The 72,089-nt window shown below is 36.9% G+C and overlaps 1 protein-coding gene across 2 annotated transcripts; it reads left to right on the plus strand.

Moving 5' to 3' along the window:
• Positions 1–203: 203 nt before the first annotated feature.
• On the plus strand, positions 204–39,522 carry nrf1 (nuclear respiratory factor 1). 2 transcript variants are annotated; one of them, XM_063004082.1, is made up of 11 exons: positions 204–375; positions 7,918–8,148; positions 12,501–12,615; positions 12,819–12,945; positions 13,034–13,177; positions 28,424–28,582; positions 29,384–29,590; positions 30,885–30,986; positions 31,130–31,287; positions 31,918–32,042; positions 38,755–39,522. In XM_063004082.1, the coding sequence occupies exons 2-11, from the start codon at positions 7,935–7,937 to the stop codon at positions 38,913–38,915; spliced, it is 1,512 nt and encodes a 503-aa protein (XP_062860152.1). In that variant the 5' UTR covers positions 204–375; positions 7,918–7,934; the 3' UTR covers positions 38,916–39,522. The 2 variants fall into 2 exon arrangements, with proteins under 2 accessions (XP_062860152.1, XP_062860157.1); XM_063004087.1 differs by having other exon boundaries at positions 31,918–32,086; positions 38,755–38,838.
• The last annotated feature ends 32,567 nt before the right edge of the window (positions 39,523–72,089 follow it).

Raw genomic sequence — 72,089 nt, forward strand, 5'->3', positions numbered from 1 at the left:
TAATAATAATTGTTATTATTATTATTATTATTATTAATAATAATAATAATAATTATTATTATTATAAACAATAATAAAAGTAATAAGACTATCAGTAATAAGATTATCAGTTAATAATATAGTGTGATTGTCCACTGCAATCACACTAATAAAAAGACGATCAGATAACCAGTGTATTTTGTTCGTTTGTTTGGAAATGACCACAGTACGGTTTCTGCGCTCTACAAACTTGTAGTAGGCGGGGTTTACTCTGTAGTATGTGGTCCACTCGCGCTAAACCAAAGATCTGGGTGTTTTCCTCCTTATCCTCCATTACAGGTCAGATTCTCAGCTTTGCCGTACGGCGCAGGCCTGAAGTAGCGCAGCCGCTCTGAGGTTAGTACTCTACCGCGCAATCTCCGTCTATTTCAGCTTGGCGCAGCCGCAACAACAAACCCGGCAGCGTTCAATAGTGAAAACAGAGATGCGTTGATGAGGTTGTGTTGATGTGTTGCACGTTGGATCATCGTGATTTTGACCAGCTTTTTAAATGAAAGTAGCATTACTTCAACCAGAAATGCATTACAAATTAAAAATATTATCGTTTTTGCAGGCCTAGGCCTGTCATTAATGCCGCGTTGATTCTGAGATGGTACGTTGAAACGAAGTTAAAGCTAGCTAGCTAGCTTTATGGGTACAATCCGTATTTTGCAGTGCAGCCGAATTCATTATGTATATTCAAATAACTGGCTATATATATATATATATATATATATATATATATATATATATATATGTGTGTGTTTATGTATATGTGGATGCAAACCACAGATTACTAAACGTAGCGATTCTTCATCTTGCTACCGAATGTGCCATGTAAACACTGAATTTAGCTGGCTGACAACATAGCTAGCAAGCTAATGGCTTTTAAAAACTTGATTAATTCAGATACGCTTTTTATTTAAACAAAGTCTAATTTAATATTCAAAGTCTAAATTTATTTCGAGGATCTACAATAATGAATAATAAAATAATACAAATTATTACGCGTCATTTTAGTAGCTAGCATGGCTAATTGGCTAGCTTATCGTGCCGCTGGAGGAATAGCTTAAAATGATCACTGCTCCTGAAAAAGGTCGATTTTAGCCCTGGCACCTGTTACATTATGAAGTTCAGTTTAGTACTTGCAACCTTTTTTAAAAAATTATTGATTTTAAAAAATCAGCGGTAAAATGCAGTTAGCAGCTCTAAATGTTGCAACGTGTTCATTTTGTGAATGTTATTCCTGTATACACATGTTGTTTCAGACGAATGACCATTTTTAATAAATGGTACAAGTCACAAATAAAAAACTATACAGTAAGAACTATTAATGCAGAAATGTAGATAATTTTAAAGAATTACTTCATTACCCATGTAAATTGATAAATGCTTGCTTCTACTTTTTGTAGATGTTTTTGGCATATTTTTTAAATATGCGAGTGTCACTAGACAATTTCATATCTTTACTCGCTCATTGGATACATTTTCAAGTTCCCTTTTCCATCTTTTCTACATGATGTAAAATGTTTTATATTTAGCTGCAATTTAAAGATGTATTGTTTTATTTGTTTGTGTACTATTGCCTATTCTTATAAGAACACATTTATGCATCATGTTGCACACTGATGCAGGTTAATCAAATAATTGGTCAAGTGCTGCCTAGCCAGCCACCAAGTTTCACTTGGTTCAATAGTTAATTATCTACAGTAATTGAAAGCTGGAACTGAAAAAGCACAGTTTTTTGGTGGCTGATGTTCTGTCTGTTGCTGACTGGTTCAGTAAAAGTAAAACATCAAGTTTAAAAAGGCAGATAATTTTCTTATCATTTAGGTGGTGGCTTGGTGGTTATCACTGTCGCCTCACATCAAGAAAGTCTTGGGTTCGATTTTTAGGTGGAGTGGCCCGGGTCCTTTCTGTGTGGAGTTTGCATGTTTTCCCTTTGTCTGTGTGGGTTTTCTTTTGGGAGCTCTAGTTTCCTTCCATGTAAGTTAGGTGAAATAGAACTACAAAATTGCCTGTGAGTGTTTGACATTGAACTTAAACTCTTAAATCCAGTGTAACTACTTGTCCTGTCATAACTGTAAATGAAATGTAAAACATTACATTTAAATCCTAATAAACTAATTGATCATTTGGGTTGGTCAGCTTCACATTGGTTCTAAAACTCAAAAAATAATTCTCAAAAAGCTTGCACAAAGACATGTTTACCACTGAGTAACATCACTTTTAATTAAATTTTTTGTTTGGAAATTATGGATTTTAATTGTTGCTAAATTGTCAGATTTGCCATTGGAATTATTGCCAGTTTTTGCTGTATACAAGACTTGAGCTGCTCAATATAAAACCTAAATTCTTTACTTTTCTGCAATTGTACGCTGAAAAACATTGTCTTTGAACTGATTGACAATTCTCTTACAAAGTTTTGCATAAAGTGGTGAACCACGACCCAACCTTGCTTGCAAAAACTAAGCCTTTGGTGGATGCTCTTTTTATACGTCATAGATACTAAACTGACCTGTTACCAGTCACATTTTAATGTTTTTACAAAACACAATTAGCTTTGTCAGTGAAAACACTGAAAATGTTTTCTTTGTACTTTTATCACTTAAAACCTCATCTAAATTAAACAAACTAGAATTTTTAGTTTTAATTGCGTTTTTAAAAAATGTTCCAGCATTTCTGGAAATAGGGTTTGTATATACAGTGTTTGTTTTATTATATTTAACAGTACACGTGCATTTTTCTTCTATATTCTTATTATTTATTATCACTTTTTATTAAAGTTTGCTGCAGTCAGTATGACCTAGTTGGTTCTTGATTGGGCAGGTTCTTGAATGGGGTTTAGGACATTTTTACTTGCTTTGTGCAACGATTACTCAACGATGAAATTATAACATGTACAGTAGAAATCTATGCACTAGATGGCGCAAAGCATCTAAAATTCTGTCTTTACGCACTACTTTTTCCACCATTATTCTGTACGTATTAGCCTGCATGCACCGACTAGAAGTCAGCACTGTGGTGATGTGGAAGATTGTAAAACTGAAGTTCTTTGTATAAGTCAGTTTGTTTGTCCTGGGTGTACGGTGCATGCACACATTTTTTGCTTGTGTTTTGTCAGACTGTTGCCTTTGCTGCCTTGTACCTTTAAAATTAAAATGCTGAACAGGCATGCTGGCATGATCAGTAAAGACTGGTGTAAAGAAACTAATGGTAAATCACTATTACACTATTTAGGAGGATGTAGAAAATTAAACTGTTGTTTACATAATTATGTAAAATAAGTTAACATGATTGGGGTTAGATTGTGTAAAATGTCGTGTGGAACCTGTAGATGATAGATGGTAAAGGATGTAACTTATTTGCAATATTCCATTTAGAAATGGTCTTTTAATGCATTTTTCCTCAGGTTCTGTACCTAGTGTCATTCAATTTTCGTTTCAAAATTGCTTATTGAAAAATGAGAAAACTCAGAAATTGAAAAAAGGATATTTTATTTACAATCCCTATCACTTCAACCTGAAATGAATGTGCATCATGGACATACGGTGACTGAAGCACACATTACAGGCTTATTACATACATGTCACAGTTATGATAGACAGTGAAAATCAGGTAGGAGTGTTCAGAACAAAACATTACAAAAATTAAAAAATATTGTACTGCAGGGCCTATATGTTCAAAACACTCCATATCACTCATTCCAACTTGATTCGTTCTTAGAATTTCTTACAAGTGTCCACTCCACAAAAAGTTTGAAGCAGATCTATGGTGGGAATTTAACACATCTCAATATGTACTGTAATTATTAACAAGTGCAGCTACACTTGGAACTGTATCTGTAATAGATCATTCAGTATGTTGTTCTTAATGAACTCCACTGGCTGCCGGTAATGTCATGTATCAAATAAAAAATTCTGCTCTTTACCTTTAAAGTCCTTCATGGTCCTGCCCCGGCCTATCTGGGAGAGCTCCAACATCCTTGCATTCCTACTAGCGCTCTAAAGCAGTGGTTCCCAACCACGGGGCCACGGACCGTTACCGGCCTGTGGGTCATTTATTACCGGGTTGCACAGAAAGAATAAATAATTAGAGATCGCTACATCAGCAATGAAAACACTGCTTTCATTTCCAAAACACGGGGGTTTATCATCTCATATCACCCCCAGGTGGAAGCAGCGTCTCATTGCACCGAAAAAAGCAGTTGTCAGCAGTATAGTTATTCTATTTTGAATGCATCCAAATACAGGACATTTCTTTAAAAAACCTACTTCAGATGACAGTTGACCTTTCAGCATGTTGGTAACCCAAATCTTATATCCAAAATCAATAAATGCAACCAAATACAGGTAGACAATGTCTCAACGCAGAATGCTTTACAGAATGCTGGATCAAAAAACCTGCTGAAAAAGCCAAGGGCAAGGAAAAACCTCCCTAACAAATCTAACTAACGTGTTTGAGCAATTTTACCCCCATTCCTACTAATCAAATCAAATCAAGGTTTATTTGTCACATACATAGTCATACACAGTACAACTGGCAGTGAAATGCTTTAGTGACTGCTCCGCCACAGTAATTACAAAAACTACAAAATAGTTAAAAAATATATTATACAAAAAATATAGAATGTTTTTAAAAGTAAGAATTTAGAAACATTAGAAAAATTAACAATATAATTAAAAAGAGCAATTTAAAGTAAAGTGAACATTAGAACAATATAATTACAAAGGGCAATTTAAAGTGAACAAGTGTGTAAAGTGACAAGTAGTGCAGAAACTGTGCAACATAATGCTACATAATGCTATACAGATGTGATAAATAATAAATACACAATACTAATCTATACATATACATACATATACATATAAAACAGTATACACGCATATACTTATATACACATACATATGTCCACATATATGCACATACATATACATATAAATTAGATTGTGCAAGTTGTGTAAATTAGTCCTAAATGCTATCTTCGTTGAGGACTCGAATAGCTTGTGGGAAAAAGCTTCTTCTCATCCTCTCCGTTTTGGCTTTTAGAACACGAAAACGCTTCCCAGATTGTAACAAAAAAAACAGTCCATTACTGGGATGACTGGGGTCCTTTACTATCCTCCTGGCCCTTGTCCAGCACCGTTTCCTGTATATGGACTGCAGGTCAGGAAGCTCAGTCCGGATTATGCGTTCAGCTGAACGCACCACCCTCTGTAGAGCCTGCCTATCCTGCTTGGTGCTGTTTCCGAACCAGGTTGTGATGTTTCCCGTTATGATGGATTCAATGGTGCAGGTGTAGAAGTTACGAAGCACCTTGGATGGTAGTTTGAAGTCCCTTAAGCGTCTGAGGTGATAAAGACGCTGACGGGCCTTCTTTGCCAGCGCAGTGGTGTGGCAAGACCATGACAGGTCCTCAGAGATGTGAACTCCAAGGTACTTGAAATTGTCTACTCTTTCCACTGTGGTGCCACTGATCATAACGGGGTGATAGTTCCTCTCCTGCTTTATGCTGCAGTCCACTATCAGCTCCTTTGTCTTGCTGACGTTAAGGAGGAGATTGTTGTCCTGGCACCAGTTCTCCAGGTGTTGAATCTCCTCTAGGTAGGCCCTCTCATCATTGTTAGAGATCAGGCCCACCACAACAGTGTCGCCAGCAAACTTGACAATGGTGGTAGAGCTGAAAGTGGCCACACAGTCATATGTGTACTTCAATAAAGGGGGACTTCAATAAACATAACACCTCTAGGGGCAGCTGAGACAGGAACACCCTCTCTGCCTGATGAATTAATTCACAAAAAATTGTCACATGGTCACAGCACATACTCTACTCCTGACCTAACATTGTGCTAACCAGAAACCTTATAATATTCACATGGAGAGTATGGGACTCCCTGTGCAGTAGTGGTCACTTTTCGATACACATCATGCTGGATAAACCACAACATATCATGAAGGAAGAAATGTAGCCAGTGTTATGAAATGCTGAATACAAAACCAACACAACCACTTGACAACAGAAGAATTTGCTCTAGCACTACAAAAAGCACGGAACAGGCTCAGACAATATACACTATCAAATAATAAAACACATACCGCCAGTTTCCAAAACCTCATTCTTAAAAATTATTAACCCGTCGTGGACTACTGGAAAAGATACCAACTCGGATAGCAACTGGAGAAAGCCCATATTCTTAGCAAAGTCTACAGTGGTTTCAAAAGTAAAAAAAGCACAACAGACAGCCTGGTCAGAGTAGAGGGCTTCATCTGTAAGACTGTCCGACTGTAGTCATCTGCTTTGACTTCAAGAAGGTGTACAATACAACATGGAGGTACGGCATAATGAGAGACTTACACCAAGCCACTTTTAGTGTGACCAAAGAAATAACCTCAGGCACATTTTGTGTTGTATGTGATGATGATCTGTGTATTGTTTTTAAAGATAAACACATGCCACTCATAAGGCACCAGTTATAGATCAACATAAACAGGTCCACCCTAAGTGGTTTTAAACTCTTAAAGGATTCAACAATACGTATACATCTTTGCCTTGATCCGAAACTCCAACCAGACGGGACCCCATCACCAAAAAAAATCTAATTTCTAAGAATGATCTCTGGACTCTACACTTACGTTTATTGTGCATGTTAAGGCAACAAAGCATTAATACAAAGAACAAAAGTCCTGGCTAGAACAAGGTGGGGGTGTAGATTCCCCCCCCAAACCACCTAGACTATGGCAGCATTATCTGTGGTGTGGCCAGGACAGCTGATCTGGCTGGGCTAAATGCAGTGCACCATTTAGGCATAAGGTTGGTCTAATTCAATGGGCACAAGGTGGGCAACACCCAGACATGTCTCAATTCCATCACAGGGCAAACACACACACACACATACATTCACACTCGGCAATTCAATAGCTTCAGTTAACCTGATTGCATATTTTCAGACTGTGGTAGAAAACCGAAGCCTGGAGGTATCCCACGCACACACAGGGAGAACATGCAAACATGCATATGTATGAACATAATGTGATAATCAAAGTACTCTACATCATAAATAACATTTGTTTTTGTTAACTGTGTTAACAAGCCATAGCCTAGTGGTTAAGGCACAGGTCTAGTAATCCAAAGGTCGCTGGTTCAAGCCCCACCACTACTAGGTTGCTGCTGTTGGGCCCTTGAGCAAGGCCCTTAACCCTCAGTTGCTCAGACTGTATACTGTAACTGTAATGTAAGTCGCTTTGGATAAAAGCGTCTGTTAAATGCTGAAAATGTAAATGTAAACTGTGTCTAAGCTCTAGGGTCTAGTTGGACAATCCAGTTGTCCCAGCTAACCATTGTGTTTGGTACTTGTCTGCAAAGATAGGGCAATTGTAGCCTAGTGGTTAAGGCACAGGTCTAGTAATCCAAAGGTCGCTGGTTCAAGCCCCACCACTACTAGGTTGCTGCTGTTGGGCCCTTGAGCAAGGCCCTTAACCCTCAGTTGCTCAGACTGTATACTGTAACTGTAATGTAAGTCGCTTTGGATAAAAGCGTCTGTTAAATGCTGAAAATGTAAACTGTGTCTAAGCTCTAGGGTCTAGTTGGACAATCCAGTTGTCCCAGCTAACCATTGTGTTTGGTACTTGTCTGCAAAGATAGGGCAATTGTAGCCTAGTGGTTAAGGTACTGGACTAGTAATCAAAAGATCGCTGGTTCAAGCCCCACCACTGCCAGATTGCCACTGTTGGGCCCTTGAGCAAGGCCCTTAACCTTAAATTGCTTATACAATATACTGTCACAGTACTGTAAGTCACTCTGGATAAAATCGTCTCCTAAATGCCAACAATGTAAAGATAGACTGTTTCTACATTAAATATTAAATGATTTGTGTCTGTCTGGGTGTTTGTCATTTTAAGGTAAGCTGTATCAAGCGATGGATGACCACACAGTACATCAGGCAGAGCACATGACTACCATTGAGGCCCATGCTGTTTCACAACAAGTGCATGTGTCTACTTACACAGAGCACAGCATGCTAAGTGCTGATGAAGACTCACCTTCATCACCTGATGATGATACTTATGATGATTCTGACATTCTAAACTCAGCAGGAGCAGATGAAGTTACAGCACATTTGGCAGCTGCAGGTACCGTACCTTCTAAAAGTACTTAAATTATGTTTACACACATGTACACGCACACAGTCGGGATCTTAAGACAACAGGGTTTCTAAAAAAGGGAAATGCAGTTTTATAGAGTTGCTCCCTGAAAATAGGGTCCAAACACACTGTTCACCTTCACAGTGGTTAATCAGTTAAAACGAGTAAATGGCTTTATGTTAGAGCTTCAACTGCAAAGTGAAATAAATATATTTAAGACCCACTTTGACTCTGAGTAGGATAAAGCGGAGGTAAAACAGACACTGACTGAATTAATGAATGATTGCCTGTAACTGCTTATTCATCACAGGACTTCAAATTAATAGGCAAAACATTATACGTATAACTCAAAGAAAACACACATTTGTTCTTCAGCATTAGTATCGTTCCTTGTAAAAATAAAATAAAAAATTCCTTAATGCATTAACAGCAACAAAATTCTTTTTAAAATGTAATACTAGTCATTGATGTAGCTATAGAGAAATTTTAGCCCACTCTTCAGAACTGCTTGGAAAAAATACCTTGTTAGTTCAGCTCTTTGACTACCCAACTTCAAACCTCTCTTTTTTCAACCATCTAGTTGTTTGTTTGTTTATTAGGATTTTAATGTCATGTTTTACACTTTTGGTTACATTCATGACAGGACAGGTAGTTAGGTTATACCTGTTTTATCAGTTCAAGTTTAACGTCAAATACCATCGCAGGTAATTTTCAATCAGAGCACCCTGAGCGCCCCAATTATACAGGAAAAAACGTGCCTGTGTTGGATACCTTTGGCTCTCAAAATAATTGAAATACTTTTACAAAATGTGAATTTGTAGTATATAAGTACAGTACTTGGTTGGCCTCATTTGGTAGCTATTAAAGCCAGAATTTATGCATTTTTGTATGTTTGTTTATTTTAGCTTACAAACAGCAACCCCCACATTAAAACTTTAACCCCATTGATATGAAACTGATTTGTAGTAATTAGTGCCTTTTAACTTTTTCATAAAGACTTTTTGCCTTATATCTTGGGTATGGTTAAAAGGCTATTTAAAAGAAATCATTGCATATCCTATTTTAATTCAAACTAACTTTAACGTTTGCATTAACATCTTTTCATTATTCTTTAAAAGGTAAAAATATCTTTAAAAAAGGATTTGTAATTATAATTAAGACTTGTTTATAACAAGTAATTATCAGACTAAAGTCATAAGTAATATAATTATTTAATTGGTCAGTAATATGGTGACTGAATGAAAATGTGTTTGCCTTACTATTAATTAATGTATTATTTATACATAAATGGTGTCAGGGTTCTGAGGTTCTAAGTTCACATTACACATTCATTTTGTCCAATGACATTGCTAAAGGTACAGCTTTTACAGAGGTGGTATGGTTGGCTTTGTCTGTCATTAAACAAGCACTGTCATAATTTAAAAGAGAAATACAATCCTTTCCACAATTATTGTCAAGATAAATAAAAAGGGTTATAAAAATGTACCTTTTTAAAAATTATCTTAATATCACACTGATTTTTTTTTAATCTAACCTTTAATTAAATAACATTAATTGTATTTCAAGAAAAAAAACATTATTAAGAAATAATTAGTCTTAACTAAATTTGCCATAGTTATTGGCACCTATGTATTTAATACTTTGTTGAAATTCCTTTTGCCAATGAAACAGCACTTAGTATTCTTTTATAGCATATTTTAAGGTTGGAAAAAACAGCAGAGTATTTGATACCATTCCTTTTTACAGAATCTCTATAGACCATCCAGTGTCTTGAGTCCTTTCTTCTAGCCCATAGGATTTCTGATTGATTTAGGTCAGGACTGAGATGAACACGGCTGAGGATTTTGTTATACTGCATCAACAAGGTCTCTCCCAGGCAAATAATTCAAAGCAAAATGGGGTTTCAAGATGTGCTGTTCAAGCAGCTTTGGAAGAAGCACAAAGAAACTGGCAACATTGAGGATCATATAGATGCTGTGGTAGGTCAAGGAAAGTGCAGCAGATGAAAGACACATCATGCTTTCCTTAGAATTTCAGCAGTGCCATCAGATTAAAACTGGCATACACCAGCGGGATCCAGGTGCATGGAGAAGTCTGGTGAGAAGTGGTATTCATTGTGGCTGTTGACTATAAACAAGATCAGGTGACATAACTATGCCATCAGGAAGGCATCTGATTGGCTCCAGATTTATTCTGAGGCAGGACAACGACCCGGAACATACAGCCAATGTCATTAAGAACTATCCTCAGCGTAAAGAAGAACAATAAGTCCTGGAAGTGATTATATGGCCCCCACAAAGCCCTGATCTCAGCATCATTAAGTCTGACTGGGATTATATGAAGATACTTTAGGACTGTAGGATTTAAGCAAGCCTACATCCACATAATATTTGTGATTAGTTTTCCCAAGATGTTTGGGGCAACCTTCCTGCTGAGTAACTTCAAAAACTGAATGCAGATATATCTAAAACAATTGAAGCTGTTTTGAAGGCAAAAGGTGGTCACACCAATTACATTTAGATTTAGATTTCTTATTGCGCTGTATTAATTAACAAAAATAAACTATTAACACTTCTATTTTTGAAAGCATTTGTACCTTACATCATTCTTACCACACCTGCCTAAAATTTTTGAACAGTACATTTATATAAAATATAAATGTAAAAGTGCTTCTGTATCTAGGAATCTATCTAGGGGTGCCAATAACTTCATTTGACCAAAATAATTTTTCTTTTTTTCTCTGATTTAATGTATTTGAATTAAAAGTTTTCTCTTTTTGTGTTTGTTTAAAGTGATTTACCAACATGTGCATTTCTTGTAACCAATTTTACTTATCTTCACCAGGGGTGACAAAAATTGTGGCAGGCACTATACATTAAAAGATTATATGGATTTATGATCAGCCATAACATTAAAACCACCTGACTAATATTGTGTAGGTCATTCAGCTCAGACCCACCTAGGCATGGACAGCAGTTTCTTTAAGTCCTGTAAGCTGCAAGGTCAGGCCTCCATAGATCTGACTTGTTTGTACAGCACATCCTGCAAATGCTCGGATTGAGATCTGGCAAATTTGGAGGCATTTCAAGTCAACACCCTGAACATTCTCCTCTATTCATTCCTGAACATTTTTTCAGTGTGTCAGGGTGCATGATGTTACAAAAGGTCACTGTCATTAAGGAAAGTTGCTGCCATAAAAAGGGGCACTTGATCTGCAACAGTGTTTCCAAACAAAACATTGCCCAAAACATCCTACTGTCTCTGCTGCATTACATCTACAGCATTTTAGCACACACTCTTCTACACAGCAGTTATTGATTATTGAAGTTCTTCCTTCAGTAAACATTTCCTTACTTTAGTATAAATTGATGACATATGTTATCTACAGTAGGCAATCACACACAGTCACCTGAATGACCAAAAGTATTCACACTTCCACGAACTACATGCTGCCACATACACAGTCACCTACATGACCGAAAGTAACTTCATGCTTGCACAGACACACACAGTCACCTGTTTGTAAGTATTCACACCCCTACAAATTATGTGCTTATTATTATTATTATTAGTAGTAGTAATATTATTAGTGTGGTTGCAGTAGTTTCATTCACATCCATTTATTTTTTAAAAGACATGAGATCTCTTGTACTTCTGCTCAACCGATAGCTTGGACACACACACAGTCACCTGAATGAGCAAAAGTATTCACATTCATTTTTGAAAGGCACACCGATCTACTGTACTTCTGAGTGTCCGATAGACACCGTTTTGGAGGCCTACCACCACAAAGTTGATTTGACCTGCACTTGTTTTTCCCCTCATCATCCTTTGTTCTTTGTATTTACTCCAATTCATTTTTGCCCCTATTAAAAACACTTATATCTGAGCAAAAGTCTTCACACTCCTCACCCAACATATACTTGCATACATAGCAACCACCCACCTAGGGTCCTAGTAACCACCTGAAACACCTAAGCTTCTACCTAACAACAACTTAGTAACCCCAGCAATCCTTGGCAAATACCTTGCTAAACTTTAGCAACCGGAAAACTACACCTTAGCAATCATCCACCTATCCTACTACCCATGCTTAATTGTGTTTGGGCAAAAGTACTCACACCTCACCAAATACATGGGTCTCTTATGTTTGTTAAATTTATGTGATATCATTACTTCTTTTAAAAATACATGTAAAGTTTGATGTGTGTTTAAATAACAAATGTATTAAAATATAAAATAACAAAAATAATAATATAACAATAAATTATAGTATACATTATAGTAATAAATAATAATTAGTACTTCCACTCACCTCTTATATGCATATAACCCCTTAGGTCCTGTTGGTATGGCAGCTGCTGCTGCTGTGGCAACAGGAAAGAAACGCAAAAGACCACACATCTTTGAGTCAAACCCATCAATACGCAAAAGACAGCAAACTCGCCTTCTTAGGTGAGTATGGTGCTTTATATTTTGCACTGTATATTGATTAGTCTGATATACTAATATCAAGTACTGTCATCATCATTATTGTTAATCCTGCAATTGTAAGTGACATCAAGTAAGTTCCAATTACTGGTGATGTCAGTATTGTTTCTCGAGAATACCCTGTCTTTAGGTTTGCATTTTTAACCTTAAATGGTTTTTGTTTTTAGGAAGTTGAGAGCTACTTTGGATGAATACACAACAAGAGTTGGCCAGCAGGCTATTGTTCTTTGTATCTCTCCCTCTAAACCCAATGCTGTATTTAAAGTTTTTGGGGCGGCTCCACTTGAAAATGTAGTAAGTTTTTATTTAGTTTTTCCTAACACTGCATTGCCTCAAAACTTGGTTTTTAATTGCATAATAATAGTTTAATGCTCGTTCTCAGGTGAGGAAGTATAAGAGTATGATTTTGGAGGACCTTGAAAACGCCCTAGCTGAACACGCCCCACCTGGGGGTGGAGACCTGAGCTCTGATCTCCCACCACTTACTATTGATGGCATCCCAGTGTCTGTGGACAAAATGACACAGGTACGCTTCAGCCAGCAGATGGCATTACAACACTGTTGTTTGGTTCTTATGCTCCGATGTCGAATTATAGAGAGTTTCATTTGTTTTAGATAAGCTTAAAGTTGTGTTGTGTCATAAGTTAACAGCGCAAAGTAGAGGCATCTTCAATAGAAAACTGCTCCCCTTTGCCAGAGAGCTCAACTGTGAAGAAAGTTTGTTTTAACAAGACAATAACATAAAACATAATCCTGCCAATCACCAATAAAAATAAAAATAGCGAAAATGTAGAATATTTTTCTAAATATTTATTTTAAAAAGGGTTCCTTACCAAACTAAAAATGTAAGATTGTGTTAGTCATGAGACAAAAGTCTGATACACAGTAATGGTTACTTGGCTGTGTACTGCGCATGCGCATAAGATGCTTTACTGGTAGCTTCTTAAGCAATTATTCAGTAGTGTCTTACGGAAGCGTATTGCTGCCACACAGATAAAAAAAAGCCGTCAGTATGTCGTTATAACGAGAAAATGATGTCGTTATAACGAGAAAAGTTCATTACCTTAAATGCTGCATAGCTGACGGAAGCGTATCTGCTGATGGAGAGACAGCTTGCACACATGCAAGATGCTGTAACTTGTGTAACCTTGCAGCTTGGCGTGCCGATCAAGATTCACCTTTAGGAGCAGCAACAATGTCTAAACTTAGTTTAATATTCAACATTTGTCTGACATTCGGCATTCCGATCTAAATAAGTAGTTGAAAAAACACATAAGACCTTCTTATTTTATGATTTCTTACACGAATGAAAATAGTCAACATACTACAAAAACAATTTTATGTTAATTTTAAGATTACGTCTATTTATCTAAAGAGAGGTTATAATGAAACCGTTTATCAAGCTCCCACTTCATTTAACGAGTTAGGGACCGTCATAAAACTAACTGAGAAATGTAGGAAACATTTACTCTGCACTTATCCATACAAATAAATCTATTTAAATCTTGTTTGATTTTATGAATTAACGTCAAACAATTTTTACACAAACACATCAATGTTTCTCACCTACTACCCAAACCTTATTTTTTGAAATAACATAGTATTTATTTTACATTACATTTAAATAAAAATCAATAAATCTGTAATAAATGTATTTCAAATATACAAATTATATTTCCAGAAATACAAATCATACAAGATTTAAATGGATTTATTAGTCTGGATAAGTGCAGAGTAAATGTTTCCTACGTTTCTCAGTTAGTTTTATGACGGTCCCTAACTCGTTAAATGAAGTGGGAGCTTGATAAACGGTTTCATTATAACCTCACTTTAGATAAATAGACGTAATCTTAAAATTAACATAAAATTGTTTTTGTAGTATGTTGACTATTTTCATTCGTGTAAGAAATCATAAAATAAGAAGGTCTTAGGTGTTTTTTCAACTACTTATTTAGATCGGAATGCCGAATGTCAGACAAATGTTGAATATTAAACTAAGTTTAGACATTGTTGCTGCTCCTAAAGGTAAATCTTGATCGGCACGCCAAGCTGCAAGGTTACACAAGTTACAGCATCTTGCATGTGTGCAAGCTGTCTCTCCATCAGCAGATACGCTTCCGTCAGCTATGCAGCATTTAAGGTTATGAACTTTTCTCGTTATAACAACATCCTTTTCTCGTTTTAACGACATCATTTTCTCGTTATAACGACATCCTTTTCTCGTTATAACGAAATCCTTACTCGTTATAACGACATACTTTCTCGTTTTAACGACATACTTTTCTCGTTATAATGACGTACTGACGGCTTTTTTTTTATCTGTGTGGCAGCAATACGCTTCCGTAGTGTCTGGTTGTAGCGAGCGTGCAGATATGATTTAAGCCACGTTGTCAGTAATGTGAGTGTAGATAGTGGTAAACTGTTATATCTTAGCAACCATGTAGTTACACCTTAGCAACTACCTAAAAAAACTTTAACAATCAAGTACACCTTGGTGAACTTCGACAGCATATTAGGGCCACTGTAAAAAAAATTACGTTTCGATTTCGAGAATAAAGTCATAAGTTTCAATTTTGAGAATACGTTTCGATTGCGAGAATACATTTACATTTTCAGCATTTAGCAGACGCCTTTATCCAAAGCGACTTACATTACAGTTACAGTATACAGTCTGAGCAACTGAGGGTTAAGGGCCTTGCTCAAGTGCCCAACAGCAGCAACCTAGCAGTGGTGGGGCTTGAACCAGCAACCTTTGGATTACTAGTCCTGTGCCTTAACCACTAGGCTACGGAACCACTAGGCTAAGTCGAAATTATTTCGAGAATGAAGTAGAAATTGTTTCAAGATTAAAGTAAAAATATTATGGCCATAGCAACCTCCTTGTGTTAAAATGAGGAATGTTCATGATTTGGTAAAGTTATACTTTCGTATCGGTTTCACAAATAAAAAAATCCGTAATCTCCTGGCTCAACAGCACCAGTTTGTTATTAGCTGAATAAAATAAGGACGCTGAAACAGCTTTGCAATAAACTGTGCGCTCGGCGTCTGCGTCTGCGTCGTCACCAATACTTCGGCCGAGCCTTATGGACACATACGATAAACTAAAGCCGTGTGGCATGTCATCAGGGGCGATTTAATTCACGGGCTTACCTGGGCTTCAGCCCAGGGGCCCCGAATAATTGAAGGCCCTCTAATTGGCTGTTTTATTTTTTTTTTATTTTGTTAGTTATTTTGATTAATAAAAATGGGGAAGCTTATAAACCAATGATTTCTGAAATCATTTACACGTTATTCATATTTCTGCAAGCGGGGAGCGGTCTTTTTCCAAACTTGCAATAGTTAAAAATAAACTGCGATCTGCTACCCAGCTAACAATTTTTGGTTCTCAGAACGTTCTGGGAACGTTAGTTTTTGGTTCCCAGAACGTTCTGGGAACGGATCCTTTTGGTTGCCCTTTGGTTCCCCAGGAAAGTTTTCTTTACGGAAATAGAACGTTCCCGTTTGGTTGTGCATTATAGTTCTGGGAACGTTCCCCTAACGTTCCTGTAACCGTTAAATTATTGAAACCTTTAAGGGAACCTTGTACTAACCTTTAAATTATTGAAAACTTTAGACAAGAAAACCTCACTTTCTAGTTGTGCTAATGGAGAGTTCTGCTTGCTATATACGTGCACTGCAAAAAATGTGGAGTAAGATTTACCTAAAAAAACTTAGGAAAGTTTTTCCACGTACAAACTGCTAGTAAATTTAACAGACCATATATTCAAGTAAAAGTTACTCACAATTCTATCTGGATGTTACCAGAAATTCTTCAGTAAATGTTACTTTGCTACACACTGCTTCAAGTATATTTTAATAGCTGTATCTTAGTAGATTTTACTTAAACATTGCAGCACTAAAAGCATTAAAACATGGCTTATAAAATGCTATATTATTAAAATGCTATATATTATTAAAATGCTATATTATAAAATGCAAAATAATTTTACATTATTCAATTCAACATCAATTATTGCCATATACAAAAACCACTATAACAGACAGACAACATTTTTTGTCAAACTTTTTTATTTGTTTTGCTCAATTAATGGAAATGCATATTTTACTTACAGTTCAGTGGACAAAATGTCTTTCAAACAGCGTGTTTTCTAAAGTCTCACTCGCTACACAAAAGTAAAACATGTAAATGGAAAACAAACTGTAAAAGTGTCACAGTGTAAGGACAAAATAAATGATATCAATCTTTCAAACATTTTTCTGAAAACTTGCAGTAAAAAATAAAAATAGATGCAAGTAAAAGTTTGTCAGAAACACTTGCTCCAGGTGGACTGACTGTAGTTATCCTCCTGAACTCATCTTTCACCTAAGACAAAGATTAAAAAAATAACATAAATTTAAGTCACATAAATAAAGTCGTGTGTTATCACGAATAACATCACGGCTGTGATGATCTACGGCACTCACCTTCGGTTCGTGCCTGCGACCAAACCACAGCCGTGATGTTATTCGCGATAACACACTCCCTCTCGTGTTCTATTGCTTTTATACAACAGTTTTTACAAAATAAAGAAAGAAAATAAATCAAAGAAGCCCTGAATTTCATATTAAAAATGCTTTAATATTGACAATACCTTCCGCCATAAAGTAGTTCCGCAACGAATATAAAGTTTAACACTACAAAGCAGACATCCCAAGTTGCAAAAACTTATTTCAGGGAGGTAAGAACAACAACAAGAAGAAAGCAAGAACCTCCGAAGGGAAAAAAAGAAATAAAAAAACCTCTCGCACACACCAAAGGCTATGGATGAAAACAGAACTACTAGGCATGGCTGGATTACTGACCGGGCCAGGGGCCCTTGAGGTCAGGGGGCCCCGGGGGGGGCCCTGGCCCAAAACATTTTGCGATGCCTATCAACATTTATGATACAATATATTTTTATTTCCGAGGGCCCTCCATTTCTGACTATTAGGAACTTTGACCCCAGGGCCTCTTGGGGGCCCTAGCCATGCTTTTGGGGGCCCTAGCCATGCTTTTGGGCCCTAGCCATGCTTTTGGGCCCCTTATGAAAATGGATGAGGCGTTGTGGCACTGCTCTGACTTCGACTTCTGGCTATTAGGGGTCCTAGGAAAGAGGGGGGCATATTTTTAGAGGGCCCTGGTTATGAGAGCCCCTACCAGGGGGCCCTAGAGAGGAGCAGGGCATACCATTAGAGGGCCCTTGATCACGAGGGCCCCTGCTATGGGGCCCTTGACTTCCATAGAAGTCATTTACCATGGCTCCTTGACTTTCTAGGGACCTACAAATTGCCAGGCAAGCTACCATATTTCATATTTCATTCAGGATTAGGATGCGCCAAAACCGCCTGAACTCACTGTCACTTCTGGCCATTGAATCAGATTTGGTCAGACAGCTTAATTTTGATGAATTAGTGGATGACTTTGCAAGAAAGAAGAGTAGAAAGAAACTTATATAAAATAGATTCTTGTGTTAGAGTTAGTTATTGACTGGTTGTTTAATGTATTAATTTATTTATGTTTTTGGAGGGGGGGGCGCGGGGGGGGCGTTGGGGCCCTGGGCAACTCTTTGCCCAGGGGCCCAGACTACCCTTAATCCGTCCTTGCTACTAGGGCTTAACTAACTGTTCGCGTTACAAACACATTAATGTTCCCTACATAGTGCACTAGATAGTGTATCAGGTCATGGATATATGTTCCCTACATAGTGCACTAGATAGTGAATTAGACAATTGGTTATGTTCCCTACACAGTGCACTAGATGATTGTGTATCAGATAACGGATTTAAAACGCGACCGGGAAAAAAAGTCTGTGTCGCCTGCGTGCGCGTTTATGTGAATGAAGCTTGTCGTTAATGGCAACGTGTCAGCGGAGTAATACCATTGTGGTGTGAAAAGACCGTGCTGTTATCACGAATATCAGCACATTTAGAACGCTTCTCAACCAATCAGATTGTAAGGTCGGAACTACCTGTTGTATAATAGTAATTATAAAGTTTATGTAGACCTCAGAATGTTATGTTACATATTATAATTCAATTTTACTTTCTCAAGGTTTGCTCACAGGTTGCCTAATAATGCACATTTGTATTTAAAAGACCCGGGACTATACAACCTCAGACAGATTTATTTTTAAGTAGCAAAACAGGCTTTCATAATCATTAGACAAAAGAACTATTTTAGAACCAACGTTTTAAGCCCACGTTCATTAAACGGAACAAGTTATCCTGATTAATATAACTACATAACATTTGTTCTGCCATGCTAACGGATGCTAATTTGGAGTCAATAGTGTAGAACAGGGGTGTCAAACTCACGGCCCGCGGGCCAGATCCGGCCCGCCGCGTCATTTGATCCGGCCCGCGAGAGCTTAAACGACTGTATGATTGTTGTGATGGTTCGAGTCGTTACAGAGACGCGCTTATAATTTAATGCGCTCCTGCGCCTTTAAGAGACAACGTGACATCGTTGTCATGACAACTATTTTTAACCTTCGCTAAGAAGCCATGTGACTTTCACGGCAAAAGAACGCGGGGTAGCGTAATCAGTAACGTAAACAATAATAAATAAATACAAATAATTATCTTGCAATATAATACCCAAGCATTGTCTGTAAGTAGTGGCGTTTATATTCTCAGTTGTTAGTAAATATTTAGTGAGTATATCACAGCGTTTTAGTTACAAATTTACCGTAATTAAATACTGTTGTTACGTTACTATAGCAATTAGTATCTTTACACACAATTTTAACTCGTTATTTTACGTTTGGTTAAATCTCATATTGTACCAGATGTAACACTTGACTACAGCTGTGTGCTTTTACTGTATTAGGTTCTTTATTGTTTTTATTGTTTGTATTTTTACTTCATTTTGATACACACAGCTGGGGAGCAAATAAACCGACTGTATTCTGAAGGGAGCTGTCTGTCTGTCTGTCTGTCTGTCTGTCTAGCTGAGAAAGGGGGATAAACTATTAGTGAGGGCAGAATGATTGTCTTAAAAATACACTGTAAAATCCTAAATAAACTGCATCTTTCAAAATGCATGCTGATTTTGTGAACTGCAAAGTGACACATCCCGCCAGTAGATGATGTTACAAATATTTACACATGATCCTAAAATGTACAAAAAGATAATTAAGTAAATTAAGCATGAGGAGGAAATTTAATGAAAGTGAAAACAAGTTTGTGCTTCAGGAAGAGAAACCGGTGCGTCTCTTGTGTTATGAGGCTGTGTCTGTGGTAAAGTAGAACAATATAAATGCAGAATTCAGCCTCCAAGAAAAACAGCAATGTGACTGCAATCACAGCAGGATACGTTTGAGGGCCACCAAAATGCTGATGTGGCCCTCGGTGAAAATGAGTTTGACACCCCTGGTGTAGAAAGTTAAACAAATTTAAAATATTTATAATATTAACTGGCACGGTAATATAATTTCTTAAAAATGACAACTTACCATAAAACAGTCCACTTTTGCCAAATTATGTCCTCAACAACCGAAAAACTTTGTGGTGAGAAGACTTGAGAAGATTCAAAAGTCTCAGCAGCTCGTTTTGCACTCCGTGTGTGAAACTTGCCAGGCAATGCGCATGCGTGGAACATAAAGTAATATTTACTAGAAGTTTTTAGTTTTGCTTTGCTTCAATCCAAGAAATAAAAAACATAGTTAATTTTACTTGGTATTTAGAATAAAATTTACTAATGTATTTGATAACAAATAATTACAAAGAAACACCAAGTAACACACTAAATTATATGTGACATTCTTAAGTAGCAAGACTGTACTAGAATATTCTTGTATAAAGTACTTTAAAAATCTTCACTCTATTTACTAAGTCAAAAAAATAATTTTTTGCGGTGTAGAGCTAATTTCTCTCACTGGATCATAAGAAAACCTTCCGGGAACGTTACTGGAACGTTACTTTAAACACATAAGAAAGAAAACCTTAAGGCAACTTTTAGATAACGTTCTCTGTTAGTTTTCATAAAAACACGAGAGAACGTTAGGTTTCATAGTTCCCGGAACGTTCCGGGAACAGCGCTGATTTTTCTAACGAAAATAGAACGTTACCATAACGTTATGGGATGGTTCCCTAAAAATAACCATAGGGGAACCAAAATCTAACGTTACGGGAACGTTCTGTGTTAGCTGGGTATGCACCAAGAAAGAGTGAGCCACTTGACTCTGATGTCTATCGAGAGTGACATTTTGAGAAATCTGGATTTTAAGGACATTATTGGAGACTTTTCATTCCAGAAAAGTAGAAGAAAAGACTTCTAAAGGTAGGCTCAGATGTTTTCTTTTTTTCATGTTAGAACGGCACTGTTCAGTCTTGTTGTCGCGTGTGTTGTGAAATGATGAGACTGTAGACCTGGGTACTCATCCTGATTCCATATTTACATCCTTATTATTTTATTGAATCGACATTTAATGTTTTGACCTGTTGATTGTTGTCTGTGTGCTATCGCTTTGTTTTCTGTCTTTACTATGGTTTGGGTAACATGGCTATATTAGTTCGGAAGGAACTCTGTTGTCTTGCGTCGCCTCTGCATGTCATGTGGAAGGAAGCGTACAATATAAACAACGACCCAAAAATAATCGTGGGTTATTGGGTAACCACAGTAACGCACATTGGAGGCTGCCCTCAGCGCTTGCGTACCGAGGTACTGAAACCCGTGCTTCTCTGAACTGACAAGCCTACGACGGCTGCACACTCTTTGGCCATAATATTTTGACTTTATTCTCATCATTTCGACTTTAACCTCAAAATAATTTTGACTTTATTCTCATAATCATTTCGACTGGTTTAATTCAAACTCAAACTCAAAGGAAGCTTTATTGGCATGACAAATAAGGACATTCGTATTGCCAAAGCTCAGTTACAGAGAAAAGAAAAATAACAATAAGGAAGAACAAATATATACAAAACAGTTACAGATGCGAAAAATAAAATAGAATAAAAGAATAATAAAAACAGTGCAAATAGTAACAGTTAAAATGGTAACATTTACAGTTATGTGGTAGTTATAAAAATTTGTTGTGTGTGAGTGAGAGAGAGAGAGAGAGAGAGAGATGGTCACCCACTGTCCCTCACGTGGTGGCAGGTGTGTGTGTAGAGTGCTGCTAGTGTTCAGCTCTCTCTGTGCTCCCCCAGTAGGTAAGGCAGTTTGTCGGGGTCGGGAAAAGAGTTGAATCTGGGAACCACATTCTCGAAACTTACATTTACATTTTCAGCATTTAGCAGACACTCTTATCCAGAGCGACTTACAGAAGTGCTTCTATAGTGAACATTTCATTTCTCAAGTTTAGGTAAACAACAGTCAAAGAACACAAATCTGCTAAAACCTGTTAGAACCAAAGTGCCTTTTTTTTTTTTTTTTTTTTTTTTTTTTTTTTTTAAATGGAAAAGAATGGAACGTTAGTAAATGGAACATTAGAATGTTAGTAAATAAGTACAAGTCAGCCTAAGTGTTTAGTAAAAAGGTGGGTTTTTAATCGTTTTTTAAAGACAGCAAGAGACTCAGATGTTCCGACAGACAGAGGAAGTTCATTCCACCACTTCGGCGCTAGAACAGAGAACAGCCTTGATGCTTGTCTTCCTTTAGTCCTGGATGGGGGCTCAAGTCGAGCGAGACTAGAGGCTCGGAGGTTGCGTGGTACAGAGCGGGGTTTGATTAGGCCACGAAGGTAGCTTGGGGCTTGTCCATTTTTGGCTTTGTAGGCGAGCGTCAGTGTTTTAAACTGAATGCGTGCAGCTACAGGAAGCCAGTGAAGAGAACGTAGCAGTGGGGTGATGTGGCAGTGTTTGGGTTGGTTAAAAACCAGACGGGCAGCTGCATTTTGAATGAGCTGTAAGGGTTTAATCGTGGACATGGGAGCTCCAGCCAGGAGGGAGTTGCAGTAGTCCAACCGTGAGAATACAAGTGATTGCACCAGAATCTGGGTAGCTTCCCTGGAGAGAAATGGCCGAATCTTCCTGATGTTGTAGAGGAGGAACCGGCACGCTCTGGTCATGTTGGCTATATGAGGAGAGAATGTCAGCTGGTTATCAAGGACAACACCAAGACTTCTTACCTTATCAGATGGTCTGATCTGGGAGTCATCCAGAGAAATTACTAGGTCCTTTGTTGGAGACTTTATTCTCTAAATCAAAACTTAAAATTTTTTTTTTACAGTGGCCCTAATCCGCTGTGGTAGTGAACACCTAGCAACACATTAGCACATGCTTCTGTTGTTGCACACACATACTTATCTGTCTAAGCAAAAGTATTTACATCCCCACCAACTATATATATTTTACATACAATATTACATATCTTACTAAAAGTATTTAACCCCACACATACCACTGCTGAGCTACAATCACACTCACATTTTCTTCAGGAAATGCACCTCCCTATTTGTTACAATAATAATAATAATTATTATTATTATTAGTGTGATTGTCTACTGCTGTTTTTGTTATCCCGTTGCTGACACCATGGCACGTCCTCAATCTCCTTTTTTGACCTATTTACTTCCATTTCTTTTTTTAAAAACTGATCTACTGTACGCCGACTTGACCGATGGACACGGTTTTGGATATACTGTTTTAGGACAGGCCCCCCATAACAAATTCATAGAGTTTCATTGACCTGACAGCCACCAAACTGCAAGTAGTCCTGTAGTGTAGTGCACTTCTCGTTTTCTTTGGTTTTTCTTCCTTCCATTTACTCCTATTTATTACACTGACATTACACATACATACATATACTCATTTATCTTACCAAAATTATTTACCCCCTATATACATACAAGAAATCTTCAAAAAGTTTTCACACTTTTAGATTTTTGTTGTAAATGGTAAGGGCGGGAGGAGAAGCAATTGGTTGTGTCTGAGATTTAGCACCATCTGATTTTCACCTTTTTGTACCGCTCAAAAAAGCTTTAAGGGAAAGAAGATTTTTATGTAATGATGATGTAAAAGCAGCGCTGCATCAGTGGCTACGTGCTCAACCAAAAAAATTTTTTGCTGATGGCATTAAAAAGTTGGTACGATGCTGGGAAAAATGCATTGAAGGTGACTATGTAGAAAAGTGATGTTGTTTGTTTTTGAAATTCTTAATAAATAGAGTTTAAAAAGTGCGGAAACTTTTTGAAGAACCCTTGTATATTCAATCATTATTGTGACCAAACAAACATATATTCACCCCAATGAAAATATGTACCCCACTAAATACATGCTTGAAGGAATTCATAAATTAAAGTAGTTTTGATTCGCGCTCCTTTCATTTTTTTATTTTCATCTGTTGTTCCTTCTGTTCGTTCCAATTCGTTTTTGTTCCTTCCAAAACATTTTCTCTCCTTTACTGCCAATCTGGTTACAGACAGTCACTTGTCTGAGCATTCACACAGTCTAAGTATTCACACCCATGGATCACAGTTTCTTCACTTTTTGAATAAGCTCCTTAACCATGTTTGTATGATTTTATGCATTATATTGCTGCCACATGGTTTGTGTATTGGATAAGTTAATTACTTGAATGATTAGGTGTAAAGGTTTTTTTGTCACTGGTTAGTATATAAAAATGGCAAAATAGTGCCCAGTCTTACCAGCCTGGAAAAGCTGGTTTTCCAACATGAACCTGCTTGGCCAGCATCCAAAACCACTTTGAAGCCATAATGCTACACCAGCGTGATGAGTAAAGGCTGGTTAACTGGGTTTTTGTCAGCAGGGACCTAAATTCATCTTTCAGTCATTTTGTGTATCTCATACTGCTGTCACATGAGCAGTACTAAATTTAGGTTAGTTTGTTCTACTATAGAAACCTTTAGAGGGATCGGTCTGTGTATATGTGGGTAAAAGAGAGAAAGAGAGTGAGAGGGATTATCTGTCTCATCAGGGAAAGAGTAAGGCTTCTGATTGGCTCCCAGGTGGATTAGAAGTGAGGGGGAAGCAGAGTGCAGTGTTTAGGTCATTTAATTAGGCCATCTGCACATTTACAGACAAAGCACAGAGACAACTGTAGAACCATGAGTGACCCCCATTTAAGATAAATGTGTGTGTCTTCCTCTTTATCACTCCTTCAAGTTTTCTTTTTCTGATTGGTATGTGTTGAGTGGAAAAACATCTGATAAAGGACTAATGTTTTCTTCCACAAACAAAACTTAACCTGTACTGTCCAAAACGGAAAATAACAGGTTCTATAGGCTAAGGTGGCAAGTATGTACTGTGATATCCTTTTACACTTGAGCAAGAGTAGGAACCTGGCTCTCCTAAATAGAATGGAACCCTAATTAATGTATTTGCTAACACCTGTATTTGTCATTTTATTTCATGTCAAAATGACATGGAAAAAGGTCTATTTGTGCAAGACATGCTTAAGCACTATATGCACATGTTGCAGTAGTTTTATTTATTGGAATAAAACCGTTTAAGTTACATCATTCGATTCAAAATGCCAAAAATCACACAATTTGTGGTGCTCAGGTGGTGCAGCGGTAAAATATGCTAGCACACCAGAGCCGACATCTCAAACTTGTTTGAAACTCAGCTCTGCTAGCAAGCAAGCTGGGCGCGTACACGAACTATGATTGGCTCGTTTCTAGGGTGGATGTCAGACGGGATCAGTGTGTGACTCTCCGTGCACGAAACTGAGCCCCATATGAAATTGCCTTGTGCAGGTGAAAAGAGGCAGTCAGCTACTGCACACATGTCGAGGAGAGTCACAGGTTTTGGGGTTAAAATCAGCATCAGTATAGAGGAAGCGAAATGCAATCAAGTAATTGGATACGGACTTGATTAAGAGAGAATTTGGGGGGAAAAGTAAAAAAGATCACAGAATTTACCAGACATAACATCATATTTGGCATCAGCGAGGCCACTTTCAAAGACAAATCAGCAACCAACTGGATAAGATATTTTAATCAAGCTGTTATGAAGAAATTCATAAAATCAGTAGAGGTAAAGTACAATAAAAGGACTGGAAGGCCAAGTAAACCTAAAAAATCTAATAACATGTTTTTTGGAGTTCCTTCTTTGAGAACCTGGAAGAAGTCCTGCAAAACCTGGCTCAGCATCTGGCAGCTTCAGCAGGATGCCAAGTTGACCCTTCTAAAGTGAAAAAGAATCTTTTACAAATATGGTTCTTTTTGGGAGGGTAGCAGCCTAGAAATCACTTACGGAAGGAAAACAGGGTGAAAAGGTTAAGATATGTTAAAGCTTTCAAAGATTGAAATGAAGATCAGTGGAAAAGATTAGTCTGGAAGCGCCTTTTTGGTAATGGTTTTATTTTTCAACATCCCATGCACACTGCTAATGCAGTGAAATTATATTTAGAGAGAAGCAAGTAGAAGCAACAGCAGATAAAACACTGCCAGTCATTGACTGGCCTCCAAAGAGTCTAGACCTAAATATTGTAGACACAGTATTGAATACCCTGGACAGAGAAAGAAATAAAAGACTCTGGGAATCTACAGCGATCTGACAGCTTTGAAAGTCATGTGAACTTAGCATAACAAATGTTCTACCATGCTTAATGTATGAAATACAAATTTTAATTAAAATAACAAAAGTTGAAGCTGTCTTGAAACAATAACGCCCTATCCAAAGTTCAAAAAATGTCAATAAATTGTTTGTAGTATAACAATCAATAAAATAATGTGCTGTACCATTTTCAATATTAAATCTGATTACCTAATAAATAAAGACTTTTAATTATTGTTAGATAATACCTTCCACTACGAAAACGATTAATCAAGTCCCTCCAGTAAAGGTTTTAAAACGAGTAGAATCTTTGTCAAGTTCAGTAATCTGCAAAATTTACATAAAGTACATAATATTGTAAAAATCCTGATTCGTGTAGGACAAGACCACTGTTGAATGTGCATAACCTTTAAGCTCTGAGATAGCAATGCACAATGAACTTCCATGCTACTGTGACAAATAATGACCACTAATTTTTGTTTTCTTGCATTTGACAGAATATCACAACTTTTTTAGGAATGGGGTTTGTAGCACCCGCCCTTTCATACTAAAAAGCTTCACTGTTGTAACATGCATTGTAACATGAATGTGGCATGGCCTATTTGTGCTAAAACAAGCACATATCCATGTAAAGACAACAATGAAAACACAATGCCCATTATTTCTAAGAACAATTTGAAGGGTGGACAACACATTTCTAATTTCTTTCAGTCCATCTTGGACAAGCTTTGGGTAGGCCACTCAGGGACATTTAGAGACTTGCCTGAAAGCCACTAGTGTTATTTTGGTGGTTAAAATCTAAACTCTCACCTTATTCTAAGTTTGTATGAGCTCTGGAGGAGTTTTTTTGCCAACCTATATTTAGCTGCATTCATATGTTCAGTTTCCTTTCATAGCATTATGCTGTCAACACCATGTTTCACTGTAGGGATGGTATTATCCAGGTAATGTACAGTGCCTGTTTTTCCCAGGCATAGTGCTATGTTCTGCCTTAAAATAATTTTTTGCTTATGTTGCCATAGAACACCAAATGGTATTCTGTCCTGCCAATATGCTATAAAGGCCTGATTTATTGAGTGCTGCAGAGATGATTCAATGATGAAAGTTTTAGGGTTGTGCTGAACATTTTCAATTTCAAATTTAATAAGGCAGTATACAAATACTCCACCATAATTTGTCTCCAACAACCACCAACAACTTTTCTTAGTCTTTGTGGCCAGCATACAAGCAGGTATCAGCTTAAAGCACTGATAATTTTATAGTCTTTGCCTTGTCTTAAATTTTTCTCAATTAGCTACTTTGAGGAACCCATTGCTGTTAAATGTTTTTAAAAAAAAGTAAAATTTAAAAAAAATGACTACATCCTGGTCAGTGGAGCCTGCATAGGGACGAGGGATAAAGGAGTGCAGTGTGTGACCATACTAGATGCTGCTCCCTGTGTGAACCCCCCTTGTGAAGGTAAAAATAAAATAAAAAATTGGCAACTGCATACATTTTGAAGAGGGTGTGTGTTGGGTATCAAACCCCTGGGTTTTCAGCAGCGGGGCAAGAGATATAACCAGAGTAATTGGAAACGAATGGATTTGGTGCATAGAGGGAAAATTCTTAAATAGAATAAAAATATAAGGCTCAGTTACTTATTATATATATAACAGTTTACAGCAGAGGTTGTTTACTTTTTCTAATTCAAAAATTAACAAAATATGTAATCTGATTAGGGCTGGTCAAACATTTGCATACAACTGTATGATTATTTCCCATTAATATCCCTAGCCTAGTTGCACACTTGCAACAACTGTACAATCATTTTCAGCCTGCTTGATGAAAATATGCTTGATGATAATAGTGCAGTGTATTGCAAGTTCTGCAGACATTGCCTTTTTAGTGTTTCAGAAGGGTCTAGGTGTTGATGATGTTGACCTAGTGTGATTTCATTAATCAATTGATGATTTCATTTTGTTGATGTTTTTTTGTTAGTAACTGTTAAAACCTTTTTTGTATTGGTTTCAGTAAAGGCCAATACAAACTCTAGGATACTGCTTAAAACTATTAAAGTTGTAATGTATTTAACGTTTAATGGCAGACAATTTTTTATGTTTTAAATGGGGCAATTAAAAAACTGATTTAAAAACTGATTTCATAGGGACCTGATCATCCAGTGCCATGAAAGCCTTCATAAACTCCAAAAAGATGCCAAATTACAATCTTGAGGTGACATGCAACACAAGGCTTGCATGGACCTTTAGCCAAAATTAACCAGTTTCTGTGAACCTTTGTCTGTTGATTACAGGCCCAGCTCCGTGCTTTCATTCCTGAGATGCTAAAATACTCTACTGGCCGAGGAAAACCTGGCTGGGGTAAGGAAAGTTGCAAACCTATATGGTGGCCAGATGACATTCCTTGGGCCAACGTACGAAGTGATGTGCGCACAGAGGACCAAAAACAACGGGTATAACCAGGAAAATACTTATTTATACTTAGTGTCATAAAAAGTATTTTCCCATTTATTTTTGCCTATTTGTCACATTTAATTGTTTTAAATCACTATTCTAAATGATAATTTTATTCCTTAAAGAAAAAAAAGTAATTGACTCCTAGTAGTAGAATCAACTTATCAACCAAATGTAATTGTTTATTGGTTTTATTTAGACTTGATACACCAAACCTGATTGCTGTCAGCCTGTTAAATTATGTTAAACATAACTTAAAATAGAATCTTTTCACTAAAGTAAGATAAAAGGTCTAAAGAAGCAGCACATTATGTCCCCATCAAAAACATTTTTTAAATGTATTAAAATTATTTATGTCTAGAATTAATTACACAACTATTTTACATTGAACTATAGTAAAGTCATTCCACATTCCATAAAAAAAAAAAAACAATACCAAAAGTCCAATATAGTAGTGTGACCGTGTTGGGATGCTTTGCTGCTTAAAAGCCTGGGTAACCTAAAGGAGTGTGCCTGGTCATCAGTCTGTAATATGAAATGCTCATGCAATTTGTTAACACAAAAAGACAAAGATTTGCAGCACAAAATAAAGGCTTATCTCTGCATAGCTCAAAAGAAACAAAACAAAGGTTTTGGAGTGACCTACTCAAATTCCATTAAGTCTTATTGGGATGCTATGGAAGGACCTTATATAGGCAGTTTATCCTGAAATCATGTCATGTCTTTGGTTAAAATGGCTGCACAGTAATTAGGCAAGACATATGGGACAATTACTTTCTGAAATCTGCCTTTGAAAACAGGTCTCATGGACACAGGCTCTAAGAACAATTGTCAAAAACTGCTACAAACAGCATGGAAGAGAGGACCTTCTTTATGCATTTGAAGACCATCAGGTCACCACTCACCAGGTTGCTGCGGCAGCCACACACAGCATAGCACACTTGGTGCCTTCCCAAACTGTGGTTCAGACCATCAGCAATCCAGATGGAACTGTATCACTTATACAGGTAAGATCACTAAAAGGAAGACTGTATGTTTTTTTTTTTGGAAATTGAGTAAAAAGGCATCTTTTAAAAAAGGTACTCTGAAAGCCACAGTAGGTTTCATTTTTATGTAAGACACTTTTTTTGTATTCTACTTACTTTAATCCAAAACATTACAAATTTTATCTTTTAAAGAGGAGGAAATTTAGATTTAGATTTAGATTTTTAGCACTCTCAAAAAACATCTTTAATTATTATCAAATAACTGAATTAAAATTATTATATTAAATTTTAATTATAAACACAGTAGGTGTTTAAGAGCAATGTACAATATAATAGCAAACATCTGAAAAAATATTTTATCAAATAATTTTTATTACTTTTCATCTTTATACACAATTACCTTTGAAGTAAATGGGTTTTTTTTTACATTTAAAGTAATTTTTTTTTTACTTTTGTTATACAAATTAGAAATTATGAATTACAGAAGGATAAAATATTGATACGAAAATCACTCTAATTACATGTATAAATACACTTACCACTTCATTGGACATTTTTAGCTACACCTGCCATTCAGATGCACTTTGTAGGTGTAGAATTACTGACTGTTGTCTGTGCAATTTCTTAATCTGGCTACCCCTTACATCAGAAGAATTGGATCTCTACTGGATCCCCACTAAATAGATATTATTAGGATGATTTACTATTTTGTAGTAATTAAAGGACAAACAAATTGAGCTTTGTTCATGGGGCCTTCTAGCAGTTTCTGGATTTTGCCAGTATATTTGGTTTGTCATTTTGGAATTGTAATTTGGCTTGGATATTAACCTACCCTAATTTAGCTACAGTCTCTAGAATAAAGAACTCGTTGACTCTTTAATTATGTGCCACCATATGGACTTTGTTGGACTTTTATCAGCAATTGTGGACTTTTTATTTACAATTGGTTTGTATATTCTAGTACTCAGAATGGTGGAAATTTGAAGGGCAGACTAAGTGTAAAGTAGCTTGCTTTACATTGTCACATTGGTCCTATTTAAGTGATATTTAGATTTAACAGGTCTGGCAGCCATCATGCCTAGGTGTGGCTGATGAAATTGAACCCAGCTGTCAATTGATCAATGTTTGATTAAGTGGTTAATTACTTTTTTTTTTTTTTTTTTTCTCAAAAGGCCAGTTAGGACTGCATTATTTTCTTTGATTAGTGAAATTATAATTTTTTTATGCTTTTTTACAGCACTGTAGTTGATCCTTAATTTACACACAATTAATAATTATTAACATTTACATTTATATCTCATGAATGACCTGACAGGTTGGCACTGGAGCAACGGTAGCTACATTGACTGATGCATCAGAATTGCCAGGCACTGTTACTGTCGCACAGGTTAACTTTTCTACAGTCACCGATGGAGAGGTAAGAGGTGTAGAAATCACTTTAAAAAAATAAAAGATAGAAAAGTGTACTCCAGTTTACTCATACTTGCAAGTTAGATAACTGTTTACAGAATGCTTAATAATTGAATCATTTTAATATTAATTTTAATTTTGTTCTTTCAGGTTGATCAGAACTGGGCAGCACTGCAGGGAGGTGAAATGACTATTCAGACCACACAGGCATCGGAAGCTACACAAGCAGTGGCTTCTTTGGCACAGGCTGCCGTTGCTGCTTCCCAAGAGATACAGCCAGGAACAACAGTTACTATGGCACTCAACAGGTACACAAGGCATAGATTGCTAAAAACAAAGAATGAAGTTGTGAGTAAGGTAAATACATGATGCAGAGGATGGTGAGTGAATTATGATGTAGCAGTCCCTGGCTCCTTCTAGTTTTCTTCTAAGGTATATTTCCTTAGAGACCTGTTACTTTTGCTCACCTGAGCCCCCTAACACCTTGTTTACCACAGGTAAGCATGTCTGGTGATAGCAGCACCAGGCAACAGTATTTGGAACATTTTGTTCTTATTCCACCTCTCCCAACCCAATTAGGCTGAGGGATGCATTATCCTCTGTCCTCTGGGCATTTAACAGGCACAGTAGTAAGACAACATTGGTCAGTGGGTAAAGTGACCTTAGAGCTTTAAAGTGAGTAGATTTTACCGCCAGGGGTCAGTATACACTTGTTTTGTTCAAACATTTGTTTGACGTCTAATTTGAAGGTTATATTGAATAGTGCTGTTCTGATAGTTACTTGATAGTGTTAGACAAATCGTTTTAAAGATACATGCTTTTGAAAAAAACGTTTTTAAATTGTATTTATTTTTACAAATGATAAATTAAAAACTGAAAATGTTTTTAAATGCCACAGCAGAGTATGAATGTTGTCATAAACATTATATGTTTTACAGCGAGGCGGCAGCCCATGCTGTGGCAACATTGGCAGAGGCGACTCTTCAAGGAGGTGGGCAGATCGTATTGGCAGGAGAGACAGCAGCTGCAGTTGGGGCTCTTACTGGAGTTCAAGATGCCAATGGTATAAACTCTTCTAACAACACATTTATCCTCATATATAAATAAGTAAGTAGTAAGGCAATGGGCAAACAATTGTGGTATATCTGTATTAAATAGATATGTTTAACTTTAAATACTACAACCCCAAATCAGAATAAGTTGGGACAGTATGGAAAATGCAAATTATAAAAAAAGTTTCTTACATTTACTTTGACTTTTATTTCATTGCAGACAGTATGAACCTGAGATATTTCATGTTTTGTCTGGTCAACTTCATATCATTTTTTAATAATCATCCATTCCTGCATTTCAGGTCTGCAACACATTCCAAAAAAATTGGGACAGTAAAGCATTTACCACTGTAATGTTGCCATTCCTTTTCACCACACTTTGTGTGGCACCGAGGATATCAAGGGATTTAGTGTTTCAGCTTTTATTTTGTCCCGTTCAAGTCAAGTCAAGTCAAGTCAACTTTATTTATATAGCGCTTTTTACAATATACATTGTCTCAAAGCAACTTTACAAAATCCAGGACCAACAGATACAAAAACCCCTGTTGAGCAAGCCGAGGGCGACTGTGGCAAGGAAAAACTCCCTGAAAATTACAGGAAGAAATCTTGAGAGGAACCAGACTCAACAGGGCCCATCCTTCTTGGGTGGTCTGGAGGATACTTTAAATAAATACACGATTTACACAAATCATACAAACACAGAATTGAATGATCTAAAAGTCATACAGTGGTAATAAATAGATAAATAAACAATTAAATAATAATAGAGTTGTTATCCGCTCTAGTCTTCAATAAAGTCTGTAGTGATTTCTTGTCGTTGCAATTACTCCAGACCCGTCACATCTGACAGGAGCAGCATCGTTGTCCCGGCAGTCTCGACTTTAATCCTTAACCTCGGCGGTAATTATTACAGCATAACTAAAAGGGAGAGCGAGCAGGTAACAAGGTCATGAAGGCTTTCACAGGACATCAGCGCCCACCTCTCCTACCCAAACCAGAGTGATTGGACAAGAGAGGCAGAACGACAGCGACCCAACATCCCTGATCACCACAAGTTTCTATGACCAAGAACCCCCAAGCCCTGCGCCTTTGTCTATATTAATCAAAAGCCTGAGAAAATAAATATGTTTTCAGTTTAGACTTAAACATTGAGACTGTGTCCGAATACCGAACAGAGGCAGGAAGATTATTCCAGAGTTGTGGAGCTTTGTAAGAAAACGCTCTTCCACCAGCTTTGGTCTTTTTAATTTTAGGAACTATAAGTAACCCTGCATCTTGTGAACGAAGTGGACGTGCTGGGTTGTAGTAATTAATAAGCTCACTCAGATACTGTGGAGCCAGACCATGTAGCGCTTTATAGGTTAGTAAAAGTATTTTGTAATCAATGCGAAATTTAACTGGCAGCCAGTGTAGAGATGATAGAACAGGAGTGATATGATCAAATTTTTTAGTTCTAGTTAGCACTCGAGCTGCTGCATTTTGAACTAACTGGAGTTTGTTTAAGGATCTACCAGAGCATCCAGTTAGAAGAGCATTACAATAATCTAACCGAGAAGTTATAAACGCATGGATCAGTTTTTCGGCGTCATTAACAGATAGTATATATCATCCTGCAAACTCGTCTTAAGATGTGCAGCAGTACGGGGTCGGCGTTGTTGCATTTTCCGTTTTAAAATTCTTCACACATTCTCTATTGGGGACAAGTCAGGACTGCAGGCAGGCCAGTCCAGTACCCATACCCTCTTCTTCCGCAGCCATGCCTTTGTAATGTGTGCAGAATGTGGTTTTGTATTGTCTTGTTGAAAAATGCATGGACGTCCCTGGAAAAGATGACGTCTTAAAGGCAGCATATGTTGCTCTAAGATCTCAGTGTACTTTTCTGCAGTAATGCTGCCATCACAGAAGTGTAAATGACCTTTGTCAAGGGCACTGACACAGCCCCATACCATGACAGAGCCTGGCTTTTGTACTTATTGTGGATGACAGTCTAGATGGTCCTTTTCATCTTTGGTCCAGAGCACATGGCGTCCATTTTTTTCAAAATTTAATTTCCTTCGGGATTAATAAAGTATCTATCTATCTATCTATCTATCTATCTATCTATCTATCTATCTATCTATCTATCTATCAAAAAAGACCTGTAATGCTGATTCACCGCTGCTGGACGTGGTTAACATAAGGCTTCTTTTTTGCATAGTAAAGTTTTAAGTGGCATTTGTGCATGTAACTCCATATTGCAGTGCTTGACAAAGGTTTGTCAAAGTAATTTCTTGGCCATGTGGTTATATCAGCTATTGTTGAGTGGCGGTTCTTAATGCAGTGCCGTCTGAGGGATCGAAGATCTTGGGCGTCCAGCTTAAGCTTGTGCCCTTGACCTTTACACACTGAAATTCCTCCCGATTCCCTGAATCGTTTAATGATATTATGCACTGTAGAGGGAGAAATATGCAAATCCCTTCCAATCTTTTTTAGAGGTACATTGTTTTTAAACATTTCAATCATTTTCTCACACATTTGTTGACAGACTGGAGATCCTCTGGCCATCTTTGCTCATCAAAGACTCAGCCTTTCTGGATTCTGCTTTTGTACCAAACCATGATTACAATCACCTGTTGACATTATCTGTTTGGAATCACATAATTATTTAGTTTTTTTCCATCATATTACTAGCCCTAAATTGCCCCCGTCCCAACTTTTTTTGGAATGTGCTGCAGGTCTGAAATGCAGGAATGGAGGTATATTAACAAATGAAATGATGTTGAGCAGACAAAACATGAAATATATTGGGTTCAAACTGTCTGCAATCAAATAAAAGTCAAAGTAAATGTAAGGAACATTGTGTTTTTATTTTATTTGCATTTTCCATACTGTCCCAACTTTTTCTGATTTGAAATTGTATTTTTGGGGACATAAATGTTTTAGTGGGATCCTTTAGTTAGGATAAACGGCCTTAGGGATTCCTCATAACTCTTGCAATTATAATCCCTGCTGGCTGATTGATGGTGCCTGTACCATGAGACAGGGAATATTAGGTATTGTTGAGTGACTTTCCATGCATGATACGGATCCCTATATGAACAATGCTGGTGAAAAAAAGAGGCTGGCTACTGTGCATGTCAAAGGGGGCGTGTATTGGGTATGGCCCTCTTTAGTCAGCAGTGGACATCTACAGCTGTAGACCCAGGCATTAAATACAAATCAGGTGAAATTGAAAGAAAAAGCATAAAAAAATTCAGCAAAGCCAAGCTCAGAATCAAATTCCATCCTCTTTTGCTCAACACAATTTTTGTAGAATTTAATTTGAAATTAGTAACACCCCCACCGTCCAAATATGTTTATATAGCACGTCTTGGATTTTGGAAAGAGCACTAACAGTATCAAATATATAGATATGATAAATTCACTGATAACTGAAGTATTTTACCCCCTCCCCTTTTCCTGTCCAATAGTCATTGTTAAATTAAGGTTATATATTTGGTAAAGTGTGTATTTCTAGGTGACACAGGAGATATAAGCATAGATCTTCAGACTAGACAAGCTTGTCTGTAATAATCCTCTGGGTATTTTTAGACAGATGGTGCGTGCGTGTGTGCGTGTGTGTGCGCGTGCGCGCGTACTAGTCTATGCCTTGCACTGTTGCATTCTTATTTAGCTTATGTAGCTTTCAAATGTATTTGATTAAGATGTATGTGTTTACTATTTTCTACATAGTTAAAAGTACTAATTAAATTCAGCCATATATGTTTCAGCTGTATAAAATCAATGATTTGTAAATAATGCTTCCACATATTATGATGGCCTTTTTTGTTTCACTATAACAGTGCTGCTGTGCACAAAGCGAGGGGTGTAAAGACATGGTTTGACATGTTTGGTGTGAGGGAACCCCAGCCCGCACAACCCCAACCCTATTAGACACCTGTTGATATGAATTGGAACATTGGTTGCAAAGCAGGCTTTCTCATCCAACATGACAACCGTCAAGGAGTGTTTACAAATTTCCATAAACACATCTTTCCCAGAGGAATGAAGGCTGTTGTAGCCTTAAAGCGGGGGGCAACTCTATATTAAAAAGCTCATGGTCAGGTTTCCACATACTTTTGGACATATGGAGTATATTCTGTTCTAGTATAAGTAGTTTTACCAATACATCCACATTACTTATTACTCTGTGTTATACAGTATTCTCACAGCAAATCAAACGCTAATTTTGTCTGGTTACCAAAAACAATTCATAATACAACCCTTACTGTTGGATGTCTTGGTCCCTCCCTCTCACATTCTTAGTGACCAAAGGGAAGTCCCTATAGATCCCTCTTAAATGGCTTTGATCCTCTCCATTATTAGCGTATAGTCTAATCACATGGCCAGCTGTCAGCTAGAGTAAGCAAAGCATTGCCAGAAAGATTCACATACACATACAGAAGTATAACATAAATTTTACATAATGTCTAACTGTAGTGAGATTAATGATAGTAAAAACTTTGTAAATTATTTGCGAATTTATATTTTGTATGTAAGGCACTAACATGATGTGAGGATATTTCAGGATGTGCCAAAATTCAAGACTAACTCTTTTGGCTTACAACAGATTGTGAAATTGTAATTATTAATTCAGTACTAAGCAGTGCCCTTTGCAGTTAATACACTCTGGAAGGTAAGAGAGTCCTTATGATAGATTGGACAACCTTGTGTGAAGGTAACAAGCATTCATTTGGGTTATGTCCTAATAAGTTGCTTAACTATAGTAAATAATGACTGGCCTGGTTTGGAAACTTGCTTTCCCTTACTAAAATGAAAGACTTTATACCTTCTAGGCTTTATCAGTTTCAAAATAAGCTTTTTTTTTTAATGAGCTTGTAATTATGTGAATTTTTTTTTATATCTAAGTCTGCAAATCTTAGCTTCTTTTCATTATCCTCTGTAAATCAAGCTGTTATCTCAGTTTTTATTCGAAATTAATCATTGCGCTGTCACAAATGATTTTCATAATAATCTTTATTACTATACTAATAATATATATATTCGCATATTATTAGCAACATATTTACAAATTCTTAAAAATTGATCTCAAAATTGTTTATGCTATTATCTATAGTATGAAGAAAAGGACTGACTCAAAAGGTTCAATTGATATACATTTTCATCAAACATTCATTAAAGCTCAGGATTTTAAAAGCCATTTTAAAATTACACTTTCATTTTTTCTAAATTAGGATCATGCCACAAAACAGATGGCTGATTAAGCTTGTGTGTGTGTGTGGTGGGGCCTGAACCAGCAACCTTCAGGTTACAAGTCCAGTACCTTAATCAGTAAGCTGCCACTGCCCTATATATAATTTATATAATGTTAATTACACTGTATAAATAAAATCAATTACACTGGAAGCACAGTCAAGCTGATACTTCACATGTAGTTTTGTTTTTTTACCACATTAATCAACAAAATGGACCTGAAAGAGCTGCTTTGAAGTGGTCAGCCTGAGGTTGGCTAGGACTGATTTGCTTTACTTAGCACCTCTTTCCTCTCTTCCTCCTAGTAGCCCTCAATGTCATGGTGATTAAGGGGAAAAATCATGGTACTTCTCTCTATTACCGGGCTTCACATAAGCCACTGCAATCATATACGGTATAATAAGGCTACCAAAAAATAATCTGTAGAAACAATTTAATTTGTTGAGGGTTAAATAAATACAGACAGGTTTTTTATATAAGAGCCAAGAATGCTAAGAAAAGATGTGGACTAAAACTAGACATTTCATGTAAATCTTGTGTAGAAAGCTCACACAGGTTTACATTAGTATTTATACATTAGCATAATCTGCTTATATTTATTAATAAATTTATCCAATTTATTTGGTATACAAAAGTTCATTGTGTAAACGTCACTCACACATAGGATAAAGGTTGCAGTGGTAGTGTGGGAGAGGACTAAAAGAAACAGGGTTGCAAAAGCAGGGCGTGGATAGCTCAATTGCCCCATTGTTTGGTACTGCAGTGCAGCAGAGTTGCCCTGCCCCCTGCACTCACTATTGCATCATTTCTCTCTACTCTCCTCTCTCTGCCATCTGTACTGTGTGGGCACCCAAGTTGAAATGCATCATGACCACTTAATCACATACAACACACAGTCTGCATTGTCTCTAATGGTTTCAGATGACTGCCTAACTGAAGTCCATTTGTCTGATCACTAAAGGTGCACTTTACTTTTTTGTTTGCAGCTACTGTTTATGTAAAGCGTAAGAGATACTTTTTTAATCAAAAAGTTATTTAACTTGACAAAACAATTACATTGCTAAATTAAATTAAAATGCTGTACAATTGACTGACATCCTCTCTTGCACACAGTGTTTTGGTGCTTTACCAGACTCAATATGATCCTGAGCAGGGTAAAGCAGTTTGTAAAAACTGGTTATTTCATTTTAATCTGTTATTTTACTGTATTATTCTTTTCACTGCTGCATATTCAACCCAGGAAACCTTTTTTTTATTTTTTGGCATTATAATTATTTACTTAAATAACCTTCTGATGTCTTGTTCTGATGTGATGACGTTTTTTGCCAACAGTTGTTGGTGACAAAGATATTTTTTGATGTTTGTAGTTACAAACATACCCCCAGGCACATCTAACATGTATTTATTTAGCCAGCATGCACACTCATTATATAACATTTAAGGTTCATTGTGGGCTATTGAGCGCATTTTAACCTTTTCTTTCTTTTTTAGGTTTAGTCCAGATTCCAGTAAGTATGTATCAGACTGTAGTTACCAGTTTGGCCCAGGGAAATCGGCCTGTACAAGTTGCCATGGCTCCTGTTGCCACACGCATCGACAACACTGTAACGTTGGATGGGCAAGCTGTGGAAGTTGTGACCTTAGAACAGTGACACCATTGCAAATAGGCAGATTAGTTCTGCCTATTATTAAACGAAGAAGCCACTGAAATGAAACAACCTTCAAATGCTGTTGGGGAAATAACCGCAAAAAAATATTTTAACAGGGAATTGAATGTTTCTTTGTTCTTCGATATTGTCTGTTTTTTGGCTTTTAATAGTGTGTTTGTTTCAGATTATAATGTTTGTAACATACAGCAAATAGACCAAATAAATGGACCAAATTCATTGTGGCTGCAGGTCTCTGAATGATATGTTCTTTCTGTGTAACATTTTGTAGCCCCAAATACTACTTTTCCTTGGTGTTTATATTGGCAGATTGAATTCATTTCATGCACTGAGTTTTATTTAAGAATGTGTTCCATGTGTGCCATTTATAAATAGTTTGCTTGATCATTCATGTTTGTTTTTGTTTTAAACTCATCACCTATTGTTGTTGCAAGTGTCAACTAACCTATGAATTATCTGCATTTTCTCAACTGAAAAAAATATTACGTTCTTGTTAAACCACATGTTTGTAACCATATAATTCTACATTAAACTTGGACATAAACCATAAACTGCTTCTGATCGAAATAAGCATAATAAATAGTCGTAAATAGTTTGTTGGGTGGCTGTTTTCATTACACGGATTTTGATGTTTGGATCAAAATATATTATTGTACATACATCATTTAGGAAAAAGTATTATGTGATAGTTACATATTTAGTGTGTGGTTTCACAAAATAGGTTCTATAGCATAAATCCTGATATACCAATTACATGAGTGGTACCTAGAAACATTTATCCACGGATCCTAGTCAAGTAGCTTATCTAATATTATAGAAAAACAGGGTTTTTTTATATCTACTCCTAACAATGCAATATGTAAGTACGAACCCCATTTCCACAAGAGTTAAAACATTTTGTGAAATGCAGTTAAACAAAAAATTGCATTGTTTATTCCCCTGAACCAAACTTCAAGGACTTTGATAGAACATGCTTTTTTTTCTTAGATGTAGCCACATTTTGCTATGATAATAGCTTTGCAACTTAGCTAGGTTGTTCTATATTCATCTTCCTTAGTAAATCTTAGTACAACTGTCATGAGTTTCCACAAATGCTTATTGCTTTTTGCTTTTTCTTGACTCAGTCAGGTGTGTTTAAATTTTACAGGCTCAAATTGCGTAACTAGAGTTTGACCCTCAAATTAGATTTCCTATGTCTACATTTTCTGTGACTGTAAAATAACTGAATTCAGATTAAGCCCACAACCCCAAGTATGCCGTCATCTTGTATCTTTACAGTGCTTCCTTCCTATTGAGCATAAGGAATATAATGTAATGTTGGTGTTCAAAAATATTATTCATAGTACTTTTGGGTTTGTCAGAGGCAAGGAATGTATTTAATTTTGTCTGTTTTAAAAATACTTTTGCTTTTATAAAGTGATGGTGTACTTTATTAATGTACATTTGAGTTGTAATAAAAATTATAATATTTTAACAGTTTAGTAACTTCAGTTGATTAAACTTATTTATAATTATTAATAATTAGTATTGTTCTTAGTTTCTTTTTTGTTTTGCCCCAAAGACCTGCAGGTAAACTGTTTGTAATTTTTATCTTAAAACCTTAAATCTTACAGTTTATTAGTGTGAATCCAGTGGGCAATCACACTATTGTTATTAAATTGTGTTATTCACACACAATCAATCAAAGTCTATCTAAACAAGAGTATTCACACCCCAACCAACTACATGCTTGTGCACAGTCACCTGGCTGAGTAAAAGTATTCACCACCCCCACAGACACAATCACCTGTTTGAACAAAATTATTTGAACCACCACCAACTGCATGCTTACACACACAGTCACCTGCCTGGGCAAAAATATTTGCACCCCACAAAAGTGCTTGCACACACACATAATCACATATCTAGGCAAATTTATTCATACCCTTCCCCCACACATACATCATGTAGCTACACCTTAACAACTACACCTTAGCAATCAACCATTACCATAGCAAGTGCCTAGGAACACCTTAGCAACCACCCCATATATCCTACTACTCACAAGGCATCACCTTAATAACCACATAGCAACACCTTAGCAACCACCTAATACGTTTTGGCAACTGCCTAGCAACACCTTAACAACCACCAAGCAACAGCTTAGTTGCCTCTGTTCATCTTGTCAACTACATAGCAAACCCCCAGCAACACTTAACATGGTAGCAATTAACCCAATAGTAACCACATAGCAACACCTTGGCAACCACTTAAAATCATCTTAGTAACTGCCTAGCAACTCTTTACCATCTTATTACCATAGCAACCATCTACCTATACCTTAGCAACCACTTAAGAAAACTCTTAACAACCAAGAAGTACACCTTGGCAAAGACTTAGCAAAACATTAGCATTTGCCAAGCATGTTTGTGTGCTTGCACACACACAATCACCTGTCTAAGCAAAAGTAATTGCACCCCCACCAACTGCATACTTAGACAGACACACAATCACCAGTCTAAGCAAAAGAATTCATACCCCCACCAACCACTTAAGAAAACCTTAATAACCAACAAATACACCTTGGCAAACACCTAGCAACACATTAGCATTTACAATGTATGCTGAGCAAAAGTATTTGCACTCCCACCAAACACATGCTTGCTTACACACACCATCACCTACGTATCTGAGCAAAATAATTTACACTACCATCAAAAACATACTTGTACACACAATATCACATATCTCACCAAAAGTATTTACAACCCCCACCCCCCAATTGTAGTCACACATTTTCTACAGGAAATACCTTTCTAGTTTACTGTGCTTTTTAATTATTTTTTTAACCTAATAAATATCCAACTGAGCTAACTACTTATTAAATATTAAATAATTATTTACTGGAAAGTTCTTTTTGGTATTTCACAGGGAAATAATGACTGATTAGGGTTGTAAATTAATATTGATACCTTTGATACATTTATTTTAAACACGTAGCCTTCCTGGTTGAATTTTTGTAGTATTACAGTGAGCAAAGTATATGCTAATTCTTACACATTTATGTAATAATCATAAAAATATACAATTTGTTTTAACAAGAATATGAAAAAAGTTTTCCTAGTATTTCCACATATAGTGTGCCTTGGATTGAATTAAAATACAAAATTCAGTCAAATGCATTTTGCCAAAGCTTATGAAATATGCTGTGGGGAGAAAACTATGAGCAGTTTATAACAGCTTTACTAGATTAAAGACATTTACTTCGAGTACATTAGCTTACTTAATAGAAATGTAATTTATAGACATGTATAAAATAAAAGACATTCTTATCATTCACTTGTGATATGTACTAACATGCAATAAACTTAAAATATTAAATGACAGGATTTCTGTAACCTTTTCTACTACTGAAGGGAAATAAAAGTGCTACAATCACAACAATCATCCGTATTAAGCAATCCCAGCCTTTTTACTGAGACAATATAATGAGAGCCCCTGTTGCATCATAACTGTGCATCATAAACACTGACCTTTAAAGAAAGAGAAAAAAAAAACTGCATTTAGGCCTTATCCAATTTCATTCATAAAATGTACCCTTTATGTGCTCTAAACTACAGAATACATGTAAATGCAGTTATATTAATATTTATGCTTGTAATCTACCTTAATTTTGATACTTTTTTAATACTTTTTTTGTTTGTTTAAATGTTACCCCTTTGCATTGATCTTGCATTGACCTATTCTCAGTATGAAATTACCATGTCTTCTTGGATTTAAGATCTAGCACTGACTTGATCTTGGACCCGAATCCCCCCATAAAGTCATTCCTAATGTGGAACTGCACAGACCTCTGGGGCACAGCTTTAATCTCTACTAATCATTTCTTAAAGCACCCCCATCCTTCTACCCATGCACACATCCACTTGTAATCTTAGTACATTATTTCCTATCTGCACATGTTGTACTGTTTCAATAGAGATGAGTGAACAGATCCAGTCCCCAACAATTTCATTTAAGATTTTTTAATAAAACATGGTGCGTGTTTCTTTTTGTTTATCTTATGTAATTTTGGGTATACAGTTACTACTTAAACCCCGTGTGTTAATATAATATTAACACCTCTGCAATTCCTTCAGAAAATGCACCAGTTTTGTGTTATCCTTTAACACAAAACTCCAGAAATGGACTGGGCAAAATTGGCACCAACAAGTCTTACTCCACAAAACTTAATATTACTGTGTCCACTGTGTGCAACATTATTAATGGGTTTACAGCCCAGAGTGTAGACTGGAAAGATAATTTAATGGAAGATTGCAATAAAGAATTATTCAAATGGTGGCTAAAGAACCTCAATCAACCTCTGAACAGATTGAAGCTAACCTGCGGAGACAGGGTACAACAATATTAACTTGCACTGTTGTCATTTGAATAAATGGAATGTTATGGTAGCAAACCCAGGAGAACCCCACTACTGACAAAGAGATATAAAAAATCCAAACTGAAGTTTTCCAAAACTTATCTAATTAAAGCCACAATAAATTATTTAAAGATTCAGACAATCCGTAGATACAGTTGTGCTCAAAAGTTTACATACCCTGGCAGAATTTTTGATTTTTTGGCCATTTCTCTGAGAATATGAATGATAATACAAAAAAATATATACAGTATATTTTATTTATGGTTAGTGGTTGGGTGAAGACATTTATTATCAAACAATTGTGTTTGCGCTTTGTAAATTATAATGACAACAGAAACTACCCAAATGACCCTGATCAAAAGTTTACATACCCTAGTTCTTAATACCCTGTATTGCCTGCTTTATTATGACAGCTTGAAGTCTTTTGTGGTAGTTGTGGATGAGGCCCTAATTTTCTCAGATGGTAAAGCTGCACATTCTTCTTGGCAAAATGCCTCCAGTTCCTGTAAATTCTTGGGCTGTCTTGCATGAACTGCACAGTTGAGATCTCCCCAAAGTTGCTCCATGATATTGAGATCAGGGGACTGAGATGGCCACTCCACTTTTTTCTGCTGTAGCCAATGACAGGTCAACTTGGCCTTGTGTTTTGAATTATTGTCATGTAGGAGCATCCAAGTGCGTCCCATGCGCAGCTTCCGGGCTGATGAGTGCAAGTTTTCCTCCAATATTTTCTGATAAAATACTGCATTCATCTTGCCATCAATTTTGAACAAATTCCCTGTGCCTGTGTAGCTCACACATCCCCACATGCAGCCCATTTTTCTTCATGTGCCTCCTTATTTTGCATCTACACCACTTTTTTTCAGAGAGTCCTGTATGTTAGCTGACATTATTTGTGGGTTTTTCTTTGCATCCCGAACAATTTTCCTGTTTTCCAGTTTTGGCTGAAATTTTTGTTGGTCTTCCTGACCTTGGCTTGGTTTCAACAGAATCCCTCATTTTCCACCTTCTTAATTAGAGTTTGAACACTGCTGATTGGCATTCTCAATTCCTTGGATATCTTTTTATATCCTTTTCCTATTTTATAAAGTTCAACTATCTTCTCCTGCGGATCCTTTGATAATTATTTTGCTTTCCCCAAGATTGTAATCCAACAACATCAGTGGCAGCACTGAATGAAACATGCAGGGGTCTGTCAGGAGCCCATAAACTTACTGACTTTTTATACACACACACGAATTACAAGCAAACAGATCACAGGTGAGGATTGGTACCTTTAGTAGCCATTTAAACCTGTGTGTGTCAATTTGTGTGTATGTTATCATGCCAAAACTTCCAGGGTATGTAAACTTTTGATCAGGGTCATTTGGGTAGCTTCTGTTGTCATTATGATTTAAAAAGGGCAAACACAATTGTTTGATAATAAATGTCTTCACCCAACCACTAACCATGAATAAAATATTTTTTTTTGTATTATCATTCATATTTTCAGAGAAATGGCCAAAAAATCACAAATTCTGCCAGGGTATGTAAACTTATGAGCACAACTGTATCTCTGTGCGTAAAGGGAAAGTGATCTTCAATTCATCAGACAACACTCTTAAATTAAAAACCACTATGTTTCTGTAATGAGTGTAACCACAATGGGCGCAGAAATATAAAACAATATTTTAAAAATATAATTTTTTTATATTACATTTCATTTTTGTCATGTCCAAACTTTTTGAAATTAGGGTTGCACTAACTGGAAGCAGTATAATCTTTCTGAGAATCTAGATTATTGTACCAGCATGACCAATTGAATAATTGAGACTACAAAGCCAGGCCAATTAAAGTATGGTTTAATGTTGTACCAAGGTGCAAATGATCATAATGTTACAACACTATTCTACACTCCCAATACAGTGGTGTCAACAGATGTCTCATCCATGTACTATAGGCTGTCTATAGTACATACCACAGATTCAAGAGAGCTATGCTGTCAAAACCTTGGCTGGTTTTCTACAACTAAAGCATTAGCTGGGTAAGAATTTTGGTTTGCCTATTAGTTGTCTAAACCACCTGAACCTCCAGGGCATTCTTAACAGTTGCTGGAACGGTTTAGTGAATAGTGACATAAGCTCCATCCTGGTTCAAATTTCTATGGGTGGTGTAATTTGTACATGAAAATGTAGCAGTCTCATCATAGCAATATTACCAATGTAGCAAAAGTCATTTAATATGGGTATTCCAAATATGGGTATTCCTACATTGGGTACAGTATTTCTCTGTGGAACCAGACCTACCATGGTCAGGATAAAGTGATTAAAAATAAAAAAAGGAGGATTGCTGGTGTTATTACCAGAGTTCATGCATCTAGAGAATTGAATTTTTTTATTTGCCTTTTTCAATGACCTATATTTAAATACTAACCTTGTTTACTTATATTAGATTACTGGGTCATAATATTGACCGGAGATCACAAAATTATTCTAAACAGGGCGGGTTTAGAGGATGAGCACTTTTGAATAACTGGCTGGTGTAACTACAGTATAAATGTAAATATAGTAAGGCAATTTTGCATTTTTCACCATAATGTTGCCACCTGGTGTAGTTACTTACAAACATGGTATTAGTCTCCACATAATACTAAAATAAAACTGTTTCAATATATAATTTAAATAAGATGACAGACATCCCTTTAAAAAACTTAGTATTTTGTATAGGAGTTTAAACACTTTATGTTAAGTGACATTTTCCTAATAAGACAGAGTTATTTTTTAGGGTCAATGGACATTATAAGTAAGCTTTCAGATCACACAGTTAGTTTCAGTGGTCCCTCAGTTGACTGAAATGATTTTGCATGTGACCATTAACATTAGCCTCCCATTTGAATCTTAAATATTGTCATTTCCAAAATGAATTTTTAAATTTTATATAATGCATTCAATTTTATAATTTACCACCTCTTTATCATGGGCAAGGTCATGGTTAGTCAGACCTGACACCAGGCCCAAACACCAGTCCAAAACACCAGCCTCAAAACACCAGCCTCCAACTTCTCTGGAACCACAGGGTGCAATGCATCCACTACCCTACACAGCTAGCCAATCCATTAAAGGGATATACATAATCTGTGTCTACCTATATTTTGCACAGAGAGTTATTTATGATGCTTGATTTAAAATTTAAAATATTACAAATACATTCTCCCCATTTGTCATACCTAACATAATTATTAGTCCTAAAATCCCAGAATGCTTTCCATGCCCTGAGGTGTGAGCTGGACTTGACTTAAAGCTGGACATATTCCCCCAGTACAGTTTTCTGGACCTCTATACAGTATGATTTGCATTGTATTTGATGGTAATATAAAATATACTTTAGACTGCTGTAGGACAATTTAATAATTTATTTCATTAAATATTTTGTTAGATTACATATATAATGAGCAACTACAAAATCTTGTAGTCCTACATACAATTTGTTCAGGTTGATTAGGGCAATTTAATTTCCTTTGGTAACTATATACTTATCTGCACATGGCTTATTAATAGAAAGCATATAGTCAAAAAAATTAAAGGGGGATTAAAAACAGCCTTTAGCCTTGTGCTTACTAGCAAGTTTGTTGTGAGTGACAATGGCATCATTAGAGGAGTTTTTAAAAATGCATTTTACAAAACTGATTGTAAACAAAAAACAACTTTTACATTTAAAAGAAAAAAAAAATCTCAAGAACTTTTACAAACCAGACATTGTTTATTGAGTTGTCTTCCATTTCTGTTACACAGCTGAGCCAGAAAATCATGTTCATACGCATGCTATTAAAACAAAGGATCATGTATTTATTTACTTGTACATTTGTGATTAGGTCACTACTGTCTCAATCATGCTTTCTGTTTCTCAAAACATCTTTTTCCCACTGCCTGTTTGTCCTTTTCAGTACTGTATTATTATCTGCCTGATGTTCTGTCTTACACTCTCTACACCACTCTCCACATAGTCAAAGATGGTGCAGTGTAAGTGGGTTGGGGGTGGGGGAGTAATTTGAGCTTTGCAGCCCATTCTAAGAAGGCCACATAAACAGAGATTTCCCACAAATCAATTACAGCAGATGAAGTTCCAAATGACATCTGCCACAACCTTTTTCACATACACATATTTGTATGAGAAAGACAGTATTTTGAAGAAAATTTTGAAATACAATAGTGGAATGTGGTAAACCAGGCTAAAACTATAGATACGGAAACATATAATAATACATGATTAGTTTATAATTTAAAATAAATTCATGAACAATGGGTTTCACATTATTGTTAGTTCTGTGTATAAATAATATAATATCATTTCTATTGCAACAGTACAAATCACAAAACAAGTCTACAGCCTGGATTTAAGCAAAGACAGATAAAACAACTTTAATCTGCAGATCCCTCTTTCACCTACATCAGCTATGACCCACATATAATGCTAAACCTCCTCATACAGTAAGACAGCTGTTTTATAGAGGTATATAGAGCACAGCTTCTCTACCTTATTCACTCTATATTAAATTTCCTGATATCTCAACCAGTTAAATACATTAATATCTCTTTAATATATCATATAGTTACATTTTATTTGTATATAATTATATAAAATATAAAGTTATATAGCTTTGTTATTGACATTTAACTATTTCTAAAACAATCTAAGAATAATATGTAAATAAATGATGCTTATTAATTCCCTGGCATTCAGTGGCTCTTAGCCAAATTCATTATTAAACTAACAAATATACTTATTCACTCACTCTTTATCAGCAGCCATGCCTTTGTAATGTGTGCAGCTTGTGATTTTGCATTGTCTTGTTAAAAATGCATGGACATCCCTGAGAAAAGATGTCATCTTAGGGGCAGCATTTGTTGCTCTAAAATATCTCCTTTTCTGCATTAATGCTGCTGCCACCACCATTGTGTAAATTACCTTTGACAGTGACACTGACACAATCTCATACCATCACAGACCCTGGCCTTTTCATCTGACCACAATTCACATTGCCACTGTGTGATGGTCCATCCCAGAGGTCTCCAGGCTTAGAGAACTCAACGCCTGAACATGGTTAACATAGGGCTTCTTTTTTACACAGTAAAGTGGCATTTGTAAATGTATATTGTATTGTATCTGTATTGTAGTACTTGGCACATGTGGTTATATCAGCCATTGATAAATGACAGTTCATGATGCAGTGCCATCTGAGGAATAGGAGATCACGGGTGTTAAGCTTAGGCTTGTACCCTTTCACCTTTATGCACTGAAATGCCTCTAGATTCTTTTAATTGTTTGATAATATTATGCACTGTAATTTTTTTAAATGTGGTATATACTGTATATACAGTGTATCACAAAAGTGAGTACACCCCTCACATTTCTGCAGATATTTAAGTATATCTTTTCATGGGACAACACTGACAAAATGACACATTGACACAATGAAATGTAGTCTGTGTGCAGCTTATATAACAGTGTAAATTTATTCTTCCCTCAAAATAACTCAATATACAGCCATTAATGTCTAAACCACCGGCAACAAAAGTGAGTACACCCCTTAGTGAAAGTTCATGAAGTGTCAATATTTTGTGTGGCCACCATTATTTCCCAGAACTGCCTTAACTCTCCTGGGCATGGAGTTTACCAGAGCTTCACAGGTTGCCACTGGAATGCTTTTCCACTTCTCCATGACAAAATCACGGAGATGGCGGATATTCGAGACTTTGCGCTCCTCCACCTTCCGCTTGAGGATGCCCCAAAGATGTTCTATTGGGTTTAGGTCTGGAGACATGCTTGGCCAGTCCATTACCTTTACCTCAGCCTCTTCAATAAAGCAGTGGTCGTCTTAGAGGTGTGTTTGGGGTCAATATCATGCTGGAACACTGCCCTGCGACCCAGTTTCCGGAGGGAGGGGATCATGCTCTGCTTCAGTATTTCACAGTACATATTGGAGTTCATGTGTCCCTCAATGAAATGTAACTCCCCAACACCTGCTGCACTCATGCAGCCCCAGATCATGGCATTCCCACCACCATGCTTGACTGTAGGCATGACACACTTATCTTTGTACTCCTCACCTGATTGCCGCCACACATGCTTGAGACCATCTGAACCAAACAAATTAATCTTGGTCTCATCAGACCATAGGACATGGTTCCAGTAATACATGTCCTTTGTTGACATGTCGTCAGCAAACTGTTTGCGGGCTTTCTTGTGTAGAGACTTCAGAAGAGGCTTCCTTCTGGGGTGACAGCCATGCAGACCAATTTGATGTAGTGTGCGGCGTATGGTCTGAGCACTGACAGGCTGACCCCCCACCTTTTCAATCTCTGCAGCAATGCTGACAGCACTCCTGCGCCTATCTTTCAAAGACAGCAGTTGGATGTGATGCTGAGCACGTGCACTCAGCTTCTTTGGACGACCAACGCGAGGTCTGTTCTGAGTGGACCCTGCTCTTTTAAAATGCTGGATGATCTTGGCCACTGTGCTGCAGCTCAGTTTCAGGGTGTTGGCAATCTTCTTGTAGCCTTGGCCATCTTCATGTAGCGCAACAATTCGTCTTTTAAGATCCTCAGAGAGTTCTTTGCCATGAGGTGCCATGTTGGAACTTTCAGTGACCAGTATGAGAGAGTGTGAGAGCTGTACTACTAAATTGAACACACCTGCTCCCTATGCACACCTGAGACCTAGTAACACTAACGAGTCGCATGACATTTTGGAGGGAAAATGACAAGCAGTGCTCAATTTGGACATTTAGGGGTGTAGTCTCTTAGGGGTGTACTCACTTTTGTTGCCGGTGGTTTAGACATTAATGGCTGTATATTGAGTTATTTTGAGGGAAGAATACATTTACACTGTTATATAAGCTGCACACAGACTACTTTTCATTGTGTCAAAGTGTCATTTTGTCAGTGTTGTCCCATGAAAAGATATACTTAAATATCTGCAGAAATGTGAGGGGTGTACTCACTTTTGTGATACACTGTATATACTGTATATATATATATATATATATATATATATATACTGTATATATATATATATATATATATATATATATATATATATATATTTATATATATATATATATATATATATATATATATATACTGTATATATATATATATATATATATATATATATATATATATATATATATATACCGATCAAGACTTGGTTATGGCTCAACATGTCATCTGCCAAATACCATAGTAGAATTGTCAATTAGTTAAAAAAGAACATGTCAGTGCAAGATTGCAAATAATTTAGGTCTTTCACCGTTAATCATACATAATATTTTAAAAAGATCTAAGGAAATCTTAGTCAATTTAAGCAAAAGTCAGAAACCACCAAATCGCATCAAGAAATGCAACCTGGAACTATCACACAAATATTACGCCAAACATAAATTTAATTTTATTGCCGAGTTCTCTGGGACCAACCTTATCTCAGATGGACCACAAAACAGGGGAAATGTGCTGTCCACAGATGTGTCCACATTTCAGCTTGTTCTGGGGAATAACAGATCATGAATTGAGTTTTATGTGCCAGATTACACCAGATTGCTATTAGACTGTTATCAGCAAAAGGTGCAACCTCATTATATGGGGTTGCATCAGTGGCCACAGCATTAATGATATGTACTGTATATGTGTAAAGGTACCATTGACACAGGTGTTACATTGGGATTTTAGAATAACACATGCTTTACAAAGTCTTTACTGGGAAATCCATGGTCATCCATAAAATTCCAGAATGGACAGTTTCATTCTGAACTCACTACAACAGTGGGTTTCATGGACACTGAGTGTGTGTGCTTGACTGACCTGCCTGCTGTCCAGATCTGTCTTCTATTTAGTTATGGTGCATCATAAAGAGGAGAATCAGACAACAGCAACCACAGGCTGTTAAGCAGAGGAGGTCCTGTATCAAGCAAGAATGGGTGAAAATTCCATTTGCAACAATTTGTATCATCATTTCCCATATGTTTATAATGTGTACTTAGTAGAAAAGGGTGTGTAAGACAGTGGTAAATATGGCTCTGTCCCAACTTTATTATGTTGTTTGATGTTGAAAGCATCAAACTTTGTTGTTGATTATATTTGCAAAAAAACATTATGTTGGTCAAAGAAAATGTTGAAAATGTTTTACTTTGTAGTTTAATTGCTTCCTGTTTTTTAAGTAAGCATAATAATATAATTCATAGCAAGTCCAGCAGTTTATGAGTATTATACAACCTCATCCTAACTGAAACCAGTTTTAACCAAATTTATAACCAGGAAGTGTTTCTATATTGGCTTCTTAAAAGAATATGATGTTATGCCAGCCATATTAAAAATAATTCTGAAGTTAGGATTTTGTTAGTAGAATAAACATTCTCCTAAATGCCTTCTATTTTATATGCATCATAAAATATCATAACATATGATATTTTAGATCACATTGTTTTATATAACAACACAATTCGAAAGCAAGTCAAACCAAGCAAATAAAAACCAAACAATTTTTTATTGTTTTGAAAAAAGTGTTTGTCAAACATGAACAAATATCATTAGCAAAAAGCCAACAAACAGATGGCAATTAGATACATCTAATGGTATGATGTTCACATATCCAAGGATGATAATGTCCCAATACATACATATAAATAACTCAAAAGGAGTCTGTTGAAGAACAGGATGAAGTAAAGCTCCTTTTAAGACATCTCCACTAACTGCATAAAAAAAAATCAACTGAACCTTTTCTTATCATATTTTCTTTGAAGAAAATGCTCCAACACATACTCATGTACAAGAGTATTCCGAGAGGGTCTGAGTTTGTATATGTTTTATATAGTATTGAAAGACATATGTAACAAATGTAGAGTTTATAGATCTAGTGTATGTATTGTTTAGATTATAATAAACATTTTAATTATAATAAGATTACACTACAGACAATTTGTTTGCAGGAATTATTGTATTCTCATATAACTATTTATTGTGCACATATTCAAAAAGCATAATCACAACTTTGGTTTTTGAAAAAAAAAAGTGATTTAGCATTTCTAAACCAAGAGTGGAATAATAACAGCTTATTAACAAAGACCATTACAACCTTTTATCTCTTTAGTCTACCCTAAATAAAATATTATTGTAAAACAAGTAATGCAAATGCCATAACATTTTATTTATTAAAAACGTTGCATATTGGGAACAATTTGTTGAACATTCATGAAGGCATCAGGAGTTTTGAGACTAAGGTGTGCAGGGGGAAGGGCTGAATCCAGTCCACCCTTCAACACCAATTCAGTCACTAACTCAAAAAAACTGACTGTACAACATCCACACACACATAATCAATTATAATTAGACCATACCGGACAAAACTTTTTGCTACAGAGATGTGCAGTCAAGCCGTAGTTGGCAAGTCTAGAACCACTGGATCTTTTGTACCTTACCAGTGTGAGTTCTACCATTGCCAAATACCACAAGAGAGCTGTTTCCTACAGGGCAGAGAACTCACAAGACACTTAAAAATAATCTCTCCTTATCAGTGAGTGCACAGGTAAAAGGAGACAAACTAGTACTAGTAACATAAATTCCACTTATTGTTTTGATTAGCACAGAACATTGAAATATCACAAAATATAAAATATATAAACCAATCTCTAAAATACATTACATACATTTCTCATACTAATTACTAATAGTACAAAAAATGCAATTCACCTTAGCAGCCCCTGTCTCTAGTGTATCACAGTAGAGGTTATGCTGAAGGGAAAATCACATGATGGCCAAATACGGTCAAATGTCGTGTTTTCGTCTTTTCCTATATTGGCACTACACATAATTGCTCAACAGATATATAAAAAAGCAAAAATGTGCTAGTGCCAAAATAGGTCGAGACAAAATTATTTTTTCAAAAAATATTTGAACTGTAAATAAGGTTGTACATATACATCATATTGTGGTTCTTTCACTGCTCTGTTTATGGCCCTATGGTAATTCACTGATAGTGACCTCTCACAGTGAATTCTACCAGTGCCATACACAGAACAGGAGTCGTTACTCCAATGCAGACAATTATGAAAGTAGATCTTCAGGTTTATTTGGCGGCTACACCATAAATCCAACAAGAGATAAATGTTGGTGAGAGACTACATGCAGGTGACCAACCAAGAGTAAAATCAAGATTTAGAGCAATACATTTAATGTAAAACCCCATGTTTTTATAACTTATATTTTAATTATTCTTGTAAACTCAATAACGTCAAACAAGAACTATAGAAAAAGGACACTGAAAATATAAATATGTTAGAGAGATTAGAAATTAATGATGTTTTAATTTGACTTTACTACCATAATAAACCATCTCATTACCTTCTGATTGTTTGGTTTGAAATAATCTACAAACATGGAGAAAATAAAATAATCCACAAAAAATACATTTAGTATGTTATGCCTGTTTGTTTCTCATTATTTAAGGCTACTCATAAGCTTGGAAAAATTAAATTTAATTGAAAATATATATTTTAAGTAACAATACAATTGTAAAATTAATTACGCTGTGACAACATAAAAAATGCATTTATGAGTCTAGAAGTCCACCTTTCTATCATGCACAGTAGCATCCAGGGTCTCTCTCAGAAACTGTCTATAGCCACACCCAGGCCCAAAAGAAGCCATTAACTTCTGCTTCAAGGCCTTCTGCAGGAGATGGAATCCTGATTGATTTCAGCTCAAAATGATGTTCTAAGTGATGTGGGTTTTTTTTCACATCTCCAAATGGCTCCTCGTCCATGACTCTTCTTACCATTTCCTGGAATAATCAATACCACTAAAAAGCTTGACAAAACCACATGGTCTTAAACCTTTTGATGATTTTCACTTTACACAATAACTAATCATTTGCTTCTCAACATGTTAATTAATAATAATTAAAGTAAATTTAATAAGTAAAAAATAAAGTCTACCTTGTGCTTCCTCATAGAAATATGTATATACATAGTATATGTAATATATATATGGCACATGTGTGATGTATAGTTTGCAAAAAAACCTTGAAAACAAATGTCAAATCAGGACTTTTTTTGTCATAAAAATTATGAATAATAAAATAACTGACAACATATACTTGAAGGTACTCATGATATAGGTACTTGCAAGACAGAGTAATTACATGCTTAGAACATAACTCTTCACTGGTCAACTCTTGGTAACCTCATTACAGTTGCAAAGCATCTCAGTTAATCGCATTTGTCTGATGACCAGGTACCCCATGTCGTATTTCTAAATATATATATATATATATATATATATATATATAAACGCCGTATTGTCGCATTATCGCGTTCGCATTATTTCCACCTGCCGGTGCTTACATTTGTTGATGCACATAACGTTTGTAGTTTTTCTTTTTCACACTTGAACCAAAATTCTAGTCTATAACATTAGGGACAGGCTAAAAAAACTATTTACTTTAGCTGCAGCACTCCAGTTAGGGCGACTGTTTATGCAACTAAGCGTTAAGCACAGATCAGCTAGTAACTATCACAAACTCCATTAGCCTACATAGAAAGTGTCGTTTTATAATGATCGATTATAAACCTGCTTCGATGCTTTGCGACACTCTCATGGTTTTCTTATTTTTATTACCAAAATGATTGATGTTTTTCTTATAAAAGAAACAATGTCCACCTTTAAAATTAAATTTATATTCAACCTCCTACAACAGTTAGAAAGCAGTCCTCAGAAATGTAGGTGCTACAAAATATAGTATTTTTTAAAACAAGCATCCGTGTTTGTCTTACCTTAACCGCAACATGCTATTACCGAGTTCGCCTGGACGGAACTGCAGACAAAGAAGTCAAAGCGTCGTCATTGACTTCCTGGGTATCAAATAACTCACCGATTCCAAGCTGTCTCCATCTCTTTGCCCCCTTCCCTGCTCCCTGTGCGTCTACTTTTCACCTGATGAGTTGCTCTACCTTGGCGACGGTTGGGGGTCCAGGTGTCCTAGGTCGCGGCTCAGCTTCAACCTCTAGCGTTATTAAGACCTACGCACGCACGCACGCACTCACTCACTCGCTCGCTCACTCACAATCACGCAAGCGCATTTTGACAGTGCAGAAACGATACATCTTGTTTGCTTTGCGACAGGTCCGCAATTTGCCACTGGAAAAGACCTGCTTTATGTCGTTTAGTAAAACTTAGATACTTTATTCTTCATACTTTTAAGGTGGAGCTCACACAAGGCAAGTGGCTTACTGCTCGTTCCCCTATTCGTGGATTTTATGGTAAATTATTAAGACATTTTGGATCTGACACGCTTAATTATCTTTAAGTAAAAGAAAAACGTTTTAACACAAAAAACTAAACTGAGGGAAAATAAATAATGTGAGAGAACAGTTCAGAATTATTGTTGGGTTTTTACCCTGTGTAATATAGACACATTGACTGTGAGAGGAAACAGAGGACACTATGCAAACCTCACAAAGAAAGGACTCATCAGCTCATTCTAGGAATCGACCTTCTTGTGTAAAGCGACAGTGCTACCCACCAAGCCAGCGTGCTGTCCCAAAGTAAAAAAAAATAAGCCAAACGTATGTTTTAGAGAGAGAGAGAGAGAGAGAGAGAGAGAGAGAGAGAGAGAGAGAGAGAGAGAGATTAATTATGTCGTGATTATCGACTATAGTGTTTTAAATGATTCGACTTTTTTTTAGGCTGGAAATAAATAAATAAACAATAAAACACTTTTTACAAAACCTATAAGTTATTTCCATTTTGGCCTACATAGATTAGGTTTAAGCGCTTAGGAACATATAAATATTTTCCTGCCCTGTTCTCAAGTATGTCAGAATGATCATAAATGGCGTCGCAACAGATCCTTGCCTGTAAACCCCAGATGTTTGCTTTGGTGCACAACAGTGGCTACATTTTGCCTTTTTGGAAAAAAAAAAAAAAAAAAAAAAAAAAAAAATATATATATATATATATATATATATATAGATATATATATTTAACAAACTAGAGTCAGTGTCTTTTAATACATAACATTGATTTCAACTGAAGTAGGCCTATGTCTGTATCATGTCTGTAAGTACCCAATATGCGTAATTTGTATACAGCTCTATTACTTAAAACTACATGCTAACGTTATAGACAACACAACATTTTGTTTGGTATAACTACTTACGTCAGGCACCACTGTTGCGTTATCCCTCTTGTAGTATTTCTTCTCATTTTCCACGCGGCGACGTCATACCAGCTCTTTCGGTATTTTTTCTTTCCAGTCGAACCGAAGCTCGAAACACACTGACGTAAATAGATGAGCGGTAGAGGTCTAGTGCTGTTCACCGATAATGCTCTGCGCTGTTCTGCGTTATATATGCTGCTTAACTTTACCCACAGTCCTCTCTGATAGGCAAGCCGAGTCCACTTACCTGCTGTTGATAATGAGACATGCTCTGTCGTGGTATAAGCAAAATAATAATTTCAAGTTATTCGACTGGTGTCACGGGTGGCTCGGATTACATCTTTACAAAAACACCAGCGACTGAAATTATACCCAGGGCTCATTGTCGTTTTATCAGGGGCGAAAAGAAGCCTATTTAGTTCTTTGCCCGAACTGTGAAAAGGGCATTCATTAACTCATGGAAAACCGAAACACAAGCTTCGGATCACCTGTGAAAGGTATAGACGCAAGAAGATACGCAAGTAGAGTCCATGAATTTTTAAAATATTAATTTCTTTGAAAATTCCAGTCGTGCCCATTACCAGCTGAAGTGTAGAGTTCTGCCTTTACACCATCTGCCCTTGACACTGGATGTTACATGATACGAGTGCGCTTAGAACAAAGAGATTCGACAGTCTTTTTTTCACATTTACTAAACCAGTCGCCAAATATAAAAATTTACTTTGTCAGATTGACCGGATGCCTAAATACATCAACAAATAATAAGGCATGGATTTGCACGTATTATAACACATCCTTCAACGACAAGTAAAAAGGATGTCTCATTTACATGAGCATTTAATGCCCTTATACGGTATTAAGGGGTAATATAGATAACAGGCTAATTTATAAAATCATATTCTGAAATGGGTCATTTTAGAGTAGGCTACGTACAGAAAAATCTTATTTATAGTTTTCTTTGCCATATATGTAGTTTTTGCTCACACAATGTTTATCAAATGATGTGCCATTTACTATAACAGCAATATAGGCTGCGTTAATTAACAAAAATCAATGTAATATTTTATATTTATAATAATAAATAAAAACTAATATAAAAATAGATGTAGTCCAAAGTTCAATTTTTCCGTAAAAAAGCTTTATGAAATCAAGTAGTAGGTATAAACTCTGCTGTTATCTGCAGTGTAATTATATTGGTGCATTGTAGGGACGACAACAACAAAAACTAAATTAACCTAAACTAGTCTGTATTAAATCTAAACATCAAAATAATAGTGGCCCCGCAATGGACTGGCACCCTGTTTCTGTCTTACCTGTAGACCCTGACCCGCCGCGACCCTGACCAAGATAAAGCCGTTGGTGAAAATGAAATGAGAATAAGTGCTTTAGCTGACACTGAACAGTGATCGCTTATTACTTATTAATAAAGGAAATTTGATAGAGTATGTCAATTGAGTGGAGTAGCCTGGCATAAATGTAAACCTAGTAATCTTTAATTAGGCTCATAGCACTACACACTTAAGGCAAATTTAACTGTTGCCATAATTGTATGTAAGAGCAAATATAACGAACATATACATTAAAAGTTGGTTTCATGCATGTTAGAAGCTATTTTAATCAGACGGTAGTCTATGAATAAACATCATTTGGCTGGCTTAGCAGAAAGTCTAGTCGGCGACTTTAAAGCCGCTGTATAGGGTCTCACACGCTCTCACTGTCAGGCAGGCTGGGAATCACTAATTCTAATCACTAATCATTAATACTCTTTTAATACATATATACATATGAACAGTAATTATTTATACATTTATTAATCGGTATTAAAAGAGTATTAATATATATATATATATATATATATATATATATATATATATATATATATATATATATATATATAGTTTATACATTTATTTAAATTAATTACTCTCGTATTTGTCACTAAAAGATCTGATAAGAGATAAGAGCTATATATACGTGCCACCTTATACATTACATTCAAATGTAACAAACATTTATGGTGGTTATACAATTATTTAAGAATTATTAAGAATATTGTCGTGTGGTACGTCTAACTGACGTAAGAACTATGAATAGGCTATGAATTTTTCACAATAATCATGCTTCTGAATCATTTATATTATATTATATTATAATCATTTATATAACATATTTTGTGGGTCAACGACTATAAATAATAACGCTCCTGAGTGATATGAGTTGTTTAGAAATAAAATAATAAAATACTGCCCATTTTTCTAAATTTGTCTACAAGCATTAGTACGATATTACAATTTGTAGCTTTTGCTTTTATAATTCTAATCAAAACAATAACATGAACAATAATAATAATGCTCTAATTTTAGTGCTCACAACTAAACAGTTATTAAATTACAAATAAAATGTTAATAATATTAAAAAAATAAAATAAAAATAAAAACACCAAATAAAACGTTTTTAGTTTTCAAGAAACTTTAACCCATGCCCTCGACTCATTGGGGGTTTTAGATTTGGAATATGTAAAGTTTAAAGCAAGCAATATCTACTGTAAAAAGCGCTATAAATAAAATTGCAAAGCATTTTAAGCATTTTAGCAGATACATCTACATTAAGAATACATTCGATCTGTGACTGGGACACATCTGTTGTCATCCTATAATACCTTAAACGAAAAAGGCTGGAAGGACGGATCACCCGTGAACAGATATTACTCGTTTGGTGGTAGCATGTCAGCAGTTTCGGTATACATTCACCGAGCATTTTATTAGGAACACTTATCCGGTAAGTACATGTATTAATTGTTTTATTTTGATTATGTTCAAGCATTCATTGATTGTTTTAAGCTTTTCATTCAATACATGTGAGTTTTGTGTTTATATTTAATTTTATAGAATTACTGTAACCCACCTATTTTTCTGCTACACTGTGTCGCCACATTTGTACCCCAATTATCAAACAAAAGGGACCTCTACTGACCAGATTTTATTTGGGCGGTGGACCATTCTCATAACTGCAATGGTGATGACATGGTATGAGTGAGTCAGGTGCAGCAGCGTTGCTAGGATTTTTAAATATCTCTGCTGAGGGGAGGACAGTGTATAAAGCCAACAGCATCATGTGATAAAGTGTTCACCGACAAAAGACTAGAGAGAGATTAACACAAAAAATGTGTAAAAACAGAAAACAGTCTCTGACTGCATATTTACTAGGAGTGTTAACAGGGTGTGTCTTTCTAAAAAAGAGACCAATAAGTTTGAACGTAAAATATTTAAACGTATTGTTGCGTTGTCACACTCGACGAGTCAGTAGAATTTTTTTTACTGTTTTAATTAAAAATAACTTGCTCGCTGCTGTGATTATGTAGGCGGAGAAAAGGCAAGTAACGTCTACTCAAGGATTGACAACACATAAAACAGTGGTAGGGTAATCAAACTCAAGAAAACAGTGAGCACAGGAAAATGCATGCAACAAGGAACAACATACATGGATAAGTCTAGTTATACAGATCACTGCAAGCATTTTTATTTATAAGCACATTACTGCAAGCATTTTTATTTATAAGCACTTTATAAGGGCCTTTTCCCAAGCACTGAAGCTTTGGGTTCAACCCTTCTTTTGACAGAGGGTTGTGCTACCAGTTTTAGCACCCAGTTGAAACAGCTCTCCCTGACACTTCATGCTTCTAGCGTGTGCTGACATTGCTGCTGATGACAAAGTTCATGCACCATGCCCAACCTGAAACAAACTCATGCACATAACCCAAATAGCTTCCCAAAGACGCTCCAGATCTGGACCAAACCCAAACATCAAGCCCAACCGAACATTAACATTGCTGTGGTGTACTCCGTGGACTCCTGGATGGAGGAGCAGCAGATGAGCAAAACCAATGGCTGAGACCATTTTCAGCTGGATGGTAAGCGAGACATTGAACCACTATGAGGCCGACGCTCAGCTGCTTTATGCCAAGGCATGCACAAACCTTGCTCAAGAGCTGCGAATCAAAATTTCTCCCTTGGGCTCTATGCAGCTCATCAGACTTACCCTGCTTCTGCCCAGAGAGCGCCATCATGACCAAAGACCAAGTCAAGTCAAGTCAACTTTATTTATATAGCACTTTTTACAATATACATTGTCTCAAAGCAACTTTACAAAATCCAGGACCAACAGATACAAAAACCCCTGTTGAGCAAGCCGAGGGCGACTGTGGCAAGGAAAAACTCCCTGAAAATTACAGGAAGAAACCTTGAGAGGAACCAGACTCAGCAGGGCCCATCCTTCTTGGGTGGCCTGGAGGATACTTTAAATAAATACACGATTTACACAAATCATACAAACACAGAATTAAATGATCTAAAAGTCATAACTGGTAATAAATAGATAAATAAACAATTAAATAATAATAGAGTTGTTATCCGCTCTAGTCTTCAATAAAGTCTGTAGTGATTTCTTGTCGTTGCAATTACTCCAGACCCGTCACATCTGACAGGAGTCATTGTCCCGGCAGTCTCGACTTTAATCCTTAACCTCGGCGGGTAAACAGGTTTCCATCAGAATGCCCTAGGGGTAAAACAACAGAGAATGTAGTTAATAATGTACAATGCTAGTTGACAAACAGTTTTACAGAGAGTTTTAGACTCCGGCAGCCCTAATTATTACAGCATAACTAAAAGGGAGAGCAAGCAGGTAACAAGGTCATGAAGGCTTTCACAGGACATCAGCGCCCATCTCCCCACCGTCATCAAACCTGAGTGATCGGACAAGAGAGGCAGAACGACAGCAACCCAACATCCCTGATCACCACAAGTTTCTATGACCAAGAACCCCCAAGCTCTGCGCCTTTGTCTATACTAATCAAAAGCCTGAGAAAATAAATATGTTTTCAGTCTAGACTTAAACATTGAGACTGTGTCCGAATCCCGAATAGAGGCAGGAAGATTATTCCAGAGTTGTGGAGCTTTGTAAGAAAACGCTCTTCCACCAGCCGTGCTCTTTTTAATTCTAGGAACTATAAGTAACCCTGCATCTTGTGAACGAAGTGGACGCGCTGGGCTGTAGTGATTAATAAGTTCACTCAGATACTGTGGAGCCAGACCATGTAGCGCTTTATAAGTTAGTAAAAGTATTTTGTAATCAATGCGAAATTTAACTGGCAGCCAGTGTAGAGATGATAGAACAGGAGTAATATGGTCAAATTTTTTTGTTCTAGTTAGCACTCGAGCTGCTGCATTTTGAACTAATTGGAGTTTGTTTAAGGATCTACCAGAGCATCCAGTTAGAAGAGCATTACAATAATCTAACCGAGAAGTTATAAACGCATGGATCAGTTTTTCGGCGTCATTAACAGATAGTATATTTCTTATTTTAGAAATGTTACGCAAATGATAGAAAGCAACTCTAGTAATATTATTAACGTGTGTATCAAATGAGAGATCTGAATCTATTGTGACACCTAAGTTTTTTACATCTGGGCTGGGAGTAACAGAGAACGTGTTTAAGTTTAGCACCAGGTTAGACAACTTGTCTCTTGCAGCTTTAGAGCCAACAAGTAAAACCTCAGTTTTATCTGAATTAAGTAAAAGAAAATTACACGACATCCAGTTTTTTATGTCGTTTACACAATCTTCTATCTTACTGATTGTGTCAGTATCATTTGGTTTGGCTGATATATACAGCTGTGTGTCATCTGCATAGCAGTGAAAGTTTATGCCATGTTTATGAATAATTTCACCTAGTGGAAGCATATAGAGTGTAAATAATAGCGGTCCCAGTACCGACCCCTGTGGAACACCATACTTTACTTTTGTAGTTTCCGAGCATTTATTATTTACATAAACGAATTGAGAGCGGTCAGTCAGATATGATTTAAACCAAGAGAGTGCGAGTCCTTTAACACCTACTGTATTTTCTAGCCTCTCCAGTAAAATGTTATGATCGACCGTATCAAACGCTGCGCTAAGATCTAATAGAACAAGAAAAGAGACACATCCATTATCAGAAGACATTAACAACTCGTTAACTACTCTAATTAATGCGGTTTCGGTACTATGGTTGGGTCTAAATCCTGATTGAAATTTTTCATAAATACAATTTTCATTCAAATAAGAGCATAACTGTTTGGAAACGACTTTTTCTAATATCTTTGAGACAAAAGGAAGGTTTGAAATTGGCCTATAATCAGCTAGTACATGTGGATCAAGATTAGGTTTTTTAATCAGGGGTTTAATAACAGCACTTTTAAACAATTTAGGTACATATCCAAGGCTAAGGGATGCATTGATTAATGTAAGCAGGGGCTCTACAATAGCTGGGAGTAAATCTTTAAGTAGACGAGTTGGAACAGGATCGAGTACACACGATGATGACTTTGATGATTTAATCAACACAGTTAGTTCATTTTGGGAGATTGGATTAAAGGAATTTAGTTGGATTAACTCGTTACTGTTATCATCACTGTTCTCACCAATGCTGCTCAGAGTGAGTCCATACTTAACATTGGCAGGTGACACACTCTGACTCTGAAGTCGTATTTTTTCTATCTTGTCATTAAAGAATTTTAAAAAATCATCGCTGGTACAGTCAGGCGGTATATTAGATTCAGTTTCATTGACGTTTTTAGTTAATTTGGACACTGTCTCAAAAAGGAATCTGGGATTGTTTTTATTTTTCTCTATTAGGGACGAATAATATAAAGATTTAGCTTTTATAAGTGCATGTTTATACTCAGTTACAGCATCTTTCCAAGCAATCTTATACACTTCCAGTGTAGTGTGACGCCACTTGCGTTCTAATTTCCGTGCTGCTTGTTTAAGTGCGCATGTGTGGTCATTGTACCAAGGAGCAAGTTTTTTCTCCCTAATCAGTTTAGTTTTAAGTGGGGCTACGATATCTAAGGTTGTGCGCAGTACGGTCTCTAGGTTTTGAGTTGCCTGATCTAGTTCTTTAGGTTCTGATGCTGGTATATTTGGTAATTCTGGTAGGCAGTTTATGAACGCTGCTGCAGTTGCAGATGTAATAGTGCGCTTACATTTAAAACGATTTGGTTGCTGTACCTTATTGGACAGGGACACTTCATAAATTTGTAGAGAGTGATCAGAGATTAAGTCATTCTGTGGTACAATTTCCAGGTTGTCTATGTTTATACCATAAGTAAGTATTAAATCTAAGGTATGTTTACAGCGGTGAGTGGGTCCTGTTACATTTTGGGTGATGCCTAAAGATTCTAAAATAGAGTCAAACGCAGTTTTGAGTGGATTACATTTATCCTCATAATGGATATTAAAGTCACCAACAATTAAAGCTTTCTTAGTTGATAAAACTAATTTAGAAAGAAAATCGGCAAATTCGTTAAGAAATTCTGAGTAAGGACCAGGGGGTCGATAAACAGTAACCAGCTTAAACATACTAGTTTTATCAGATGAACATTTATTGGTTATGTCAGAGATAAGAACTTCAAACGAGTTTGTTATGGGAGTTGATTTTACAGTGAGACCTATGTCCTTGTCATTAATTGTGGCTATTCCTCCACCACGGAGGAACCCGGAGGAGATGCTTCATTTAAACCTAGATACTCATCAGGTCTAGCCCAGGTCTCAGTTAAACAAAGTGCACTAAGACTATTATCTGTAATAATTTCATTTACAATTACTGTTTTGCATGCAAGTGACCTGATGTTTAGAAGTCCTAACTTTAGTTTAGCTTTACTATGGTTTTCATGATGCTCATTTAGATTAATTTTAATTAAGTTATTATGACATACTTTTTGATTTTGTTTTGGCTTACACCTGCCACGGTAAACAGACACAGTCTCAATGGTTTGTGACCTAAGGATTCCGGGTGACGTCCGATGGCGACTCGCAGACAGTTGGTTAGGCCTGTTAGTCTGCTGCCTGGTCTTGGCTCTGGATAGTCATTTAACACTATCTGCCGCTACACTAACGCGGTGGTAAAGCCTGTCACCTATGCTGCAAGAAATGCGAGCAGCACCCTCCCACGTGGGGTGGACACCATCCCGCGTCAAAAGACCAGGCCTTCCCTCAAAGGTGGACCAGTTATCTACAAAATCAATGCAGTTTTCTGAGCACCATTTAGACATCCAGCGGTTCAGCGACAACAACCTGCTGTAGGTTTCGCCACTGGGTCGAATCGGTAAGGGGCCAGAGCACACTACTGCCTCAGACATCGACCTAGCTAACTCACACACCTCTTTAACATTACTCTTAGTAACCTCAGACTGCCGTAAACGAACATCATTAGTGCCGACGTGGATAACAATCTTCGAAAATCTACGATTAGCATTAGCCAGCACTTTCAGGTTTGCTCTGATGTCAGGCGCCCTGGCCCCCGGAATACAAGTGACTATGGTTGCTGGTGTCTCTATGGGGGTTGCAATACGCACGTGTCGGAGCTGAGAATCTCCTATAACCAGAGCACTTACATTAACAGGCTGCTCAGCGGGTGGCTCACTGAGTGGGGAAAACCTGTTGGACACATGCAACTGAGATGGTCGGTGCTTTGCCCTACGACTATGTCGCCGAGACGTCACCCAGTCGCCCCGCTGTGAGGGCTCTAATGCCGGAGTCTGGGGTTCTACACCTGAACTGCTGGCATTCGGGACTGCTACAGCTGAAACTAAGCCCTCACTAGTAGTGGTCTGTTCTAACGCCCGAATGCGCCCTTCTAACACTGAGATCTTCTCCGTCAGACTAACAACTAATCTACACTTATCACATGTAAAGTTATCACTAAACACGGAGAAGGAATAACTGAACATATTACACTCGGAACATGGATACAGCGCTCCTACTGGGGCCATAATAACAAAGAAATGTACTTAGCTTTACAAGATGAGTTGGAGATGATGTTTATGTTGGATTCACCGGCGCTTCTGCTGGTAGTCACAGAAGAACGGCTTTAATTCCGGATGAAACAGGCGATGATAAGCTGGAATACAAAAACCACCAACCAAACCAACACAAACGCGCTTCGTTCGGACAAAAGCGGCTGTAATTCTAAAGGAGAACGATGTTATGCGCTGGTGTACTAAACAAATAAACGCGCTTCCTACGAACAGAAACGGTTATAACTCCCCACAAAACAGAGGTGTTTTAAGAGCTGAGATACAGAACACAACCAAACACAAGCAACCAAACACAAACGCGCTTCGTTCGGACAAAAGCGGCTGTAATTCTAAAGGAGAACGGTGTTATGCGCTGGTGTACTAAACAAATAAACGCGCTTCCTACGAACAGAAACGGTTATAACTCCCCACAAAACAAAGGTGTTTTAAGAGCTGAAATACAGAACACAACCAAACACAAGCAACCAAACACAAACGCGCTTCGTGCGGACCGAAAACGGTTTTAATTCTGGATAATTAAGATGTTTATGCGCTGAAGTACAAAAACAAACAAAACCGGCTTCGTTCGGATGCCGGTAGCAGACCAGTGTGCTGGTTGTTGCTGGCTTGCTTAAGTTAGGCTCGCTGGGCAGGCATAATGCTCAGTACCCAACCCCCATGGAGTGCCGTTGTACATTTACTGGTCGATCTTGCCTACAAGTTCCTCCAGCTCCTTAAAGCAAGCATTTTATTTCTGGTATGATTGTTTAATGAATTCCAAATTCTTCCCGTATTCGTAACTTAAAGGCCAGTACTTCTCCTATCTATCTTAGTGTGAGAGCATGGGGACCTAATTTTGTGCATATTCAACACACTTTTAATGATGGCACAATCGTGTTGGCTCCATGCTGACAGCAGCCAATACAAAATTTTAGTAACATTTAAACAACATTTTTAAACAATGAACATCAGTGGTGAGTTCTGGTGAACAAAAAGCATTAGGTTTCCCTGAAATGTTGCTTTGAAAATGTTGCTTTGAATGTGTTATTACAGTTGCACTCCACAATTATTGTATACTGCTTGACAGCTTTGGATTTGTGTGAGATTAAATGCCATTATTGGTGATGTCAGTAATATCCTGGTCTCCACCTTTGCCAACTTCTGCTTTATGTTAGTGATGTGTGCGTTTGCGACTTCACTGATAAGGTGTGTTCATGTTTGGATTCATTGAGCAAGTAGGTTTGTATGTAGTTTTACTGATGAGTCGGATACTGCCCAATGTGACAGTGCCCATACAAAGTTTATTGTGCCCCACCAGGCTTTCTATGCCAGAGACACCACTGAAAATGTATCTTCTTACACTTGAGCAAGTCCTCCTAAGCACTGTCAGACTGGATGGTGGGTATTTGTGAACTGCCATCTTTAGGTCTGTCCATAGATGTTTGATGAGATTTACAGGGGTTGGACAAAATAACTGAAACACCTGGTTTAAGACCACAATAATGTATTAGTATGGTGTAGGGCCTCCTTTTGCGGCCAATACAGCGTCAATTCGTCTTGGAAATGACATATACAAGTCCTGCACAGTGGTCAGAGGGATTTTAAGCCATTCTTCTTGCAGGATAGTGGCCAGGTCACTACGTGATGCTGGTGGAGGAAAACGTTTCCTGACTCGCTTCTCCAAAACACCCCAAAGTGGCTCAATAATATTTAGATCTGGTGACTGTGCAGGCCATGGGAGATGTTCAACTTCACTTTCATGTTCATCAAACCAATCTTTCACCAGTCTTGCTGTGTGTATTGGTGCATTGTCATCCTGATACACGGCACCGCCATTGGATGCACATGGTCCTCCAGAATGGTTCGGTAGTCCTTGGCAGTGACGCGGCAATCTAGCACAAGTATTGGGCCAAGGGAATGCCATGATATGGCAGCCCAAACCATCACTGATCCACCCCCATGCTTCACTCTGGGCATGCAACAGTCTGGGTGGTACGCTTCTTTGGGGCTTCTCCACACCGTAACTCTCCCGGATGTGGGGAAAACAGTAAAGGTGGACTCATCAGAGAACAATACATGTTTCACATTGTCCACAGCCCAAGATTTGCGCTCCTTGCACCATTGAAACCGACGTTTGGCATTGGCACGAGTGACCAAAGGTTTGGCTATAGCAGCCCGGCCGTGTATATTGACCCTGTGGAGCTCCCGACGGACAGTTCTGGTGGAAACAGGAGAGTTGAGGTGCACATTTAATTCTGCCGTGATTTGGGCAGCCGTGGTTTTATGTTTTTTGGATACAATCCGGGTTAGCACCCAAACATCCCTTTCAGACAGCTTCCTCTTGCGTCCACAGTTAATCCTGTTGGATGTGGTTTGTCCTTCTTGGTGGTATGCTGACATTACCCTGGATACCGTGGCTCTTGATACATCACAAAGACTTGCTGTCTTGGTCACAGATGCGCCAGCAAGACGTGCACCAACAATTTGTCCTCTTTTGAACTCTGGTATGTCACCCATAATGTTGTGTGCATTGCAATATTTTGAGAAAAACTGTGCTCTTACCCTGCTAATTGAACCTTCACACTCTGCTCTTACTGGTGCAATGTGCAATTAATGAAGATTGGCCACCAGACTGGTCCAATTTAGCCATGAAACCTCCCACACTAAAATGACAGGTGTTTCAGTTATTTTGTCCAACCCCTGTATGTCTGGGCTTTGGCTTTTTCTGTCCCTGCTGCTGAGAAACACCCTATAGTATGATGCTGCCACCACCATTTTTTATGCCTTTTTGTCCTCTATAATGCAGTTTAAATTGTTGGCCTGTACAATTTTGCAACTATGGAATACTGTACTATTGTATGTCCAATCACCCACTTATTGCAGCATAACTTTCCTGGTTTGTAAAGACCAATCAAAAGCCAGAGTAAATACATCTTAAATTTAATCTGGACTTAAAGATTGAAACTTAGTTTGAATTCCAAAAAGAGAAAGAGGGATTGTCATGTTGTGGGGCCATGTGTGAAAACACTCTTCCCCCTGATTTTTTTAATTCCAAAAACTATAAGTAGCCCTGCAACTTGTGAACGAAATAAACACGCTTGGTCGTAGTGCTGAGTAAATTTACTTAAATATTGTAAAGACAGGCCATGAAGCACTTCAAAGTTTAGTAAAAATGTTGTAATTAATACCGAATTTCATTGGCAGCCAGTGCAGAGATGTTGAGACAGGCCTTAAATGATCAAACTTTATAGTTCTGGTTAGCATTGGAGCTGATGCACTTTAAACCAATTGAAGCTTGTTTATGGCTCTAAAGCACAAAGTAAGAAGGGTATTGCAATAATCTAACCTTGAAGTTATTAATGCATAGATGTTTTCAGCATCATTAATATAGTAATATTACTACTGTGTGCATTAAACGAGAGGTCTAAATCAATTGTGACACCCAGGTTTTTGACAACCTAGCTGGGAATCACAGGTAATTAAGTTTAGCAGCAGGTTGAGTTTAACAGTACATTATTTCTGACAATGTCATGTTCAGCAACATCCAATGGTGAGCTTATCTGCACTGGGTCGTCTCCAGAAAAGACCATCAAATTTGCATAAAGCAGCTATACAGGGTGCCGTTGAAGCACAACAGTGTAAAACAGCTACTCTATGAATATGTAAAGGTATGCTATGCTATCCTTGCAACACAATATTGACTATGCCTGTTTCACACTGTAATACCATACTGTATTATTTGATTTTAAATAGTGATGAAGCTAGATGCTGCTACATTGGAACACATGTTCCTTTACATTGATGAAGCTGGTTTTAATCTTGCTAAAACGAGGGAATGGACCTGAGCAGTCAAGGTTTGTTGTCGCCTAGGACAATGTAAGTTTTCACCGGGCTGCTCAGGTACCCAATTGGTTCACTGAACACCAGCAATATGTTGTGCTTCACCTGCCTCCATACTCTCCATGCCTCAATCCTATTGAGAAGTTCTTTTTGGTAGGGAGGTGGAAGGTCTATAATTGCCAAACTCACCAGCGCATATATTTCTCCAGGCCATGGAGTAAGCTTGTGGTGACACTGATGAGGAAGCCTGCCAGGGGTGGATACGTCACTCCAGACGATACTTACTATAGGCTATACTTACTATAGCCTGTATATTTGTGGAAATACATGTACACAGGAGTACTGTGACAGCGTTTTAAAGCAGAATGCTGCACCCTGAACACTGAAAGCTAAAAAAAAAAAAGTGTTTTTCATTTATCACATCAGTGTATAGTTATGTAGAAAAGCTGTTCATTTGATTAATTGTGTGTAGAGTTAGAATGCAAAAAAATCATGTTTTGTCTGGTCAACTTTATTTTATTTGGCAATATAAATACATTCTTGCCTTTCAGACCTGCAACAAATTCCAAAATGTGTTGGGACAGTAAAACATTTACCATTTTGTTGCTATTCTTTCTCACAACACTTAAAACACGTTGTGGCACTGAGGATACCAAGTGATGAAGTGTTTCAGGTGTTATTTTGTCCCATGCTTCTAGCAAACATGTACAACAGTGCAACAGTATGAGGTCGTCATTTTTGCATGTTTGTTTTAAAAATCTCCACACATTCTCTACTTGGGACTGGTCAGGACTGGAGGCAGGCCAGTCCAGTACCTGTAACCTTTTCTTCCGCAGCCATGCCATGTGTGCATTGTCTTGTTAAAAAATGCATGGGCGTCCCTAAAAAAATATGTCATCTTAAAGGCAGCATATTTTGCTCTAAATGCTCAATGTACTATTCTCTATTAATGCTGCCATCACAGAAATGTACATTACATTTTCCATTGACAATTTCATACTATGACAGACCCTGGCTTTTGTACATGTTGCTGATAACAGTCTGGATGGTTCTTTTTGTCATTGGTCTGGAGCACACAACATCCACTTCTTCCCTAAACTGTTTGAAATAGTGATTCATCAGAGCACAATACATATTTTCATTATGTAATGGTCCATCCCAGATGCCTTAGAGTCCAGAAAGCTTGACACCACTTTTGGACATGGTTAACACAAGTCTCCTTTTTTATATAGTAAAGTTTTAAGCATGTGTGAATGTCACTCTGTGTTGTAATACTTGACAAAGGTTTGCCAAAGTAATCTCTTGCTCATGTGGTTATATTGACTGTTGATAAATGATGGTCCATAATATAGTGCGATCTGAGGGATCAGAGATCACGAGTGTTAGCTTAGGCTTGTGCCCATGCTTTTTATGCACTGAAATTCCTCCCGATTCCTTTAATCGTTTGTTAATATTATGCACTTTATGCAAACCACTTTAAGTCTTTCTTTGAGGAACATTGTTTCTAAACATTTTAATAATTTTCTCATGCAAGTGGAGATGCTCTGTTCATCTTCGCAAAGACTTAGCCTTTTGTGGATATTGCTTTTGTTTTTAATGATGATTACAGTCACCTGTTGGCATCACCTATTTGAAATCACAGTTATTTTTTTTATTTATTTTTTTTACCTCATTACTTGCCTTACATTGCCCCTTTCCCAACTGGAAATGTTGAAATGTGTTGCAGGTCTGAAATGCTGTAATGAAGGTATATTAACAAATGAAATGAAGCTGAAAAGACAAAATATGAAATGTCTCGGTTTCATACAGTCTGCAATGAAATAAAAATCAATGTAGGAAACACTGCATTTTATTTTCATTTTCCATACCATCTCACCTTTTTCTGACTTGGGGTTGTACTTTTTCCTATGGATGATATAAGTTTTGAATAAATATTTATCTTCAACACATGGAATGATCGGATAGTTAAAGTTCTGTGATGGATTGGTGCCCTGTTTATTCCTGCATCAAACCGCCAGTGGACCACCTACCAGGATAAAACAGTTTTTAAAAATGAGAATTTAATGAAACCATTTCTGACTGAAAAAATAAGTATCAAAAAATCAAGTAAATTTGTTTGCAGACAAAAAAATCCACATTAAGAATGAATTATTTTTAACAAAACAACATGTGCCACAATTAACACCTCTGCATTTAATACTTCGTACAATAGCACTTTGTTTTCTCCTATGACATGTTATAAGGTTGGAAAATACAGAGCAGGGACTTTGAGACAATTACTCTTTACAGAACCTCTCCAGACTTGTGCAGAGCCTTGGCTGAGGGGATTAGGATGCTGTGTACCCTAACAAGGTTCCCAGGGTGTAAAAACAGCCCCACATCACAGACCCACATGTTGAAGCATGACGAAGAGATGTATGCCTAATTGTGTGAAAATTGTTACCGCAATTGATTATAAATTGTATGGCCAAAAGTATGTACACACCCCTAATCACTCAGTTTAGGTGTTTCAGCCACACCAATGTTAACAGCCGTTTAATTATTATTTATTATTATAAGTTAAACACTATGCTTCCAGCATCCAACATTGTAGCAACATTCTGAGAAGGGTTCTTTCCTGTTTTAGCATGACTGTGCACATAACAATGTCCTCAAATATATGATTTGGCTTCAGAGGCCTTTACAGAACCCTGACCTTAATCCAATTAAACAATTTTGGTATTAACAATTTTGGTACACTGTTCATCATTGCCTATTGAGAGAATGTGCTATAACCACAACAAGGGGCATATAATAATATATGCCCACGGTTCTGGAAAGAAATGTCTAATAAGCCATATAAGTTTTGAGTCAGTTGCACCAAGATATTTATAACATGCAAAGAAGGACAATGCTTAACTGA

Source organism: Trichomycterus rosablanca, chromosome 1, assembly GCF_030014385.1.
Source record: "Trichomycterus rosablanca isolate fTriRos1 chromosome 1, fTriRos1.hap1, whole genome shotgun sequence".
In the NCBI taxonomy this organism is placed as follows: domain Eukaryota; kingdom Metazoa; phylum Chordata; class Actinopteri; order Siluriformes; family Trichomycteridae; genus Trichomycterus; species Trichomycterus rosablanca.

Coding starts and splice junctions, on each gene's coding strand:
- nrf1 (XM_063004082.1), top strand. CDS start 7,935: ATGGATGACCACACAGTACATCAGGCAGAGCACATGACTACCATTGAG. Junction 12,616..12,818: donor CAGCAAACTCGCCTTCTTAG/GTGAGTATGGTG, acceptor TTTTGTTTTTAG/GAAGTTGAGAGCTACTTTGG. Junction 12,946..13,033: donor CGGCTCCACTTGAAAATGTA/GTAAGTTTTTAT, acceptor GCTCGTTCTCAG/GTGAGGAAGTATAAGAGTAT.